The sequence below is a fragment of the Nuphar pumila genome, chromosome 16 (genome assembly GCF_984573655.1).
Source record: "Nuphar pumila chromosome 16, dmNupPumi1.hap1.1, whole genome shotgun sequence".
Taxonomy (NCBI): Eukaryota; Viridiplantae; Streptophyta; class Magnoliopsida; order Nymphaeales; family Nymphaeaceae; genus Nuphar; species Nuphar pumila.
The window spans coordinates 10,324,763-10,396,851 of NC_143264.1; the positions used below are offsets into that span (position 1 = coordinate 10,324,763).

General features: G+C 38.3%; 1 protein-coding gene across 2 annotated transcripts; it reads right to left on the minus strand.

Moving 5' to 3' along the window:
• Positions 1 to 1,131: 1,131 nt before the first annotated feature.
• Positions 1,132 to 33,444, minus strand: AAE17 (acyl-activating enzyme 17). Of its 2 annotated transcripts, XM_089990813.1 has the most exons (14): positions 33,154 to 33,444; positions 29,942 to 30,071; positions 29,579 to 29,847; positions 28,943 to 29,147; positions 28,059 to 28,099; positions 27,841 to 27,966; positions 26,926 to 26,999; positions 7,198 to 7,418; positions 3,021 to 3,115; positions 2,645 to 2,861; positions 2,224 to 2,349; positions 1,794 to 1,892; positions 1,510 to 1,725; positions 1,132 to 1,416 (listed from the first exon to the last, which is right to left on the minus strand). In XM_089990813.1, the coding sequence occupies exons 1-14, from the start codon at positions 33,417 to 33,419 to the stop codon at positions 1,306 to 1,308; spliced, it is 2,196 nt and encodes a 731-aa protein (XP_089846939.1). In that variant the 5' UTR covers positions 33,420 to 33,444; the 3' UTR covers positions 1,132 to 1,305. The 2 variants fall into 2 exon arrangements, with proteins under 2 accessions (XP_089846939.1, XP_089846940.1); XM_089990814.1 differs by lacking the exon at positions 1,132 to 1,416 and having other exon boundaries at positions 1,527 to 1,681.
• Between the last annotated feature and the right edge of the window lie 38,645 nt (positions 33,445 to 72,089).

Genomic DNA, 72,089 nt, shown 5'->3' on the forward strand with positions numbered 1-72,089 from the left:
GCACTTATATATTTTATATAAAATTTATATTCCACATATGACAAAAAAAACATAGTTTGCTCAACTTGGCAATGGGTACTTGGATTCTAACAGGTCAAGGGTTTCATCCTTGAAGTGAACCCTTTAATAAAAAGGTTTTTTAATTAGGTGAGTCAGCTCGAGATCGGCTCGTGCACATACAAGCTTAGCTCGGCTTGGCTCACATGAGCCAAGCCCAAACATGTAGTAGCTGTAAAGGAACCGAGCCTGAACAGCCCATGTTTGGTTTGTTCAGCTTGTTTACCAGCCCTAACTATGATAAAGAAGGCTTTAAAAGTCCGACCCTAACCCAAAAAAAAAATGGCAAAGAAAAGATGAAATAAAAACTGAAATAAAGAGGAACCTTGATAAAACCATTAGACAAATAGGAATAACAAAAGGGGAAAATGAAAATTGTAAGACTCAAGCATTGAAGGAATGAGGTAATACATATTGAATTGGGAACCTGTCATCCATACAAAAAAGGCAAGTTGCCTTTACCCCAATTATGGGGTTTACTTTCCCAACCATAACCAAGTTGAATGGGAAAATATTAGTGTATAAATGATACCTAGGAGGCCATTTTCACACTATTTTGCAAACGTGTAAAAATGACTTTTGTGGATAAATGAATAAAATTTGATTCATTTATAGGCATTTGGCGTGATTCCATTTCATGTGGCCAACAATGTAAAGTTGAATGACATTCTCATTTTTCAAACATGTATAGCGCTGCTCTCTTTCTCGGCAGCTATCCCTTCTTCAGCAACAAATGATCTCAGCCCATAATATACTCAGCTAGTGCAACGAAGAGATGGTAGGAAATAAAGCAGTAGAGAGAGAGAGAGAGAGAGAGAGAGAGAGAGAGAGAGAGAGAGAGAGAGAGAGAGACTCATTGGAGGATGGTACGGGGGACAGGGGTCATTCAAAAGGTGAGAACTTGACTTGATCGAATTTTATTCATCTTATGGTCCAATCAATCCATGTAAACAAATGTCTGATATATGTATAGGAAAAGTGGTAGCGGCCTGCCGCCAACCTACCTTGAGTGAACAGGTGTTTTCGGGTTGTTTTTTGCAAATCTGACCCTGCAGATGTGTTGGGCATGATCGATTTGCTATAAAACAACATTTGGATAATGCTTTTTTTATAAAAAATATGATTTTTTAAGCCTTAAATATTTATGAAAATCTTAGACCGCCCTAACACTGACACATAGACATACAATTCTGCAAGTCATGCTAAAAGATGTTGCATGAGGGAAAATGGAATTACAGAAGATTCGTATCACATTCTTGCAGGCTGGTTCAGTTGTGCAAATTGTTGACGCAGAACCCTCCTCATTATCTTGTTTGAAGCTGTTCGTGGAAGAGAAGGGATAACCACAATACGGGAAACCTGCATTGGTAAAAATTTTAAATGCAAATGCAAATGTTTTTCCTCGTCAACAAATCCAAATTATGTATTCTCCAACTAATTATGGTTACGTACCCTGAACAAGGGATTTAGTTTCTGCTGTAGAGATGAATTGAATGCCTTTTGCAGGGAAATTAGGTCTGCTTCTGCAGAATAATTAGCTTCTTTGAAGACCACCGCAATGACCAATTGCTCAGGACCTCCTCCTAAAGGTGGCACCCCAACTGCCGCAGTCTCAAGCACATTGCTGTCAACTCCATTGCAGATACGTTCAATTTCAACGGAACTTACCTATAAATGCAAAGTTGTGAAGGTGGGATTAAATAAGTTAGCTTCTGAGCATTATGTCAATGCAATACCTTGATCCCACCAAGATTCATAGAATCATCAGCTCGACCATGTGCACGATAATATCCCCCAATAGTGAGTTCAAACTCATCCCCATGTCTTCTCAAAGCCTGCAATGGAACAGTTCCAAAAGTTTATAGATAGACTATAAGCATTTGAGCGATCAAGCAAAAACTCGGGATCTGGCTGACTGTGAACTGAAACAAACTCAAGATGCAACTTAAGAGGCTAATCCCTCTTAGTCATGGACTTAGTGACTTGTCCAAGACATTCAAAGCCCATTAATTACTCTTGACAGAGTTGGTTAAGCAGGATAATTTGTGTCCCATTTGATCATTGTTGGCCAGCCTAAAAAATTGTTGTTCTGGAACAAGTTAATTTGACCATTCATGACTCGTGGATGTGGACCTTATTCTCCATCCACAAAATTCAATAGTTTACCTTTCCCTTATAAACAGGCATCTTTTTGAAATAGACTTTGTAATGATCTGCATTCAGCAATGTAGTTGAAGCTCCAAACATTGTTGGATCTAGTGCCAGTTCCCCAATAGCTGATGTAGATTGTGGCTGAGAATGAAACAATGTCAATGCTTAGATTATTCATTTGCTATTTAAACATGAAAAATGTATATCTATGCCCTTATAGATTGATGTTATCAGTGAAAGAAATCGCGGAAGTATTTGTTGCTGGCACAAGCAGCATGACCATATATGAATGCATACATTTTGGAACATGTAGACAAGCCCGTGTAACTGTATGCACTCCAGTTGCATATATGAGCAGGGTATGTATGTGTGCCTGCAGTTGGCAGCAGCTGAACATTTTAAGTACATGATAGTATGAAAGTTGGCTTATGCTTACGAGGGGATTTCCGTAATCTCCTAGGATGAACAACTTGCAGCCCATAGCTGGCGTACTAAATGCAGCCAATGATTGGTTTTGCACCAATGAACCTGAAACAAAACCACCACCAATCTCGGTGCCACCACAGTACTCTATAACTGGTTTGTAGAAAGCCCTCCCCATCAGCCAAAGGTACTCATCTACACTAGATGCCTCCCCGGTGGAGCTAAAGCACCTACCAAATTTTGCAAGACATTGAATATGAAATAACTGCAGCTTACATGAGGCTAGATAAAATTGGTTCTCATGAAGCAGAAATGATATGGTTGATGTGCAAGAATAAATTTTGTTGCAGTAATTAAAATTCATTGAAAAAAATTAAAGTTGATCTTACCGAATGCAAGACCAATCAAGGCCAGCTGTGCAATTTGAATTTCTCCAAGCTCGAACAATACTTGGAACCACACCAAGCATTGTAACCTTTGCGTCCTATACAAGTTGCCATTGGAATCAAAAGAAGATGTTCAGCTCATATATTTGTAAAATTAAGTCTATTCAGGGTGTAGAAATCACCAACTTGAAAATGCCAAGTCATACAAACAAGTTAAAGAAGCTAGTGCTGGCCAGAGAAAAAAAATGTGAAATTGGTCAATGCATGGTTGGCAAACTCATCCAAGTCAAACCGCTGACTCAGTGACTCAGTCCGAGCTGAGACCCTGGCGATTTCTGATATGTAATAAAACCAGAAATTACCAAAATCTGGCAGCGATGAACCAGTCAGACTTGGTTCGAGAGGTAAGTTTTCTGAAGAATCATCTGACTTGGCCATGTTTCCTTATTCTGTTTTCTAGTAAATGGACGAGAAGGTAAGTGCAGGCGTTGGTTGAGTGGTCTAATGTGTATCATATTCTCTGTTTTGTAATAGCTAATTAGTATGCCGTCCCACTATGCCATGCAATTTTTTAGGATGGGGCATTAGGGTAAGACCTGAAGCATGGCTCTATTCTCTTGAGAGCAAAGGTGAAAGCTGCTACGAAGTGAGCCATTGAGGGCAGGAATTTTTAGTAGGTATGCATTAATTTAGTCAAGGTTGTCTACATTGTACGATATGTACCGTTACTTTTGGGGTTTAAGATACAATACACACTTGTATCGTGATACGAGTATGTATCGTACAATACACCCCTATATCATGTTGTATTGCACAACACCTTCGACACATTTTAAAAAAGCCGAAAGTTATTTTTTTCATTTTGGGTTTTAATTCTATAACTCACACAATCTTTAACATGATTTGACACAAGTAGCTTAGATTTTCCAAAACTTCCGAGGGCACTAAACTTTGCAACCTAGAACTGAAAATGTGCCCTAGTCTCTAGTACCACAAAACATACTCATCTAAAACTAAAGCTCCATATCCAGTTCAAACTTCCTTCTGCTCCCTTATATCAATCCAATCCAGATAGTATAAATCTCTTTTTTTATGGTCAATCCTAACATTCTTCCTTGACAATTGATCCTACACAACACAACTAACAAAGGAGAAGATGACATTACAGTTAGGTTTGGTATTTTGACCCACAGAAATAAGATGCATGGCAAGAGATGAAACATGATACACTTGAGAAAGATAAAATTTACTACCAAGAAGTAATAAAACCTACTTTGGAGACCGACATAGAAGAACCATCCGCAGTGCAAAAAATGTCACTGCAGGGACGACAGTCACCTAAGACAGACTCATGAGGTGTTATATGGCATGAAGCCCTAGAGTCTATTAGTCAATCAGAGGAAGAACCTGAGATACCTAAGAAAGCAATACGAGGCAGGAGTGGCAGAGGAAGAAGGGTCAATGGCTGATTGAGCAAGAAGTTGTAACTGCTGAATTTGATGATGAATTTCTTGTTGAACCTGCTCTAATCTATGAAGTTGTCCACTACCCATCACTCCACTACCAACTGATGAAGAGCCACCTGACTGCTCCTTCTTAGGCATTACATCATCACTCTCAGTAAAAGCTGTATATGCACCACCATTCTTTTTCTTGAGAAATGGACAATAATACTTCATATTACCAAAACTCTTGCAGTAGTGACACTGAATAGAACTAATGTCACCTCTTTCACCAAATCTCATCTCTCCTCATCCTCTAGTCCTACCACCACCTCTTTCATCCATTTTCCTAGATACACCACAATATGATCATTTATAATTAAAATTTTCTGAATCCACACAAATGCAACATAACCTTACCAGCTAGATGCAGTCGACACCTTGAAAAAGCCCGAAAATAGCTTACCGCAAGCTAAAATGCCCTAAATATTGTTCAAATCCTCTCCAAAAACACAATAACAACAACAAATACCACCAAGACCCTTCACAAACCACTTCCACACCAGTTTTACACCCAATAGCTATGACCCAACCCTGTAACACAGTGAATCTGAACCAAAATTGCAAAAAAAATAGGTTACTGCCAGCTAGAGCAACCCAGAACTTTAATAGAACTTGCCCAAAACGAAAAACAAGAGTACCAAACCACAACAACAATGTTTCTAGATAAAAAACGAAAACTTGAATCTGGTTATTGTTGATGCCCTTTTTGAAAAATCAGAAAAAAATCCATATTAAATCAATTGTGCCTCCAATGAAGATGATTTTTACACACAAATCATCTAAAATCATGACCTACCTGATGCGGTCGTTAGATGTGACAAATCTCAAATGTCTGTACGACCTGACCCTTCAAAAATAACGTCAGCAAGCCTTCACACAGCTTCAAAGTGAAGCCCTCCTCTCACGACCTCAGATTGGCTCTCATACCATGTTGAATATACTAAGAAAGAAAAAAGATAGATGATGCAACACATCTGGGTGAGCTCGAGTCCGATCGCCTAAACTCAGCTCACGTCAAGCATGAGGAGTCCAAACTCTGATTTTGATTAATTAGGTTTATGTCCGATAGCCCGTTAGGATTTCTTTAGAACTATCGGAGGGTGTATTGGGTTTTCTGGGTAGATTTTTATTTTCATGTTAATTTTATGTTTTTTTTTTCTCTTTTTTTATTTTGGCACAAGAATCGGCCAAGTTGAATCCAACCCGGGGTGGGTCTGGACCCGGCTACCCAACTTGGATCCAGCTAGGCACTTAAGGTGTCCAGCCCATCTGTTGGATCCCCAAGGACTTGCTATTGGCCCTTGGGGCGGTGCCTCAAAAGAAACGAGGAAGAGAGAGAGACGTTGTAACGTCTCTCCCTCTCGTTTCTCTCCCTCTATTCTCTCGTCTCTCTCTCCCTTTTGTTTTAAAAAGAGACGTCCCTCCCCCTTTTGGTTTTGGTTTTTGGCTGAGTAAAAAGAAAGAAAAATGCTGGAAGAAGTGGTCGCCCTCTCTTCCCACTGATTTTGTACCAATTTGGAAGCTGCTATCATGGTGGAGCTGCCATTGGGAAGCGGCTGGAACGACTCAATCTGCTGGGTGTGTCAGAGAGCTGTGAATCGCGTGCTAAGGAGCATGGAGGAGGGCCTTCGCGTGGTGTCGCAGCTGAGCCAGCGTCACCCCCTTGGCCGATATAACCCCCCCCTCCCCCGTTACTCGGTTTTCCCTGTTTCTGAATTTTTTTGTTATGTTAGAATTTGGAAGCTTGAATGTGACAGATGTGTGAATGTATTTTCCATTGTTAGGGTGTCTGATATTTCTGTTTGCATATTTTTCTGAAATTTTGATTTATAAGGACTGATATTCCTGTGATTATTTATCTCTTGATGCAGGATTAAACCAGAAATGTTTGTTGGTTAACTGTGCAAGTCTTATTGATGATATATCGTCTTATTTTCAAGATTATTTGTGTCGAAATTATAAGAGAATTCCTGCCCAAATTTCTGTTTCAAAGCACACACCGCTTGTTTGATGAAATACCATAATGAACTGAATTAAGCCATGTTGATGTGAATTTTGTCGTGTGTTTGCAGATTCATCTCCTTATATGTTTACACGCATTTATGGATTAAAACTCACATTGATTATGTGCTTATTTAATCCATATCTATAGTTTCCGCATATAGTTAATTTGTGATTGATAGTGCGTCTTGTTGGGACGGTAGTTTGTTAAGTGTGCACTTGCACAAGACAAGTCCAACTAAGGGACAATACAAGAGCACAAAGGCACTACACAAGCACTAAGTGGATTCAAGACAATAAAGAAATTAAAAAAGGAACACAAGAACATAAAAAATATATATTTTATTGAGCATGAATGCTTAAGAGAAGCATTGGTTACAAGAGAGGGGTTCAACCCCTTATCTTCTTCTTCTTCTTCGGAAATTTACCTATTACATCATATATATATATATATATATATATATATATATAATATTAAACAAATATGTATGTATGACAATACATAATCATAAGTTTGCTCGATATAGTTATATTCTACATGTCATAATGTTAAGTCATATATTAATACCAACAACCATAAATCCATGATAGCAAGATAAGTTTGCAGCAACTGAGTAAAATAAATGTCTAAGATGAGGGCTGTCTTGAATTCCAGCAAGGAAACAGTTAAATACCTGCACAAACTTTGCAAATCCATAACCTAGAGGAGATCCATTGTATAGAGCCATCGCAGCCCCATTAATCAGAGATGCATAAACCAGCCATGGACCCATCATCCAGCCAAGATTGGTAGGCCAAGCAACAACACCACCTTTCTGGATATCCATGTGAGCCCAAGCATCTGCTGCTGCCTTGAGAGGAGTTGCATGTGTCCATGGTATTGCCTTTGGTTCACCTGTATCAAGGTATGTAAGTTATAAGTGGCTAACTTGAAGCCATGGTTAGCACCTAAACCAGGTGTACAAATCAATAAAACGCTTGCATAAATATTGGTCTGAATTTCTTAACACGTCATAGTGATGGAATTTATAGAACTAATGATTTACTAGATATTCAAAATTGACTGTCATATAAGAACATATCTATCAGTCAATGAAGTATGATACATGCATTAATACATCTACTATTTATCCAAACATGTGCATGCTGCAGCATGGCTCAGGAACGATTATGACAGGTATTTGATGATACAAAAAGAGAAAAGAAAATGGCATAAAATGCACAAAAAACACAAACATAATTGATATTGTTAACATGTACAACTTACAGAGAATAACAAGATCACCAATTTTTATTACTCCTAACATTAAAACCCTTAAATAACAAGAGAGCGCAAGGAAGGAGTTACACTTGCTAGGTGGTGTTACTCTTACCAATTTCAGATAGCACTGACATTGGAATAGCATCAGCTGCAGTGCACGTGTTCAATATGTTCTATCTCCATAAAAAGATTATATAAAATTCTTGGAATAGCATGAACTGTCACACGTGTGTATTATGTGCTATCTATATGAAAATATTATATAAAAGTCTTGTGTCAACCTATGTCACATGGATACTGCCACATATATAGGGATAAGGCTATTTTTATAAAATTTTCAGCATGACTATTATATAAAGGGACATGATACAGGGGCAAAATGGAGAATCCATGTGACATAGGTGTAATATCGCGTATTTTTACACTTAGTTAAATTTGAGATTTTCGAAAATTTGGCTAAGTATAGAAGAAAAATCAGTAGATTCTCGATTTTAGGCCAATACCTTGGAGTCTGGGCTTGGCCCAGGTCTCACTGACAAAGCCTAAACGAGCCACTCAAAATATGAGAAAAAGTTTTATTTTCGACATTTAAATTCAAGCAAAATTCGAGTGAAATTTGGGTTATTTTCGAACAAATTTCGGAAGCAAAATTTGGGTTATATATCGTTGGATACGTCTCAAAATTTTGAATGTAATGATATTTTATTTTCCTTGATTCAGGCTACGATTGGACCAAAAATCATATTTTTTCAAAAAATGAGCAGTTTGTCGGTTCGGATCCGGATTTGGATCGGACCGGATTTGATGGATTTGATCCAAATTAATATGGATCTGGACTCTATCCAAGACCCATATTAATTTGGATTTGATCCAGCCCAAGACCCATTTGGATTTTTGAGATGGATTTAGATCTTGGAACCGGATTTAGATCCAAATCCATGTCCATTGAAGTTCCAACTTTAAATTCATTAGATAACTTTAAATTGGACTTATTTAGTGTTAATAAGTCTTCTATGTTATTAAAATAACTTTTGGAAGCTTCTAAGTATTAATTAATTAATTTTATTTAGTTCTGAAATTTTAATTTGGCTTTGGTTTATGATTCTTAAAAGAGACCTTAAACATTGATGGAAGCCTCTAAGAAGGTTTTAGAAAGCCTATTAAAATAAAACTTTGAAAAGTCAACTTGAAGGATTTTAAAATTTTTGAAACTCTCAAGAGAGAAGAGAGTTCTAGGTGGGGCTGCAGTTTCTTCTATAGCCCATCTAGAAGGGGCTAGAGAAGGGGGGGGGGGGGGGGGGCATCCCCCCCTAGAGCTCTATATATAGATCAAAAAAAAAAGGAAAGAGAAAGAGAAAGAAAAAGGGAGAAAGAGAGAGAAAAAAAAAATAAGAGGAAAAGAGAGGAAGAGGAAGAAGGGAGCTTCTTATCCGATCATCCGTCGTTTCCAATCATCCATTATTTCTTTTCGATCTACGGTTAAGGTATGGGTTTCTCTCTTATTTCGAACGAGAAAAAAAGCGTGAATTTGGATTCCATGCAATATTTTGGTAAAAATATATGGAAAAAGAGTGGATCTAGATATTTACTCCAATTAGTGTTTGATATCTTTTTTTTGAGGTTTATTTTTGGGGAAAATTTATATTTTTATGCTTGACATTGTGGAACCCTAAATCGGGGCAGATTTGCCATGTTTGAAGTATGTACAAATCTGGCCCAGATTTAGGGCACGTGAAATCTGAAAATTTTAAGGCAAAATCGTGGAGTGCATGTATGTTTTTGTGGAAACAAAAGATAATTATTGTATTAGCATATGGTTTGCTTTATGAATCTGAATGTATGTGATTCCAAAGGTGAGTATATATGCATACATGTAAATAGCCTGCTTGTAAATATGCATACCTAATGATAAGGGTGCTTATGCATGATTATGTACATTTGAACCCATGTACAGCATATGCTGCCTAAACATCACTGCACTCATGTACATGTGTTTTGAAAATATATATATATATATATATATATATATATATATATATATATATTTCATGATATTTGTTTCTTTTGTGCTGGGCAGGCCAGTTGACCAGGCCTGATCAGATTTTGGCCTGGGCTGACAGGCTTGCCCTGTCAGTCCTACCGAGCCTTGGAACCCAACCGAGTGGGCTCGGCTGGGCAAAACCCCATTAAAAAAAAAGGATAAGATTATAAATAAATAAAAGTTTTAAAAGGTTTCTTTTGAAACTTGAACCATGGGCAGTCGACTCGGGAAGGCTTGACCGCATGCCAAACCCAGCCGAATGGGTTGGCTGGGCATGGATGTGTTGCTTCAAACGAAGAATTTTATGCAGATTTTCAGAATATGTTAAGTCGGATGTGTATAAGAAAATTATTACATAGTTGTATTTTCATGTCCATGTATATAATGAAATTGATATGCTCTTACGTGTTTATAATGGCATGAATGTTTGCATGTGTTAATTGGATTACACTTGGTTTTATGCATGCAAGAGAAAGAAATTGCACACATGTCTAGGTTGTTTATGACATGCATGTTCATGGTATTAATGCATAGTTGTTTCTTATGCATGTAAAGACCTGAAATTATCATGTCTTGCATGTAGTCAGTGGCATGAGTGTTCACGTGTTCAGTTGTATGATTCATGAATAAAAGCGTGTATTGGTTCACATGTTTAATTGAATTTGTTCATGAATGAAAGCGTGCATTTGGCATGATTATGTGAAAGCATGCATTAGAATAATGAATACATGTATATTGATATTGTTGTTTCATGCACATCTCTGAATTGTCATACATGATTGTGCATTGAAAAGCATGTGAAATGAACGCATGGGCATGCTCCTTAAGATTTTTGCATAAGAATGCATAGATGATCAAAATGGATCATCATATGTTGTGGAAGCCTTGAGCCGGTGTGCTCCTTAATTTACTTATGCATTACGAAAATCCCGTCTGATATTGCGATTCTAATTGCACTGTTCTAATTGATGTCACGGGTGGACCGTGAGGAGCTTCACATGTGGATATGTGAACTTATGTTATTAATTTCGCATGGTGAATTGCAAATGATGAAAATTGATATTAATAATAAGATAATAAAAAGAACAATACAATTTACGTTTCCTGGATGCCCCTTCTATAGTATGAAAATCTTGGACATTACGGTTTTGGAGAACCATGAAGATACTAAAACTCTGTGTGCGTTGTTGCCCCTGAACCAGATATTGAGTTTTTTCTCCTGACCACGGTTTTAGAGAGAATCTGCCACTTTGCCTGGGGCTGGTACGTAGACACAACTATTGTTTTGGTATATCGAGAAAGTAACACTTTTGGATCTGGATGTCCCTGGTATCCCGACAATAGATTTGGATGTCTAATGTTCTGAAGGCTGTTTCGGCCGAGGGCTAAGTTTGAAACTCAGTAATAAAATACAACTCGTCTGCTAAGTTACCCTAGAAACCCTACTTGACCTCGACAATTCTTACCCGTTTGAAGTATCCGCGGGCAACTATAATTGAAAAAAAGAACTTAAATTGTGTGCATCTAATAGGGACATGCATATGAAAAAAAAACTCTAATAAAAGATAATAATTTATTCATGCATTGCACTGAAATCTTGCATATTTCTGTTATACATTAGATCATGCATATTTACTTGTTCTCTTAATTGCGATATATTAGTGAATGCATAATGTTTGTTTAACATGCTAAATATCTTTATTGTTTAATTTGTGGTTCTTGTTCGTTAATTATTCCCTACTGCATGAATAATTAATTGAGATGTGAATTTGTCATAATTGCATCACTCTAAAATATTGCATGAATCTTATTTATGTTCTTTTTACTTATTTGTTTCATTAGAGAGATTCGTACACAGAATTCTCTAGATTCTGACACCCCTACTTTTGTGTTTTTCGCAGTCTCAGATAACCAATGAGGCGACCTGCTTTTGAGAGGAGCTACAAGGGGACTACACGATTGTCTGACAAATTCCTTTGGACAATGTCTCTTCTTTCTGTTTTATTTATATTTTATTTGCTTATGTCTCAGACTTTATGCATTTTAATGAATAAAGTTTGCGCTTGGTGTGAATGATGGGTATAAGATCCCTTGTGGTGGTGGTTGTTTTTAAACTGTAAAGGCCCCGGGTTTGTGGGAATGTTTTCGCATTTGTTTTAAAAAAAAATTTGGCCACTTTTTCATCTGTACGAGTTGGGGTCGTTACAATAGGTGTCAACACTAAATTTTCAATAGTTGTCATTTTAATGTTATTCTTTTTATATCATAGTGTTTATACACATTTGTTTATGCTCATATGATATTCTTATGCTATTTTGCAACAAAAATTATATCACAAGATGCAACTGAGTCAGTAGGTTGTACGCCTAAATTAGATGAGTCAAATCAGTCACAAGGTTTTTTAAACTATGACTTTACATATTTCTTCACTCCACCCTTCTTTCTTGATATTTGACTAGCATAAACATCTTAAACATCCAATAGTTTCATCATTCTTATTCCTTTTTTTTTTGGTTGTTGTGAATTAATACTCAGCAGCACAGTAATCAAAAGCACATGTCTTGTCGAAATCATTCCCCTCCCCTTAAACTAGATAGAAACCAACTTAACTGACAAAATAGCACTAGCTTGTTCTCCCTTTCATCCATCCAGAACTAAATCTAATGGTGATTTCTTCATAAAGCTTACAACAATTGTTGTACAAAAAGTCCAAGCAAGCATCAAAACTTGTTACATTAAATACACCACAAAATTCTGTTTTCAACTTGTTTATTCTCTTTGACATAAGTTTTTTCTCCGCACATTTTTGTTTGCAAATTTCCCAGTGTAACAAAATGGTATATGAGCTGCAAAATATACACTCTAGGACCTCTTTAGACCACATTACTTCATATATGTAGAGTAATGAGAATCTCCTAAACAGTTTATGACCTATATTCATATATATGATCTGCATAGATGTCTTTGGTGAAAGCCATCTTGAGCTACATGCTCTACAAACAGGTCTATCTTGTTAGAAAATGTTGTGGAAACCTTAAGGTACCTCTCTTAAAATGTAATCATTAATCTCGTTGTTTATACATATATATATATATATTTGTATATATATAGAGAGATACATATATACTATGTATATATGTATACACATCTCTCTCTCTCTATCTATCTATCTATTTATCTATCTATCTATCTATCTATCTATCTATCTATCTATCTATATATATATATATATATATATTGCTCATAATAACCCAAAAAGGGTATTTCTATAATTTCCTATTTTAAGCATATTTCATTTGAAATATGATTGTATTTCTCTTCTTTTATTTTTTCTTTTCTTTTCTTATTTTTTATTTTTATTTTTTGTGGTTTGTGCCACCTAGGGAAGGCTCCTCAAAAGAGTCGTTGGGGAGCCCCTAACGGTCACAAATGTGACCGTTGGGGGCTCCCAACGACTCCTTTGGGAGCCCCCTATGTGGCTCATCTTGTTGTGCATAAATAGGGGTGTCTCCCCTTGTAAATTCTCAAGCTTGTGAGCTCAAGCTCTTACATTTTCAATATATTTTCCTTTTCATGCCTTTGTGCATGATTGTATTTTCTTACGCCTTTGTCCATACTTGTTCAAGTGTTATTTGAGTGTCTTTGTGCACATATCTTGTGAGGTATTTGTGCTTGTATGCGTATTGTCTCCTCGTAGACATTTTTACATGGTATCAAAGCTTGGTTAAAGATTGAAGATCGTGTGATTCTTCGTTTTTCAGGTGCCTCAAAAAACGTGCCCTTGGCTTCTTGGAGATCGGAGTGGGGGCTTCTCTTCCTTCATTATTTTAGAAGAGCATTACGACAAGACTTAAAAATCTTATTGCGGTACGTATTTCTTCTCTCATCTTTCCTCTCTAATGAGTGAAAAAGAGTCTCATTTCTCTCTTAGTTTTAAACTCAATGGCTCCAACTATCACGTTTGGGCCGGAAACATGGAGGCTCACATAAAAGGGAAAGGTCTTTGGGGTTACGTGCAAGGCACAATCTCGAAACCGAAATAAAAAATCACCTTGATGGAGAAAGGTGAAATTAAGATCCTTAAAGGGGAGGAAAGAATCAAAGCCCTTGAGGAATATTCGAAAAAGCATGATGAATGGGAAATGAAGAACTTCAAAATGTTGTCTTGGATTTTTTCTTCCGTTGAGATCAAAATCAACGCGAATATTATCAAATTCAAAAAGGTTTCTCAAGCATGGGAGTATCTTGAGAAAATGTATACTTCTAGGGACTTGTCCCATAAATATTATCTTCAAAAGAAGGCTCTAACTCTTCTTCAAGGCGAAATGACCATTAAGGAATATTTCGCCGAACTTTCTTCCATTTGGGATAAGCTTGCTATGCTCGAACCAAAATGGAGTGGAGAGGCGATTGAACTTCGTCACAAACAATTAGAAGAAGATCGATTCTTCAATTTTTTGAATGGGCTAAGGCCTGAATTTGAGCAAATAAGATATTCTCTTTTGTCATCTTTTACTCCACCTTCTCTTCAGGATGTTCTCACCAAATTAAGTGGGGAAGAAACCCGTATGGGCATAAGTAAGCAAGGGTCTAATGTGCTTGTGGTTCCATCCAATTCCGAAGACAATGATTGGGTCAATGCGGTGTCTAGGCCCGAAAACAATTTAAGAGCCTATCATCCCCCTCATTTTAAAAATCAAAATCAAGGAGGAAATGGTGGACAAGGTGGAAAAAGGATTATAGCAAAATTATTTGCCATTTTTATAAAGATCCGGGGCATATCAAACTCGTTTGTCCCAAGTGGAAGAAGTTGTTAGTCATGGCCACCACTTCTCAGCCGCAAAAGGAGGAGACCTCTTTAAGTGGATCTCTTTCACTAAACCAAATTGTAGAGGCACTTCAACCTCTCCTCAAGGGAGCCATCTCGGGAGCCGCCGTGTCTTCTTTCTCTCCTCCAGGTAAAACTTCTTGGCTTTTGGATTCGGGTGCGTCTTTTCATATGTCCCTAAACATGTATTCTCTTTCCGAATATTCAAAAAATAGTTCTCCATCTTTTGTTTCTATTACGGATGAAACTTCTCTTGAAATTAAAGGTGTTGGGAATTTTGAAACTCAAAACTTTTTCATCCCCAAAATTAGATTTATGCCAAAATTAAACTTGAACCTTATCTCCGTTTCTCAACTGTCGGACCATGGATGTGATACTAAATTTTTCTTTGATAAATGTTTAATACAAGATCGCCGGTCCAGGAAATTGATTAGAGAAGGCTCTAGGAAGGGAGACTTATATTATATGGACTTTCTTCAAGTTCCTAATTTTTTTTTTAATGTTGCCCAACATAAAGATATAAATGTTTGGCACAAAAGACTTGGTCATCCCAATATCACCAAGTTATCTTATTTGCATTTTGCTAAAAATCTTTGTAAAGATACATTCTCTTGTAATGATTGTATTCTTAGAAAAATGAGAAGTATGTCTTTTGAACAAAGATCTATGTTTACTTCTAAACCATTCGAAATTGTTCATTCAGATGTTTGGGGACCGGCATCTGTTGTTTCACAATGAGGGTTTGCGTATTATGTGATTTTTGTGGGTGATTTTTCTAGGTACTCTTGGATATATTTTCTTAGACATAAGCATCAAGTTTTTTCATGCTTTAAATCATATCACGTGATGATTAAAAATCAGTTTAATAGCGACTTAAAGATATTTAGAACCGGTTCCGAATGAGAGTATCTCTCAAATGAATTCAAGAAGTATCTTGAAGATATTGGTATTGTTCATCAAAGGTCATATCATAAAACCCCTCAACAAAATGGGTTGGCCGAAAGAAAACATAGGCATATCATTGAAACCACTCAAACTCTTCTTATAGCTCAAAATATTCCAAAATTTTTTTAGGCCAAAGCGGATCTTGCATCTGTCTATCTTATCAATCGTTTACCATCTAGAAATTTAGGTAAAATCCAGAGTTACCAGAAGCGCCTATGTAGTACGAGAAGTGTGTTTCCCCGATACGCGTTTCGAAAGCGCAAAACATCGCGCTTCCAAAACGCGTGGGGAAGCGTCCTTTTTTTTGGGGAAGCGCGCTTCCCCCTCGCTTTCCTCTTTTTTTTTTCTTTTTTTTTTCATTTTTTTTCGCTTCCCCCTCGCTTCCTAGGTCGCTTCCGATTCGCTTCCTAGGTCGCTTCAGAGACGGTTCGTAATTAGCTTCTAAGTCGTCCCACGCTTCCTGCTTCCTAAAATTTTGAAAGTGCCTCGCTTCCCACTCCCGCTTCCCGTATCGCTTCCCACTCCCACTTCCTCGACTGACAACCCTGATAAAATCTCTCCTTTTGAAACACTATATAAAAGGGAACCTGATTATAATAGATTGCGAATTTTTGGTTGCAAATGCTTTGTTCTTATAGATAAGAACGACAAACTTTCACCTAAAGATATTCCCTGTGTTTTTCTTGAATATTCCGAGACTCAAAAAAGGCTTTTGCTGTTGATTTTAAAAATGATAAGTTATATGTTTCAAGAAATGTGACGTTTTTGGAAAAAGAGAGTGATTTTGGAAAAAATGACTCACCACGAAAATGTTGACTATTCTTTCTTATTTGACCTATTATCTATTAATGATGATATGTCTAGTGATGATGAAATATCATCAAACCATGATAATGATAATGAAGTAGACATTAACGATTTCAACTCACCCAATACTCAAGAAGACAAAACAACAAATGACCCAATAACCTATTCTCGTAGAGATAGAAATACTTTCAAAAGTGCAATTGAGCAATATAGTGATTCTATTCCCACACATGATCCCAAACGATCTGAAAGAAATAGGAAGCCTCCAACAAAATTTGTATCTTTTGACTCTTTTTCACCTAAGTATAGAGCTTGTTTTAGTGCCATTCATTCTTATTTTGAACCAAGAAATTTTGAGGAAGCCAAAAAATGTGTCGAATGGCAAGAAGCTATGAAAAATGAACTCAAAGCTCTTAGGAAAGCTAACACATGGGAATTTCAAACTCTACCTTTCAGAAAGAAAACTATAGGTTGTCGTTGGGTGTTTAAAGTTAAGACTAAAAGCGATGGATCTCTAGAGAGGTATAAAGCTCGCTTAGTCGCAAAAGAGTATGGTCAAGAATATGAAATTGACTACGAAGAAACATTTGCGCCCGTAGCCCGAATAGTTACAGTCAGATGTCTCATCACTATTGCGTCTATTAAAAAATAAAACATTTTTCAAATGAATGTTAAAAATGCATTTTTAAATGGTGATCTTAATGAAGAAGTTTATATGGATGCCCCACCAGGTATGAAAGCTCCTAAAGATAAAGTTCTTCATCTTCGAAAAGCTCTCTATGGCTTGAAACAGGCACCCAAAGCCTACTATGACAGATTTAACAATGTTACGTTAGAAAATGGATTTTCTTCCTGTTATACAGATACTGCATTATTTATCAGAAAATCCGATGCATGTATTGTGATATTATTATTATATGTTGATGATATATTAATAACAGGTGATGATGTCAAAGGAGTCAAGGATATCAAATCTGTCTTGACTTCGAAATTTAAAATGTCAGACTTAGGGTTTCTGACATATTTCTTGGGAATTGAGGTTGCTTACTCCTAGCATGGTTATTTTCTATCTCAAACTAAACTTGCTTGTGAGATTATTAACAGGTTAGGAATCTCAGATGACAAAATTTGCGAAACTCCTGAAATAGTGGGCTAAAAAATGAAGATCGATGTCGAGATTCCTCTGACTGATCATACTCCTTACAGACAACTGATAGGCTCGCTAATGTATCTTAGCATCACTCGGCCTGACTTGTCACATGCGATTCATATTGCTAGTTAGTTTCAACATGCTCCCACAACGGTTCACATGAGTGTTGTTCTTCGCATCATTAGATACTTAAAGGGAACTGCAAATAAGGGAGTATTTTTGTCTTCATCTTCTGAATTAAAGCTAATTGCCTATACTGATTCTGATTGGGGAGGTGACCCCAATAACCGTCACTCCACCACTGGTTTTTGTGTTTTCTAAGGTGAATCATTGGTCTCTTGGAGATGCAAGAAGCAACAAAAGGTCTCTTTGTCTTCCACCGAAGCCGAATATCGAGCCATGACATCCACAACCATGGAAATTGTATGAATTCGACATCCTCTAGAAGATATGGGAGTCTATATTAAAGAGCCAACAAAGTTATGCTGCGACAACAAAAGTGCAATTTATATTGTCATAAATCATACTTTCATGAACACACGAAGCATATAGAGATGGATTGTCACTATGTCAGGGAAGAATACTCGAAGAAGATCATTGATCTCCCGTATGTGATGCTTAAGTACCAACTAGCTGATTTCTTCACTAGGACTCTTTGTTCGCCTAGATTTAATTTTCTTAACAAACTTGTGGTTATCACACCATAAGTTTGAGGGGGGGTGTTAAAATGTAATCATTAACCTCGTTGTTTATACATATATATATATATATATATATATATATATATATATATATATATATATATATATATATATATATATTTGTATATATATAGAGAGATACATATACATATATACTATATATATATATGTATACATGTCTCTCTCTCTCTATATATATATATATATCTATTTTGCTCATAATAACCCAAAGGGTATTTTTGTAATTTCCTACTTTATACATATTCCATTTGGAATATGATTGGATTTCTCTTTTTTTATTTTTTATTTTCTTTTCTTTTTTTCTTTTTTTCTTTTTTTCTTTTTTTCTTTTTTTATTTTTTGTGGTTTGTGACACCTAGGGAAGACTCCCCAAAAGAGTCGTTGGGGGATCCCAACGACTCCTTTGGGAGCCCCCTATGTGGCTCCTCTTGTTGTGTATAAATAGGAGTGTCTCCCCTTGTAAATTCTCAAGCTTGTGAGCTCAAGCGCTTGTTACATTTTTGATGCAGGGCAGGACCCGATTGGATCCATCGGGCCACCCGATCCACCACAAAGGGCAGATGACCGGACCCACGTGTCCGACCCCAGTGCAGGTACGGAGCCGCGACGCAGGGAAGTACCCCTGCGCACCTACTCCAGGCGTGGAGCGGTTCAGACATCACAGAGCCAACAGCCAATGGGAGCTGACCCGGATCGCGATTCGGGTCCAGGACTGGACCCGCGACCCGGATCCAACAATCGTTTTTAAAAGGCCCTCTCCTAGGGTTTCGAGAGGCAGAGAAGATTCAGAAGACTGCAGGTTTATTCTTTGTTATTGCTTATTCCTTTCTTTTCCCCTTTTCAGTTATTGTCATTTCATTTCTTTACTGTTCGTTGTTCTCCCATTTGTTATTGAGCTACTATTGAAAATAAAAGGAACAAAAGCCACACCGATCTTCCGGTGGGCAACTATTCATTTCCCCTTCGAAGCCGCTGCATCAAAGTGGTATCAGAGCTCCGGCGTCCACCTTCATCAGCGAGATGACTCTTGAAGCGGGGACCGATCCGGCACGAGGCGAAGAGCGTGAAAAGGCTGGCAGCGAAGATCCCATGTTGCGCGTAATGGACGTGTTGACGAAAATCCAGGAGAATATGTTGCGAATGAGTAGAGATATTGTCGGCCTGTCGAAGAGGATGGATGGGTTTGATGACCGTTTGACAGCCCTTGAATCGCACAAAGAACCGTGCGCAATACCAGGCGCAGACCTCGTTGATGGCGCGTCCGAAAGTTTGAGCCCCAATGTGGCGGAACCCTATCAGCCGACGCAAATGCCGCAGGATCGTATCGCCACCTTCCCATCAGTTCCAGCACCCACCCCTGATCTGGGCATCTATCAACAACACCAGGGGATCCCGGCGAGCAACAACTCCCTGGTAATGGTACCTCACCCCAAGCAGTGTGCTCCTGTGTTGGGATCGCAGGTGGGGCCGATCCTGCAGGACCCCAGCAGTACGCTGGGTCCACCTGCAGGTTTGGGCTCGTGGCCACGTGTACCTGTGACTACGCCGCAGGTCGACCCGAGCCTGCAGGGCCCCAGCCTTGCACTGGGCCCACCTGCAGGCCCTGGCTCATGGCAGGGCGTCACGCAGGGTGCGCTGCAGATTGAGCTGGGTCGGCAGGGCCCCAGCGTCACGCTGGGCCCTGCCGCAGACCCGGGTTCGTCAGCCCGAATCAGGAGAGATTCATCTCTCCCTCTCGATCCCGCGCGGGGAGGCTCCGGGATCGCACCTCTACGAGCAGGAGTGGGCCAAACCCATTTGGTTGGACCAGACCCAAGCGGGTCCAACCCAGTTTTCGCTACGGCAGGGCACAAGCCTGTTTCGCTGGGACCAGCCGTTGGGTCTCAGGGAGCGGGTCTGGGTCTAGACCCCCCTTACCCAGCCTACCTAGTTGGTTCCGGTTCGCGGGCGGCCCCGAACCAGAACCAACCTATTAAATTTGACCCTCAAAATAGACCCCATGTCGACCCAAACCCTTATCGGACCCGGACGGAGCTCCAGTTCGGATTTGAGCCGGGTCAAAACCAGACCCATAATCTTATGGATCATGGATCGAGTTCAAACCAAGCCTCTTATCCCCACAACTCGAACTTCAATCCAACCCATCCATATCTGGGTCCGACGAGTAGTGTAGGAATGGGCCCGATCCATATCCCATCGGGCGAATCAACCCATCGATATACCCATCAGGCCCTGTACCCAAACCCAAACCAACCTGTCCACCCAACCCTGACCCAGAACCCAATACAGCATCCGGCCCAACACCAGACTCTCAACCCACACCCATATTATACCAACCCTACCCGCCAGGAACCTAAGCCCCACCCGAACCCTCCACCCTACCTTGGACTTCCCGTCATCCCGGTACCCCAATACCGGCAGCAGATGGTGCCCGCCCATGGGCAAGCCAGACCGAGGCAATGTCAGCAGGAACTGGCGCGCCCTGATCGCCGACCCTTCATCGGTAGAGTTCGACAGCACCAGTATCCCGGCGAGCAGTACCGCACTACGGATAATAAAGCAGTGTGGGACGACGACATTTTCTGGAACGAGCATCCTGCAGGAATGGTGAAACCGCGACAGCAGAGAGCACCAGAACACTCCTCCACTTATGGAGTGAAACTGGATCTTCCGGAGTTTGCGGGGCGATTCGACGCGGAGCAGTTCTTCGACTGGTCTTATGTCGTGCAGTTCTTCTTCGACTATCACACCGTCGCTGAACATCGTCGTGTCTCTCTAGCGTCTACTCGATTGAGAGGCCTAGCACAGACATGGTGGGTGGAGCTGCATCGATCGAGAGAGCGGCAGGGACTAGAGCGTGTACAGTCGTGGGAGGAGATACAAAGATTGATGCAGTCAAAATTCGTGCCTTCAGATCACGCCGAGCGAGCCTACAAGGAGTACCTGACCCTGCGTCAAGGCTCTCGAACTGTGGCGGAGTACACTACGGAGTTCCATCGTCTTTCCCTGCGTGTGCAGATTGAGGAAACAGCCCGCCAGCAGGTCACGAGGTACATTTCGGGTCTCCGCCCTGCTATTTCTGATGAATTTAGTTGTGTCACAGTTGAGACATTAGATCAGGCCAGCAGTTACACCATGAACGTCGAGGACAAGTTGAAGAGGAGGCAAGAATATAGGACTTCCCATAGTGAACCCACCAGTCGACCTAAGTCGAGTCTACCCAACCTTCCCGCATATCGTATGAACCCCTCCGAGCATACCGAATTATTGAGACAGGTTCAGGAATTATTGCAAAAAGGTTTCATTCGCGAGAGTGTTAGCCCTTGTGCAGTACCCGTCTTACTCACTCCTAAGAAAGATGGGTCCATGCGCATGTGTGTTGATAGTCGCGCGATCAATCGCATCACGGTCAAATACCGTTTTCTCATTCCCTGTTTAGACGATATGTTTGATATGTTATCTGGTGCCTCCATTTTCTCTAAAATAGATTTAAAAAACGGGTATCACCAGATTCGTATATGGGAGGGGGATGAGTGGAAAACGACATTCAAGACACGTGATGGGTTGTACGAGTGGTTAGTCATGCCGTTTGGGTTATCTAATGCCCCAAGTACCTTCATGAACATGATGACCCAAGTCTTGCGTCCGTGTATTGGGAAGTTTGTGGTTGTCTACTTTGATGATATTTTGATTTATAGTTCGTCGTTGTCCGATCATTTGAGTCATCTGCGTCAAGTCTTAGAAATTTTGAGGAAGGAAAAATTGTATGCCAATGCGAAAAAGTGTGAGTTTATGACGTCCAGTGTCGTGTTTTTAGGTTTTATTGTGTCATCCGATGGAGTCAAGGCCGACCCCGCAAAAGTCCGCGTGATTGTCGATTGGCCTACCCCAAAGACTATAGGAGATATCCGTAGTTTCCACGGGTTAGCCACTTTTTACCGACGTTTCGTGCGAAGTTTTGGCACCCTCATGGCCCCCATCACGGAGTGCCTAAAGGGTACTAGCTTTCATTGGATGCCCGCGGCGGGAAAAGCCTTTACGATCATCAAAGAGAAAATGACCAGTGCTCCTGTCTTAGCCCTCCCTGATTTTAGTGCAGTCTTTGAGGTTGAGTGCGATGCCTCCAAAGTGGGAATTGGCGCGGTCTTGAGTCAGAATCGTAGACCTGTGGCCTTCTTTAGTGAGAAGCTGACTCAGGCCAGGTGCCAGTACTCCACTTACGATGTTGAGTTTTATGCCGTTGTACAAGCCCTTCGTTATTGAAGACATTATCTCATTTATAAGGAATTTGTCTTGTACACGGACCATGAGGCATTGAAGTATCTGAATAGTCAGAAGAAGTTGAGTGCCCGTCATGCCAAGTGGGTCAGCTTCTTGCAAGAGTATACCTTTTCGCTTCGCCATCAATCTGGTACCCTGAACAAGGTGGCTGACGCTCTTAGTAGGAAGAACAACCTTCTGATGACTATGTCAGTGCAAGTCATTGGTTTCGAACAATGCAAGGAATTATACCCCACAGACCCTGATTTTCACCAAGTCTGGGAGGGGTGTATCTCTTCAGATCGCACCATCGACCCCCGTTTTAGTATTCATAATGGTTACCTCTTCCGTGGGAACAAACTATGTGTACCTGATTTCTCCCTTAGGCTTCAGTTGATTTCTGAGTTACATGAAAGAGGGTTAGCAGGGCATTTCGGGCATGATAAGACGTTCGCTCTGTTAGATGAATGATACTTTTGGCCCAAAATGCGCAAAGATGTTGTCAAGTTCATCCAAGGTTGTCAAGTGTCCAAGGGTCATCGCCAGAATAGTGGTCGGTATACCCCGTTACCCATTCCGGAACGGCCGTGGGAGCACGTATCCATGGACTTTATAGTAGGCCTTCCCAGAACTCCACGTCGTGTGGATTCAATTCTTGTTGTTGTTGACCGGTTTTCCAAAATGGCTATCTTCGTTCCATGTAAGCGAACCACTGACGCCTCATTAGTAGCTTCCTATTACTTCAAGGACGTCGCCCGTTTCCATGGCTTACCCCGCACCATCACCTCCGATCGTGACACGCGTTTTATGAGACATTTTTGGAAATCGTTGTGGGCTTTATTAAAGACCAAGCTTCAGTTCAGCAGTGCTTACCACCCGCAAACAGATGGCCAAACCGAAGTTGTCAATCGCACCTTAGGAAACCTGTTACGGAGTTTAGTGGGGGAGAATGTCAAAATGTGGGATCTCGTGTTGCCTCAAGCCGAGTTCGCCTATAACAATTCCATTAACCGTTCTACAGGTAAGTCCCCGTTCCAAGTGGTGTATGGTCGGTCACCCACCCATGTCGTTGACCTAGCCCCCATGTCCGATCTCCCAGCTCCAGCTCCAGACGCATTTGATGCCGTCGAGTATATGCGTGACATCCACAGACAGGTCCGCGCCAAACTTGTTGAAAGCTACGAGACCTACAAAGCTTTCGTAGATCAAAGTCGTTGTGATGTCCAGTTTCAAGTCGGTCAACTCGTCTGGGTCTACTTGCGTCCCGAGCGTTTTCCAATAGGCACCTATAGCAAATTGAGTCCTAAGAAGTATGGTCCTTTTAAGATCCTTCGGCGACTAGGTGTGAATGCCTACCTCCTTCAGCTGCCCGATGATTGGCATATTTCCCCTATTTTCAATGTGACTGATCTATATGCTTACTGTGGAGACAACAAGTCGTCAAAGCCGACTTTTTCCCAACCAGGGGAGAATGATGCAGGGCACGACCCGATTGGATCCATCGGGCCACCCGATCCACCACAAAGGGCAGATGACCGGACCCACGTGTCCGACCCCAGTGCAGGTACGGAGCCGCGATGCAGGGAAGTACCCCTGCGCACCTACTCCAGGCGTGGAGCGGTTCAGACATCATAGAGCCAACAGCCAATGGGAGCTAACCCGGATCGCGATTCGGGTCCAGGACTGGACCCGCGACCCGGATCCAACAATCGTTTTTAAAAGGCCCTCTCCTAGGGTTTCGAGAGGCAGAGAAGATTCAGAAGACTGCAGGTTTATTCTTTGTTATTGCTTATTCCTTTCTTTTCCCCTTTTCAGTTATTGTCATTTCATTTCTTTATTGTTCGTTGTTCTCCCATTTGTTATTGAGCTACTATTGAAAATAAAAGGAACAAAAGCCACACCGATCTTCCGGTGGGCAACTATTCATTTCCCCTTCGAAGCCGATGCATCAATTTTCAATATATTTTCCTTTTCATGCTTTTGTGCATGATTATATTTCCTTACGCCTTTGTACGTACTTGTTCAAGTGTTATTTGAGTGCCTTTGTGCACATCTCTTGTGAGGTATTTGTGCTTGTATGTGTATTGTCTCCTCGTAGACATTTTTACAACCTCTTATGTAACTTCCTATTAGTTAGTACAGTCTTTGAATGCACTAGGCCATGGAAATATAACTTATTTTGGTTAGTGAAACCTTCTCCTACCAAGACAAATTGATTCTAGGGAGTAGAAGAGAACTCTTGGCTTGGGTGGATCAAAGCAGCTTCACGTAGGGGTGCACATGAGCCGGGCTCGAGCCGAGCTCAGGCTCAAAAAGCTCGGCTCGACTCAAGCCAAGCTTGAAAATTTGTGTACGAACTCGGCCCGAGTTCAAGCTCGAGCCTGGCTCGACTTGAACTGTATTAAATTATATAAAAAAAAAGAATTCAGTTGCTTAGAGAAAGGGATTTGAACCCAAGACCACACACATACACGCAAAGACGTTAACCGCTTGGCTAAAGGAAAGTTATGTGTTTATTAACTAACAAAAATGATAAATATCCTAAATGTGGTCCCCATATGACACTATTAATCGAGCTTAATTAGGCTAATCGAGCTTAATCAAGATCAAATTCCTGATCAAGCTCGGTTAATTTATTTACTCGGACGAGTCCGAGCCGGGTTTAGACGAGTCGAGCCCGAGTTGAGCTCGAGCTAGCTTGGCTCGTTGTATAGCCCTAGCTTCATGTCAGTGTTAGATTGAGAACAACTTGTGTGCTTGGTAAAACCAGGGTTACCAAAAGCGCCATAGTACATAAGGAAGCATGCTTCCCCGAAGCATATTTCGGAAGTGCGAAACATGGCGCTTCTGAAATGTGTTGGGAAGTGCCAAAAAAATGTGGGAAGCACACTTCCCATTTAGAAGAAGCTCGCTTCCCTTTATTTTTTCTTTTTTTTGTGTTTTTATTTTCCTTTATTTTTTCTCTTTTTTCGCTTCCTCCTCACTTCTGGTTCGCTTCCAAGATGATTCCTGATTCGCTTCTAAGTCGTCCTGCGCTTTCCACTTCCTAAAATTTTGGAAATGCTTCGCTTCTCGCTTCTACTTCCCGAATCGCTTCTCACTCTCGCTTCCCCGACCGACAACTCTGGGTAAAACCATTGACCAGCCCCAATGGCAAGCAAAAGTAGTTCATTATCATACCCAGTGCGGTATACAGGTACTCTGATAGGGATGTACTATTGGAAAAATAATAGTTTTATAGGATGATTTGGTGCTAGCTGAAACAAGCTTCTCTATTTGGTGAATAATGTTGGGCATCAATAAACAAAAAATCATGAAGCAATTAGAACTACCTTTGAACAAGCACCTGCCTTCACAGATAGAAAGTGAACCACTAAAGACTAGTTGCCTCAATTGACACAACCCAACTTTGATATTCGTATGGTTCAGGGTTGTTGATTCATTCGAGTGAGGTCAGAATAGGCAGAAGGAAAGCATGATAGTGAAAGATGCCATTATTATGTGATGAGAAGATCACATGACTAGCATATATTATAGGTATCGTGATGATAGGGTTTTTTCTTGAATTTTGGGTGGCACCCCACTTCATTTTTTCCTTTCTTTGTGTGTGCATGCATGCATGAGTGTTGCCTCTTCTCAACCTTTCTCCTTTTCCCTGCCTTGTACTGATCCTTTGATCAATAGGAAGTTCCTTTTATAGTCTCCATAACATCAACAAGAATATAACAATGAAGATGGTGACAACTACAAGTTCATGTTAATTTATAAGATTAATAGTTGGGCATCATTTTTATATTCTTTTATCTTTAGTGAGCTACTCCAATTTCCTTATCTCTACTCTTATTATGTAACTTCTCATTTAGGCTATGTTTTGTACTTAAATCACCCATTTTTTCACATAAAAGGTTAGAATATTTCTGCCAATGATCACTAGTCTCATTATTTTCACCAAGACCCTTTTTTATTCTTATCCTCGATACAATTTACATTTACAAAGCCTCAGGACACTTTTCTTTGTAACATTTTAGATATTTTTATACCTATGCATCTCATATAGTGACTGCATATCATACATTTCAGAAAATCTCGTGACTTTAATTTTAACATTATATCTCTCAAATGTACCCTATTTACTATAATTTCCTATTCCTTGAATTATAAGCATTTAGAACTCTCTCTCATCACATATTTTCCTATTCATTGAACTTTCCAAATGCCTCATATGGTCTCTGTTTTTCATCCATCTCAGGACCACAATAAACAAGTTCTCTTCTATCTGAACTCAAATTTGAGAATGACCTGAACTGAAGAAACATAAACAATGCAAATTGTTACCCAAAAATGGAAAACCGAATTCATTTCAATGCACAGCCAGCTGCAAGAGTTACCTGTTGTTCCAGATGAGAACAGGATATTTGTGAAAGCTTCTACAGGTTGTCCTATTCCAATGTACTCAATAGCTCTGTGAAACCAATTATACAATATGTTGTTAGAAAGAGTTGCACATCTCGTCAAATATCACAAATTTCCAACTTAATACACTACTACAGGGGAAATAGAGTCACATAATCCTCATAATAAGATAAACCATGTCTTAAAGGAACTAAGAATCCTTGAAATATAGTCTATATCCTAGAAAATATTTCTTAACTTGCAGTTGTCTCACTCTAATAGCAATAATCAGTTAATCAAAGTTGTGCCTATCTTTGGTACCTTGGAGGGCACCATATTCGCTAGTAGCCCGATTGATTTTGTACAGTTTGGATTTAATGTTTGGGAATCTGACTGCATATATGTGATCTCCACAGTCTTTTTACTGGAGAACATGCATTAAGTTAAGAGATTTTGATGTGTAGATGGGTCTTAAAATTTAAACACAACCACAACAGAACTTCAACAGAAAAATAAAAATAAAAACAATTAATTCTAAACATGTTGCTCTCTAAACCAACCATCGCAACCACATTGATCTGGCTAACTAAATAATACCTGAAACTATTACTTTTTACTAGAGAGTATGCACCCTTGAGCCTACCAAAGATAAGCCCATCAAAGTTGGTCAACATATTTAAACAGTAATATGGAAATTTGGCCACCAATATCATTTCAAAGTATACTAACTTGTGGCACCAAAAATGTTTATATCAATTGGTGCATACAAAAAGATTTTCTGACAACATTGTTTATCTGTTGTGATTTATGGCACTACATGCAACTATACATGGGTTTCTAAAGAAAATATTTCTTTACTTATTTTTGAAGAACCTTTAAAAAATCAAAACAGGACTCAATAGATTACATACTTTTGTTTTTCAACTCTTCCAATAAATGTATGCCAAGACATGTCACAATTCCGTAAATCTATTCCAACAGTTGACCCTCTGGCAAAGACAACTATTGTTGAGGGTGCATTAGCTTCAACAACCTTACTGCAATAACCAACTACTGTGTTTTAGTAACATTAAGTGCAATCCCACATAAAATAGAAAAAAAATCCACATAAAGTTTCAAAAAATATCACCTATATAATGGAAGAGTCTTTTCACCCCGAACAATAACATCCTACCAGGTGAGGTACAAGAAGCCAAAGATAAATGATATAAGAATAAGAAATTTATTAATAACAAGCTAAATGAAGCACTGAACTGAACATTGGCAAATGTTCACTACTAAGTTTCTACAAAATGACAGATTATAAAATATAAAGCAGCAAATTTATGCCACAAGAAAAAGATGCGCCAGAACATATAATTCTAAGACAACATTCATTCAACATATAAAACCCTTTTATTGATACTTTGTCATCACAAACCTTTTAGACTTTCTCATGACCTAATTTACTAAAGAATGATATTTTGCCCAACCTTAAGATTCTGGTTTATAGATCTCACTCTTTTTTATGGAGTATAAGCATCAAAGATATTAAGCATGACAGTTTCAGGCATTACAAGCAATGATGAAGCTAAGAAATTGTCTATCTTGAAAGAAATCGTTGCCAAATTTTCTTCATCTAATTTGGGAAATTCATCAATGTAGGTGTGTGCGGATGATCAGACTTGAATCATAAGAGTGAAGAGAAATTGTATTCAGTTGCTGACTTGTGTGTTCTACAAGAAGAAAAGCAATAAAAGCATATTATGCTTTATACAATTCCTCAACAGTATGATCTCAAAACAGGTTGAACATATAATGATCACTATCAATTAAGAAACAGATTGAAAGCCTTGATGCATTAAACCACCAAACCATACAATGATTGCAGACAGCGATAGAAAAAAAAGCATTAATATATAAAATATAAAAGAACAAAATTCCAATTATATTATGAAAGTAAAATTTTCCAATTACAAAATTAAACATTGAAATCACATTGATGCCCAATGGCAAGAGGCTTGAAATGCAAACCTGAGTGAACACGATTCTTGCATTTGATATTTTCAGTCTAGTTGATATTTCAGGAGGAGCAAAACTGTCAGCAATGGATACAACAACATAGCCTGCCAGGACAATGGCCAGATAGATAGTCACAGCTGTAACATTCATTGGCATATCAATAGCAATAGCGCATCCTTTCTCCAAGCACAATGATTCAAGTACATTTGCAACCAAACTGCAGAAGATATTGCCATTTAACATAAAAACAGTGATTCAATCACAATATCTAATAGAAAGGGAGAAGAACACTTCTTTAAGCATACAAACAAATTTCCATTTATAGCTCATATACAAAGAAAATAGCATTTGGAAATTTGTCATGTTATTGCAATACACATTGCATCAAATTGTTAAACAGGAAAGAGGTTTATAAACTAGCTACAAATTTGCAGCAAAAACTATTTCAAGGCAAACTTGCCATTGGCTAAACTGCTAATGATGTTGACAATGTTAAATAATGTGGTGTTCAAAGAACAAAACCCAAAAAAAAAATCAATTTTGTGACACAAATAAGGCAGAAATATTCACAAATCAAACTAACAAAAGGGGTCAAAGAAACAAAATACATCCATATGAACTCAAAAAACATGGTAATCAATGCCATACCAGACTTCTGCATGCAGCTCTTTCAGTGTCATACGGTTCAAAGGTAAGTTATCAAAGCCTTCATCACGCCAAACAATTGCTACATCATGCCAATCCCTTTTGCTGTTTGGAGTCAAACAATTTCTAGCAGCATTTAGCATGGCGCCTGGAAGCCATTGACCACCAGGGAAAGACATTCTGTCTTCATCAAATTCACAGTTTCGCAATATGCATGAAGGCGGAACAGAAAATGAAATATTTAGTTCATCGAACACCATCTTCCAATAAACCTACAAAAGAAATCACCAGTTCTTCAACCACGAAAAAGGCTAAATCGGATGAAAATTCCTGAAAATCAGTTTCTGATAACCATCTGACACATGCCTCAGGGTTCACAACTGAAAACTCCTGAAAATCAGTGAAGTTTGAGATGGGATCTTTGTACTTCGATCCAAGAAACTCTTCTCCACGCCTCTCCAGTAAGCACCCAATGTTTGTCAAAATTGCATCATCTCTTAGCCAAACACATCAATCATCAAAAGTCAAGTGATGATGACTCCAAAAGAATTAAACACAATATCACACAAAAAAAACTGCATCAAGCAAACCATTAAATGGCCTCATATTTGAGTCTGTCACAAGATAAGCCTTTGTACTAGCAAATGGACCTATAGTTTGTGAAAGCATAGGGATGGAGAACAACTGGAACATCTAAATTGACAACTTGAAATACTGAGCTCCTGAAGAGTACGTAACGAACGGAAGCTAAGTTGGCAAACGTAGTTGGATCCAGTTACCGTAAGACTGTGTAGACCAGTAAGTTGTAGATTGATTTATAATCAGCTTCTGCTTTGACTATGATATATATCGAGTACATTGCATTAAAACTACAAAGCAGAGGAAGCGGGAGCGGGAAGCACGGCACTTTCAAAATTTTAGGAAGCAGGAAGCGTGGGACGACTTAAAAGTGAATCAGGAATCGTCTCGGAAGCGAACCGAAAGCGACCTAAGAAGCGAGGGGCAAGCGAAAAAAGAGAAAAATAAAAGTAAAAATACAAAAAAATGGAAAAAAGGGGGAAACGAGGGGGAAGCGTGTTTCCCATAAATGGGAAGTGAGGGGGAAGCATGTTTCCCATAAATGGAAAATGCGCTTCCCAAAAAAAATTGCACTTTCCAATGCATTTCGGAAGCACGATGTTTCGCGCTTAGGGAAAGTGTGCTTCCTTAGTGTCTTTGGCGTTTCCGGTAACTCTGCTACAAAGTAGGGTATATGCTAATATGACTGGTTAGAAACTCAGGAAATAGGACATTTAGAACATCCATGCATAAGCATAATTATATTCAGTCTGTAATTCTTTCAAGATCTTATTATAGCACTGAGAAAGAAACATGTCAACACTGCATTAGTAAAGTTGTATCCCTTGATACAGAAGCACTTTGATGAATATGTGCAAAAGAGAAAATGCAATGGATACATTTTAGAGATAAGGTGGTTAGTGGCTTCTAGAGACCAAAGTTCAACACATAGCACACATTGAAGAGAAAGAAGCAAGGACAAGGCAGTCGTGAACCTTAAGTTTCATTATAGTGGAGATGGAGTATTTAATGTTAGTAAACAACACAATCCACATTAGGCACCTCTATGAACAGCATGCGTAATATGCAGAAATTACAATCACACCATTGAAGAAACACAACACAAAAAGACTAAAAGTAACACAATACCAAAAGTATGCCCTAGCCTGTATTTATGAGAAATCCAATATGAAATTATGGAAGTATCCTTTGTAGCACACGTCAATACCCCCAACAAGTTGTGTGTCATGTTTAAACACCTATGGCTTGTCTTTATGATATAAACACGTAGCCTTTGACAATCCCTTTGTGAATGCTTCAGAAATCACGGTTCCACTTTCAATAGATAGTGATAGTCTATCCAATTGTTTGGCATCTGTGTCTTAACTTCTTTCCTTAACTAGTAACAACACGTGCATAATACCAACAATGAGAGCTTCTAAGACTTGAACAATCTATAGATCTTCCTTAATTCATATGGCGCTTTCCAATTTAAAGCATCATTTGAAAGATGATTAAGAAGAATAGACATTGATTGAAATTTTTTTCCCATGGAAGTTTTTCAAACTTCAATTCTGCTATCATAAAGGACAAACTTGGTAACATATCTAGGTTTCCTTTATGCACTCTATTTTGTTGTAGACCATAATGACAGTAAATTTGCTACTCTCATCCATTGTCCTTTAGAAAAGGTAATTCTAAAGGCATGATATGGATAATCTCTCCCTTTGTTACATAGAAAATAATATTTATTTACCATACAACTATGATTCTTAAAATTTTAAAGGTTTTAGATACATCTAATTTATCCTTGAAAAGAATATACATGCAAAACTTGAATAATCATTAACAGACATCAAGTATTATCAAAACAAGAAAGAGAAACACATGGTGCAAGAGCTTGGACATTGAGAAGCACTCACTTTGAATTAAAGGTAAATAAGCATGTCTAAAGAGTTGACAACCATGTCAAAGGATTTGACACTAGCAGAAGAAATGTATCTTATGTCACATAAAGAAATCAAGCACTCATCTCTGCAACATCCTACAATGTGGTGCCAAATTTTTGCATCATTATTAACACTGGATGCAACAGGAGCATATATTTTCTTTAAAGCACCATCTATCCTATATAACTTCTCCATGTCGTCAACCCTTAGTGCATTCCTTGAGTAAATCTTTCAAGAAAACATGATTCGGATTAAGTATGAATTGCATATGATTCCCTTTAGCCATATAAAAGACCAGGAGCAGATATTTGGTGCCAAAAGACTCGATGTGGACTATATAATAGGACAAAAAAATCACTTTTCAATAGTGATTATACCACTAGCATCGTAAGGGAAACAAAGTAGAGAACATACCCAAACTTCATGTCACATGATGTATAGAACCATTGTCAACAACCATTCTAATAAAAATAGTTTTGCAATTGCAAAATTCACTTAAAAATACCCAAGACATAAACTTCATCATGACTGTTATTTCTAATAGAACTCTTCCATGATGTTGGATTTGGAGTTTGATTCACTATTTTCCCATTTTCAAATCAAATTTGGAAAAATAAATAAATCAACAAATAATACCAACATGAAAATGGGCGTTCTCTCATTTTACGAGACTATAATCAATTATTACACACCAAGTAGTACGGCTTAAAACAATATATCCAGTGGAAGATACAGAATTTCATCTAATTAAAGAAAAAAAACTAACAAACAGTCAAAATAGAAAATAGACAACTGATATTTCTATCAATCATTATACAAATAAATTACCAATAACATTTAAAACAAACAAACAAACATATAATCAGGAAATCAACTACCAACGACAAAAAAAATGAAATGGATGCCTCTGTTTCACGTTTATTAGCACGAAACTAACGCAAAAGAGCATTTTTTCAAGCGGAACTAAACCACAGGGGATAGAGAATTATGCAAACACAAATCAAGAAATACAAAAAAATAAAAAATACAAGAAAAACGAAACCCCAAAAAAATTGGTTTCAAAGGGTCTACTTGTTGGGAATCCAAGCAGGAGGAGGTCCCTTCTTAGAAGAGTCCCAATCCTTGTAACACCTATAATACATCATCTGATGGAACGAGAAGGGAAGGCTCGGATTGAGGAGGGTCCTGGAGATCTCGCACCACGCGACCACACTGGAATTCCCGCACTCTTGGAGGATCCTGCCGAGCTTCTCGTGGAGAGCTCTGGCATCTGACGGTGGTATCCCCAGCTCTTCGATTGATGAGATGGTGATTTCTTGCAGATATTGGACACCCATCTTTATCTCTCTCTCTCTCTCTCTCTCTCTCTCTGAGTTCACGTATAACGTTATGGCTGTGACAAGACGACAAGCCTTTATTCTTTTTCAATTACCCGACAAAGTACTAAGCTAATGACCCGCCACCGTTTGCCTAAGCTTGGGTTCAGCGTTGTAACTCATGGGATTCGAACTTGCAACGTCTCAACACAAGGTGCCCCGTTGGTCTTGTAGTGTCCATCTTCATAAAACCTCAAGTCTCTTTAGCCCATCAAGAAGTACACAAAGTTTGGACCATAAAGAAGGGGCAGACACCATGGATTCGAATTTATCATGGGTTTAAGAAGGTCCAGACTGGAATCCAACTTTGAAATGCTGGTACCGGATCTGATCATACCTAGCATATGCAAAAACGTATTTGGATTCTGATGTACACATCAACTAGACCCGAAGTGATTAGTTTTTTTTTTCTTTTTGATGATGAAGGAAAACCCTTACCGAGAACTGGGTCACTTAATTTTCTCTCGCTTCCCAATGCAAAAGTTCAGGCTGAAGATACAATCACCCAGCCTTGCATGCCCCAATCATGAACAACAGCTCCCATGCGTTAGCAGGATTTGATCCTTGGCCTTCAGCTTGATACAGAACCCTGCTGACAACGTGGCTAACCACCACAGTAGTAAAATGATATTAATTCTTTATACTTTTCTAAGTTAAAAAAAAGTTCTTGGACGCAAAGTTGAAGCTGGGTATGCAAATCAATAGACGGTGGCATGTCAAAGTTTTTACCAACCAAAGGTGGGGATGGCAGTGGACAACGGGGCTCCGCCCCACCTTGCCCCGTTTGGACAGGGGATGAAGAGCAGGAAACAGAGATGGAGGCAGGGACGAAGGTTAAAATCTATCCCCGTGTGGAGATGAAGGCGGGAATGAACTTAAGCTTTTCCCCAACCCGACCCGTCCCCGTCTAGCCCCATCCCCAATCCTTTAAGGGATGACTATAGGCTAAGGGGAAACGGGGGCCCACCCTGCCTCGCCCCCATTTGGACCGGGGATGGAGGACATGAAACGGGGATGGAGGCTGGGGTGGAGGTTGAAATCCATTCCCGTGCGGGGAGGGAGGTGGGAATGAAGGTTCGGATTTTGAAAAGGGGCGGGGTGGAGACCTTGGCTCCTGCCCCCGCCCCGATCCACTGCCATCCCGGCGATCAGGTGGGTAAGGCACAAAAATTTGTGGCATCATATGGCACCTGATCCACAATCGGTTAGTGTTGGGTTTTTTCCTTGGCTTAGCAAAAAAAAAAATGGATATTCTCAATCATTCTAGCACCAAATGGACTCATGTCATAACCGAATCCTAAACTATAATGTTTTGGATAGAGAAAATACATTTTAGTTTCCACACTCCAGAAATTGGATCCAGTACTGCCCATCAAGCTTGACCTCATTCATGCTTGATCCATCTTCACATCTATGAGTGTGATCAATGTTTATATCAATGTTGTCAGTATCGGTATCTGCCCGGTTTCGTTTCACCAACCATTTAGGTGAATGGGCCGATACCGATACTAAGTGAATCATTCTGAATCGGTCAAAATATAATTAAAAAATATTATGTGTCAATCAAAACCTGATGGTGTTAAAGCCATTAAACTAATATTAAAATTAATGTTAAGTATTTTTTATATTTATTAAAAATAATTGATTTAGAGGTGAAGTGTGTCGATTTTCTGCTGATACCATATGTATCAGCCGATACGCACCTGATGACTTTGGTTTATATGATTCTGTTGGCAATTTATATAAGGCCTGTTTGGAAACTAGTAGCTGGATGGGAAGTGGCAGCTGTCAACTTAATGCTTCAGTGTAAATACAATGCCACTTCCCATCTCAAATGCATTAACTCCCATCCCATCTACCAGTTTCCAAACAGCCACCAGGTGTTAGTTTGACTAGCTTTTTGCCAAATGCATTAACTCCTATCCCAATTCCTAGATTCCAAACAAGGCCTAAATAAGATCCAAACTTCTTTGGAAAAAGGGTATTTGACTTAGCCATAAAAATTATTTGAGATTTTAAAAGATTAGGTAAAGATGTGTTGGTTACTTGCAGCATTAAATCAGTTTTTTTATATTAAAGCAAGTTTGACAGTAGCCTTTTTTTAGGGTATTTGACTGACTTAACAAAATGTTTGGCAGAAAATTGGAAACTATAGAATGTATGGGGTTTAGATTAATTAGAGGGAAAGTTTTGGTGGACACCTGAAAATTAATTGGAAAAGAAAAGAAATTGAATCAAATGTTGTCAGCATGCCCACCAACCAAGCATGCACCTACCCAACAAAACCAGTGTTTCAGGCTAGGGATGGGTAAAACCCCAGATCCCATACCTCTGTTGGGTTAGAGAGGGTTTGGATTAGGGGTTCCAATGGTTAGGGTTTTACCTGGATCTGACCCGTACTATACCCTATAGGGTTCAGGGTTTGGTGAAAAGAAGAAAGTCTGATTCAAAACTGGGTCAGACCCAAAGGGTCCAATTAGTATAATTAGTATATGAAACCGAGTATGTTTTTGTAAAATTTCATACCAGACCCAGGTCTAACCGAGAACTGATTAAGATGCGTGAAATTTTAACATAAAAAAGATAAAAAAATTTATTATTTTATTGGGTATTTAAGGCTGTCAACGAATCCGGTTTGTATCAAGTACCTGACCCAAACCCGAATTCCCGAGTATGTGCATGGAAAGTGCCAACCCGAGCATTATGTGAGCCGAGTCTGGGTTAAGATTTTTGCTGGGTACCTTACCCAACCCGACTTTTTTGCCGGGTATCCGACTTGAATATTTTATATGTATTTTTAGTAAAATAAATTTCTAAAATTATGCGGGTATGGGTTAGGGATTCTATTTCTGTGACCCAACAAAACCTGAACCTGGTTATTAGTTATATGGGTGGGTCCAGATCTACCCTGACCGGAAGGTCCAGACCCACTGACAGCCCTACAGGCATAGACCAGGTTTGGTTTATGTAATCCTTATAGGATCCGGGTATGGTTTTTCTATAGCAGACTCGATATGACCCGAGTCTTGACCTAGTACCAGAACCTTAAAAATAGATTTGGGTTCAGACCCACCTGAGTCAGAACTAGATACGACCTATTGACACCTAGTTTGGATATATGGGCCAGATAATAACTTACCCCATTTGAGTCTTAATTGTAAGCAACATTTCTGAATTTGAACTTACATTCAAAATTGATTCACTGAAGTATGATCCAAATTTTATGTGGTGCTATTTGCACTAGTAAAAGTAGGTTAAAAGCATGTACTCTACATGTAAATGCAAACCAGACAAAACGTAGATCTGAATTCCAAGCTTTAATATCCAAAAAGAATCTGACCATATAGGCTCGACTCCTGTCTGAACATATGGAGAGGTTTTGATTACAAGGACCATGCATGTATTAAGACGATGTATCGGTTTCATATCGGAGGTCCAACTGAAACTGATCCATTCTCCCCCTTACTGCCAAAAGATGTTTCAGTGACCACCATCTGATCAGTGGTTAGCATGAGTTTTCCTATTTAACGTGTTGAACTTAAACTTTATTTGAGGGTTAGGCAAAACTCAAGGTTCATTCACAATTTCATTGAAAAAAATAATGGTACGTACAAGATTGGTTACAAAAGGATGGTTATTCTCAATGTAAAAGAATAGATTATGAAGAAACATTCTCTTGTAGTGAAATTAAATTTAATTCATATAATTTTGGCATCGATGGCTTCTTTTAATCTTGATTGCCAATGTTCTTCCCGCGGCACACCATAACCTTTTGCAGGTAACAATCTTGAAATGTTTTCAGCACCATACTAAGATTAAAAAAACCCATCCTTGAGGGTGGACAGGGAGAGATGAGGCATTTGGGGTCATTGCTTCGCCAAGGCTTTAAACATGTATTTGTATGGAAGTGGTCTATCTCCCAAGCTCCCAGGAAACCAGCGATGGCGGTCCATCGAAGCGGTTCCAAAAGTTCCACAAAGCGATCCTCAAAAAATTCTATATAAAACGTCTATAGTATCCTGTCAATCCCAAGAAGCTCTTGATATCTCTTACTGTCTTTGGCTGCTCTCATCTTAATAGAGCATCAACCTATCAAAGTATCCAATTATTAGAATCAAAATAAGGATTTCATCTCAAATTCACAAAAAGTTGCGTCAAAAATCATTCACCTTCACGGAGTCCACCAAAACTTCTTCTTTTGAGATCACATGGCCTAAGAACATAATTTTTTCAAACTAGAACTCGCACTTTCAGAACTTTGCGAACAACTGGTGTTCTCTCAAAGTCCTCAAAACTATCTGTAAGTGGTTTTTGTATCTAATGTGAATGTTACAATGACAAATAAATCTAGGTATGGCTCAGTTCATGCGGTCCATAAACACTACTAGTGCATTAGTGAGTCTGAATGATATAACTACGAACTTATAATGCTCGTACCTCATCCTGAACATCGACATCGGGATGTTGTTATCCTTAATCTTGAGTTGGTGATACCCAGATCTAAGGTCGATCTTGGAAAACACCTTCACTCTTTACAACTAATCAAACAGGTCCTCTATACAGAACAAAGGATATATGTTCATTATTGTCGCATTGTTGAGCATCCTATAATAGATGCATAACCTCATGGATCCATCATTCTTCTCTATGAATAGGACTAGTGATCCCCACGATAATACACTAGGTCTTATGAATCTCCGTTCTATAAGCTCCTATAGTTACTTCTTTAGCTCCTCCAATTTTGTTGGTGCCTTAGAAATCAATATAGTTTCAGGCATCAACTTTATACCAAAATCTACATCATGGTGTGAAGGAAGTCCCAATAACTCCTCTGAAAACACGTATAGGAACTCATAGACAATCTCGAGCTTGTCTATCAATACCGTCTCATTTTCCACTAGCTGACCAAGAAAGCAATGCATCCTTTTTGCATATATTGTTGTGCCTTTATTGCAAAAATTCCTTCAGAGCGGGTCAGATAAGTTTAAATTTCACCTCATGAACACCAGGTTGTAAAAGTACTACATTTTTTTGTTGACACAGTACACTAATAGATTAATTATACAACCAATTCATACTCAATATGACATTAAACTCAGTCATATCAAGTAAGATTATATCTGCATGTAAACTTTATTTGCCCAATACAATGTTCACATCAAATATATAGCTTACACATACTCAATTATTACCGACAAGGTTATATATATCTAGAATATATTTAAGAGATTCTACATTTATATTCAATCGTTTAGTAAAATTAACGAATATAAAAAGATGTGTAGCACCACAATCAAATAATACGAGAGTTGCTTGACTAACGATTAGAATTGTACCTTACACCAGCTCACCCTTCTTGAGCTACTTGGCTGTGACAACGTAGACACATCCTGCCACCTTATTTTGTTGTTGTTGTTGTTGTTGTTGTTGTGACTGACCTCCTCTTGTTGTTTGCTTCTGCATGTCCACCCCTTTCTTGCGATATTGGCGGATAAAATGTCACATCTTACTGTAATATAGACAAGCACCTGTATCATGAGGGTACAATTGTCCATTATGTGGTTGATTGCACTTATGGCATAAATGACTCTATTATGGTCATGTTCGGTCTCTCTCATTCTGCCTCTACCTCTTGGCTTGAGGAGTGAACTTTTTTCCTCCGAACTTCTTCTTGTCATTGCCTCCCTGACCTTCGAACTATTGTCCAAGCTTATTCAGTTGGGACTTTCTAGAAGAATCTCAATCCTCTTGTAGCATTGTGGTCATCTCAATAGCCTGATTCAAGTTCTGAGGTCTACTATCAGAAACTCGAGACCTCAACTCGTCACGTAGTTCATGCACATACTTTCAAATGTGTGCCTCATATGTGGTATATGCTTACAGGCAATACTTTTCTAAATGTCTTAATCGCGTTTTTTACACTATCATGCTCGAACTATCTTGCTTGAGTTTCAAGAACTCTTGATTCTTATGATCTCATTCATGCTATGGGAAGTAAATCTTGAGGAACACCTCTGAAAACTAGGCCCACCTTAGGGCCTATAACTATAATACCCATGATATTTCTGAGATAATTTTACATGTGATGTGTTTAAGTGTTGGTCATTTCTTGTATTATTGATAGAATTTTTCGTAATTATGCCTATATAATTATACAATGTCCTAAATCATGAAATTTTTGAGGTACGAAGTGATTAAGGGCAAACCGTGATGAATTAAATTTTGATATTCCTAAATTAAGTTTATTATACATCTAATTAGACACACCCCGAATTCGAAACCTAAACGAGGAAAATACCTCATTATTGTATGTAATTTGGCAAAAAAGGGTATATCGACAAAATATAAGTCGTAACGAGAACAAATTTCATCGAATTTGAAAATCTAAATAAATGATTTTAAAACTTAGGTCTTAATTCATGAAATGAAAGTTTGAAATAAAACATTTGAATTATTTTAAAACCTAGTTTTTTAAATAAAAAAGAAAGAAAAGCAATTAGGATTTTTAAATAAGTGAATTGCAATTTCTACAAAACCTAAGTGAGGTTTTTCAAAAAAGTTTTGAAAAAGAAGCTTGTTTTGGGCATAATTAGAAAGTGATTAGCATGGGACCCACCTCAGCCCATGCTACCTTGATTCAAATTAAAAAGAAATTTCAAAAAAATGCATCTTATAAAGTGTTTTTGAAAAGTTAGAAAAAAAAAACTAACTTGAGGTTGGTTTTTAGAAAAAAAAGAAAGTAGTTGGCATAAGCCAATGGATTTCAAGGTGGCTTGGGCGCCCTTTAAGGGGTATCCTATGCTGCCATTAATGCAATTCAAAAATAATAATAATAATAAGTTCAAAAAAAAAATGAATTTTTGAAAGAAGCTTGTTCTTTTGAAAAGTCAAAAGACAGCCCCCCCTAAATGAGTGAGTGATTTAGGAGAGGGTTGGTGGGGGTGGTTGGGGCCAGCCCTTGACCTAGATTTGAGAGGGGGGGCGGGGAGGGGAGGGGAGGGGAGGGGAGGGGAGGGGAAGGGGGGAGTGTGGAGATGGAGGACCATTCATCTCTCCCTCCATTTCTCCCAGCCCTCCATCCTCTCCTCCCTCTACTCTCTTTATAAAAATAGAAGAAGGAGAGGAGAGAGAAAGAAAAATCGATTTTCTTTCTTCTTCTTCTCTCTTTCCCCCATCTTCTTTTCTTCACTTGTGATGTGTGTGTGAGTGAGGTGCAGACCCCTCTTCCAGCTGAACAAAATCCATCCTCCATTCCCCTACACAAAGTGAGTTACCTCCCCCATGTTTTATTTTATTTTTATAAAGCATAGGTTGCAAGCATTGAGGCTCAAGATCGATTTTCACTTGTAAGGTGCAAATCGATTCGTAATGGCTTCAAGCCATGAGCATGCAGAGTGAAAACTCTATGTTTCCTTTCATTTCTTTTGTTTTTGTTCCATGAATATAATAGCATGATTTTCTTTATGCTCTCTTTGCAATGCCTCTTCATTTTCTTCATCTTTGGTGGAAACGCCGTTAGTCGGGCTGGTCTTGTTGGCAGTCGAGCTGAGCTCCTTTGCAACTAGCTCAGGCCTGCATTTTGCTTCGTTTTGGGCCCCATGGCCCAATTGGAGGTTGTTGCAATCTCTACAGCAAGCCCTCAGACTGACCAAGGGTCGGTCAGTTTAGGCCCTCCATTCGCCTCATCTTGTGCATTTGAGCATGTGACTGCAGTAGCCCCAGCTGAGCTGCTGCGTCCTCCTCACGATAGCACGGAGGTCTGGGCCATCACGGGACCCAGACCTACTTGGGTGACCCACTCACTGAGTGAGATCACCATGGGGACTGTCCCCCTTTGGTTGCCTAGTAGCAACTAGGAATCGGGTGCATCTAGCACCTGGATTTCCACCCTTGGCGCACCCACCCTTGGGGTGCTAGCCACCGGATGGGGTCCCGGTCTGGACCCTTTCTCGAGTCAGGCCAGGGGTACAGACAGGGGAGTCTGACCCTTCTGCTTTAAATGTTTTTCAGGTAGTAATTAGATTGGAGCATCGTTGGCGTCGCGTATGGAAGTAGTCAAGAGATCTCAGTTTTTCAGTGTTTACTGTTCGAACTCTGATTAGTAGATTTACATTTCTGTTATGGGATGTAATTAATGACATTAATGTTTCAATTAATGAATGATATGTTTAGTACTTCTCTGTTTTACCCTGTAATGCACCCGACTTGTGTTCTTCGCACTTCCGCTATTTCAAAAAAAAAAAAATTTACTCCAAAATTTTTACTATAAAAAGTCGGGGCGTTACAGCTATGGTATTAGAGCAGGACAAGAATATATGGTTCATGGCCTTCCAGCGACTCTGCAAGAGCTCTGTAAGTATATAGTATTTGAATTATGTTTTTAATTCCTGAAGAAATTGATTTATTGTATGAAAATCGAGAACCTAGATATATTGCTAGGAACATCATTCAATATGCGTTGTGATCAAGATGATCGGAAGACGTATGTTATGTTGTTGTTCGAGTAGACGGATTCAGAAATGAATTTATATATATATATACCCTAAATATGACTCTACATACTCTAAGTAAGACACAAGGTTCAAATTTCAACTTATTTTGAAGTTTTCATTTGGAATAACACACATGCAACGGTCCCTTGTATAATGAAAAGAATATCACAGGGATGAGCATTATAAGATTCTGCATAAGGCATAAATGAGAACATTAATTATTAAAAAGAGACAGACTTCTCTTCTCATAGTGTTACAATTAACGAGGAAAATAATAATAATATAGATTAAAGCACATAGATTGGATCTTTGAAATTACCTGAGAGATTTTCATTTGATAACATACGGAAAAAAAAATTAATACAAGAAAGATACTTTAGTCTAGTTGCTTAGTTCTTGTAACGATATTTGCGGATGAAATTCTTTCTAGGGGGAAAGGATGTAAAACTCGCAAAATTTCGACAATTATCAAAGTAAATAAAGGATAAAATCCTTTAAAATAAATACGATAAAATGATGTTAAGTTGATCCAAATGGATCTTAAAATCCAAACTGGATCAACTGGATCCAGTATCTGGATTCAGATACGATGAATGAATTTGGATCCTAGATGGATTCAAAACCCAATTAGAATCCAATTGGATCTAAAGGGATCCAAATAGGGTCGAACCATAATTAAGATCCAGAAATGTAGTTAGAAAGTTCATAAGATTTAAAATATAATTATTATCCAACTCATATTTGAGATTCATCGAGAATCAATACGTATATAAGAGAATTTTAGTTGCAAGAATGAGCAACTAAAGAGGAGTTAGTGTAGTGGTCAAGATGATGTACTCACAAGGAAGAGATCCCCAGTTTAAATCCCTCCGTGCGTCAGGGACACTTTTTGCGAAAATATTTTATAACCAACATTTTTTTTTAGTAGTAACTCCTCATTAAAGTGACTTTAATAGGAAAACGTGTTTTCACGAGGTAAGAGGGGCTGGACGAATTCCAAAATGGGAAACTCAAAATGGCTATAATGAGAACTTAAATGTGGAGGGCAGTTTTCAAGAACGACTAAAATCCCTACATTTTTGCTAAACTAAAAAGTAGGTGGTAACGTGAGGAGTTACCACTTACCTAAAAAAATAATAAATATCAAAGAAACAAAGACCTCTCCCCTTTTTCCCACGATTTTTCCTTTTTGAAAGTCTTGCAACACAAGTATAGGAAGGGCACCACTAAAAAAAAAAAAAAATGGTTGACAAACCATATGCACATGAAGAAAAAAGGGCAGTATGGTACATTTGATTTAGAATGTAGAAAAAGAGGAGAAAACGTGAATGGTGGATAGTTTCTAAAATTTTAGAATTTTAAAATTCATGCTTAAATGAAGGAGATTAATTAGGGAAAAGTGGGCCTTGAGAAAAGAAAAAAAAACGTGAACTCATTTTGGGCTCCATCGTTTTCATCTCTCTCTCTCTCTCAGCCCAACCGTGTGAGTTAACTTTGTGGCGCCTTCCACCATTGATTCAAGCGGAGGAAGGTTTGATAGTACTGAAAACCACCAACCGATGTTGAAGGGAAGCACCAAGAAGGACGATACTTCAAAACCAGCCTATCGGTTTTGTTCAGATTTTTTTTATTTATCGAGAGGTAAGGGTATTATTTCCTGTGTATGTGCGTAGTGCCATGGGGAACATATATGGGTATGGCTATTCAAGTATATGTATTTCAATGCATATACTTAATCCATGCAGCCATGAAAATAAAATGTAAATCTATATACGTACATGATAGAGGAAACAACAAATTTACACATATGGTTAAATCTGTGTAATAGCATGAATCTTGACATATTTCGTTTTTGTCATTCTAGCAATCTAGATAATGTCTCTGTGCAGTTTGGTTGTTTAGACTGTACACATGAACACCCTAAAGATTTTTTCCAGGGTAGAATATATATACTAGAGTGAAGGCACCATGAATCGGGTCATACCTATATGAAGGAGGGAAAAAAATGGTTAGATCTGTCCATTGGTGCTATATTCTAAGATCTGGGGTACTAATGAGTGGTTGATCTCAATAGTTATGGATAAAGGTTGAGGCAGTCATGTTACTCATTATTTTTGGATTTGTTAATATAGTAATTAATTTCTGAATTAGTTGGATTAGAAGTATAATCAGTCAGTTTACTTATGGTTTTGGTTTTTAATTTGCTCATGGTATGATTTCTGAATCAGTTGGGTTGGAATTATAATCCATTGAGTAAACATCACAGTTTTGTTATCTAAAGTAGTTTTGAAATAATTTTTTTAAGAGAGCTATGCTCGTTTCTATAGGTTTGCTTTGTGTAAGAACGTACATGACAAATTAGTTTAGACGATATGTCATAAGCACTGATTTTAATTTGGAACACCTTAATGTTTGGGTAATTTGGCAATATATATTTTATTCCATGCATCAAAAATTTTAGTTACGGCAAACCGAGTCTAATTCCCTGTATTATTCATGATTATATGCATCTGAAAAAAACAATAATAATAAAATAAATAATGAATTCTTGAAATAGTGTTTTGTGATTTCTATTTATGGAATTGAGTTAACTTGTGTGAATTATTTCACTGTCATCAATTATTTGAGTTTCCCATGTATAGTAACCTAATTTAACTAGAGACGATAGTGAGTTGAGACCACATCCATACGCAGATCGGATTTCAGGTGAAAGACTTGGATCAGGTCATGAACCAGAGGGTTAGATGAATCCAGGTCTGGGAATTTATTGGTATGAGTGTTACATAGCAGACCCATGAATATTTTTATAATAGGCACATATCTATATTGTGGAGCAATGCTATTGATCGAATCTATTCACTTCTGAATTGATAAGTGTTTTTGACAGCCTTGATGTGGGATGGAGACATATAGAAGGTTGGTGTGGATCATATACCTCACTGCCAGATCGTAGTGTTGTAAAATAAAAATAAAAACCATACAGGTATTCAGCTGGGCATGGGCATTTATGCTCATGAGTTTACTGAATAAAAACTGTTATATGAATCTGATTTATAAACATATAATCAGATACGTAAGGACATGAGGTTTTAATTGGGGTCTTATTGTTCAAAAAAAAAATAGCATGTTGTATAACAGGCTGGAGTTATTTTATTTCCCCCACCCTATCAACTAGTGCACAACCACAGGTGCTGGCACGATGCAGTAACAAATGACCAGATTTCGGTTGGCCACACTCCAACTATTCTAGTGTGGTTGGGAGGGACGTTGTTGGTGCGGTCAGCACCACTCGTGCCATTGGCACCGCTGGAAAGCCACGATCTGCCCACACATCATCAAACAAGATAAAAAAAAAGAAAAACAAAAACAAATTTCCACATGTGAATAACCTACTTACATAATGTGTTAGTTGGTGGAATTTTGCAATTTTGCTAATCAGCTCGACCAGCATGCCCTGGGACTCTATCGACCCTAGTCAGTTGATGTGCTGCCATGTTTTTTGGTTCACAGCCAGTGTAAGTGTTTGGTTGGCTTAAGAGCAGCAAACCGTTGCAACACTATGCGTTATCCCTATAGGGTTCGTTGTGGTACTAGCTTGACTTACAAAAGGTATATATGTATTTCCTCGGTTTGGTAGGAATTTTTATATCCGATTGATAATTGAATTCGTGTTGTTCACTTAGTTTTGCATTAAGTTGGAGTTGGTAATGCCTAAACCTGACCCAAGTTAGGTATATATATATATAGGTATTCATACGGGGTTTTTCTTTAGAGACCTTCCAATATCTAATATTAGATGTAACATGGCTACTACATGTTGATGGATAGTCACATACCGACGATGGTTTCAAGAGTATAAAAACACATATAATAACTCCCTTTGAGCAACAAGGGTTTTTGTGCAATCTCTAGAGCATAAATGCTTGAATTTGAAAGACCTCAATTTTATACAGATCCTCATTTTATTCGACTACCTAAATTAATATGGAAATTCAAATGGTTGTTGCTATCACCGTGGACACATACACTGGGACATGGTTGTACGGATTGAGAATGTACGTATTGAGGATTGAACGAGATAATAATGATGTAGTCATATTGCCTATGGTTTTGTATGTGGCTTGTTGGTAAACACATATGTTGTTATAATTGCAACATTGAGAAATACTATGAAGGCACGATAAAACAAATTGAAACTGAGCAGGACAAACCTTTGTGGTGCCAAATGGGCACATATGATGCTAAGTGAATTGCATATAATTGAATCATGATTTCATGTAAATGTTATGACATGTCCTGTATTGATTCACATATGAATGTTCTCAAATATTTGCCTAATAAAGAGCATTTGTCATGTCTTGATCATGTGAAAGCTCAAAATAGAGCTTGCGGTCTTGATCATGTGAAAGCTCAAAATAGAGCTTGCGGTCTTGCGGGACCATCATAGTGCCATACAAGCACCTATGAAAAATTGTACTTGTGACATGCCTTATGAGTGCATGGTCAGTGGGGTATGAAACATACACCCGAGCTCAGAAATAAAACTTTAAAATGCTTAAGCATAAGTACTCGGCTCATAGTTGAGCCAAAATTCTGGGAAAAACATGGTTGGTGCCTATGGGGCATTCGATGGGTAATGTGCATACACGGATATCACCTCGAGTGTGGGTTAGGATTTTGGAAATCCTTTGTGGTGCAATGACTTGCACATAAAAAAATAAATAAAATGGAAAATTTGCACACATCAAATAAGTGTGGGATTCTAGGTATACCTGAAAGACGGTATATGTTACTGGCTTCCCGGGATACTGGGTATACCTGAAAATGGTATATGTTACTGGTTTCCCAGGGCTCTGGGTACACCTGAAAGACGGTGTATGTTACTGGACCCATAGTCTACCTTGGAGAGGGTAGATGGTACAAGCTCCGTGGGACAATTTTTGTTTTGGTGAGAGCGAGGCGTCTCACCCGGTCCCCAGTCCTCGAAGTTAGGGGGGCAAGACTACCAATTCGTCCTAGGTGGTAGATCCAAGTCTTCTGCAGAAGTACAGGGTGCATCCTAATTCTAGTTCTAGCCATTGGGGAGTACTCTCTCGGTTGTGAACCGTCCCCTTTGGATATCCGTACGGCTAGTCATACGGGTTATAAAATAATAAACCCCCGTGTGGTCTCGGTCCGCTACGATGTTGAATGCCTGTGCGTACCCACAGGGTAATAAACAAGATGAAACATAAAGTTAGTGCATTAAGAAAAATCTTCAAGTAGTTGCATACTGCTTGATGTTGAAATTGTTGGAGTAAGTTGTGACTCCTGTAGAGCATGATTCAAATTGGTTTTTCTTTACATGGAAATTGTGATAACTTATGAATGATGTGTTGAACATTGATGTTTGTGCTTTATGCACACTTTACATAAAATGCTTTAGTTAAGTTAGGTGTACATCCACATGAGTTTCAAAGTTGTTGTTACTTATATGAATATGGTTTATGCATATGATGGATCGTGCTTTGATGTTGATGGAATATATCATGAAATGCTTGACTTTACTGACCTGTACATTTATCAATTGTTAAATGGTTATTAGTTCTATCTAAACTTGTTACACATATACTTGTACACATGACACTGTGCACACTTATATGGATATTATGCTTCTTACTCAGACGTGGTAGTCTGACCCTTTCTGAATTAATGTTTTTCAGAAAATGATATAGCGAGCAATTGCGGACATCGCTGCGGACAGTGCCATGTGACCATATCTTCTTCGGATGTCCTGAGGATTTCTGACTTGTAATAAATCTTCAAGTTGTAAATGATAACTTGTAGTATTTAAATGCAAGAATTTATTTTACTTAAATGCTTTGAGTCTGTGCTATTACTTGTAACCCACCCACATAATTTGACTAAGGATTTAATAAAGTTTCCATTGTTGTTTAGAAAAAAAATTTATTCCAAAATTTTCAAGTTAAATATTTGGGGCGTTACACACTGAGTGAGATCACCATGGGGACTGTCCCCCTTTGGTTGCCTAGTAGCAACTAGGAACCGGGTGCATCTAGCACCTGGATTTCCACCCTTGGCGCACCCACCCTTGGGGTGCTAGCCACCGGATGGGGTCCCGGTCTGGACCCTTTCTCGAGTCAGGCCAGGGGTACAGACCCCCCCCCCTGCATCACTCCCTATCTCCTTTGACCCAACAGGGTCTGGACCCACAGGGTTCAGACCATGCTGCCTAGACTGCACCACCCTAGCCGGGTGTTGGGTCGCCCCTTGGGCGCACCTGCTAGTGGGTGCAGGCTGTGGCGTGTAGCCCTGGTCTGGGCCTTCCCTGGGTCCGACCAGGGGTACAGACATAGCACACACTCATGTGTGCTACCCTGCCCCTTTTGATCCAACAGAGTCTAGACCCACACGGGACCAGACCATGCTGTTAGCCTTGACCCGCCATAGTGGGGGTCTTTGGGCTAGTCGCACACCATTTTGGTGTAGGCTAGGCCTGCTACCTTGGTCTGAACGCCCTAGGTTCAGACCAGGGTCACCTCCATGACCCAGATGGGTCTGGTCAACCCTCGACCAGACTCTGCTAGGTGGTTTGGCCTTGCCCAACTTGAGCATTTGCCCCAGTCGAGCCTACTTGGGAGCTCGCCTAGGCTTAGTCGGGTGCTAGTGCACCCGGTTGAGTTGGGTTTTGGCCCATGGCCAGTGTTGCAGTGCAGCAACACTTGGTCTGCACGAAGGGTGCAAACCAAGATAGACTTGGGCCGTGTGGCCCAGTCATGCAACAGGCCCCGCTTGGGCCTTGATCTTTGCCTTGGTGCCACATTGGCATCGGGTGCTAAGGCACCTGGCAACCTTGCTGCACCTTTTAAAAACCTTGGGCTGGACTACGCTCAGTCTGCAGCCCATGGTCTGAGCCATATGCGAGCTCAGACCTGATTGTCCTTGGCCTCGCTGAGTATCCCCTGAGAGCTCGATAGGTGGCTACAACTTCCCCCTTGTTGCTGCCAACCTACAAGGCAAAGAAATTAGCTATAAAGCAAAAAATTAGCTAGTGAGCAACGAGATTGTTGCGATCTTGGACATCGGATGCCCATGCCTCGTTGTCCCATCGTAGCCGCAATATGTTGAGCTTATGACATGTGTTATACTATACACTTACACATACTTTTCACTTTCGTCGAACACTCCGACAGATGGCTTCGTTCGTGCCCCGTTTGTACGGGCAGAGTGCGGCCACGCATTTGGAAATGCTAACGTAATTCTCATTCGAATAGGATTAAGTCAAGACTCATTCTCAACACTCGTGAGTGTTGATTTCGTGAAGATCCTTCGCAGAAGGCTTCGCTATGTGAAATTTGCCGCGGTACGACATTTAGAATACGCGTATTTGGGAAATACATATTTCAAGCTCGAAACACTCTTTGCACGAACGATAGTGATTGTATATGCATTTTGAGCCTCGTATCGCTCAAAAATAGTGAATTGTGTCATGTTGATCTAATCACTAACACATCTATACGTAGTTATAATCACATGATTAGACAATATATAATTTCTCTCAGGGCGTAGAATCGAAAGCTCACTACATTCACAATCATCTTCCACTTTCCCTAAGATGATTATATTCATTTAAACTGTATTATAACTGTAGAAGTAAAAAATTATCTCATGAAGTAAGTACTTCCAAAATACTTCAAACTCCTCAAATAATCAACATGATTACATCACATTCATTCACATATTATGTTCATATCTATATATATTGAAACAAAAAAATTTTAAATAAAAATTAATAATAATTATAATAATTACCCCAGACCGGGTATCCCCGGCCCAGCCGGGGCTCAACAAAAAAAAATGGCCTGCGGCACCAGCCGCAGGCCATGGGCCTCGACCCATATGGACCCTCGCTGAATGCCAAGATCCGACCCCAAATAAAAAACAGGGCCTGCGGCCCTGCCGCAGTGGGCCTGGCCAAAGGCCGGGCCTAGCTCGTGCTCTACAGTCGGTCGATTCCTCGCCTTGGTCGTGTGGCCACTGTCGCATGGTCAAAAGATTTTTGAAATATTTTTTTTATTATTATTGTTGTTTGGCGGGCCCGCCGCATGCGTTCACCATGAACGCATATGTGTATGGTCCCAACCACGTGCACACGAGGGATACACCCGCAAACAAAATGACATAAAAAAAACTTGGCTCTGATACCAATAAAGAAAAAAAAGCCTTCGTATACATGCATCAATACGTATAAATCTAAGAAGAGGGTTTGTATTTCATACCTCTTTGAAGCGGAAGCTTAGAAGCGATCGTTGATGCTCGCAGTGCTCAATGGGTGCATGCCCTCACTTGGAGAGAACGGTGAATCCATGAATCCAAGTACCCCACGATGCACTATCACCACGAAGATGGCCCCACCCTCTGCTTCTTCTTCTTCTTCTTTTATAGAAATGTACCCACACTCTGCATAAGCCCTCACCCTTTCTCTCTTTTCACTCAAATGAGGTAACGGGAGAAGATGGGGAGGTGGGTGGTTTCCAAACCGCTCCCTCTTCAAATGTGGGTCGGGTCTGGATCTCGCCCATCATGGGCGGACCCGGTACCCAACCCAACACAGTAGATAAAGGCTGTTGCATGTAAAAACTGCAAATCTGAGTCATCCAAAGATGTTCCAATGATGTAGAATTGGATCTGAATCCAGATCCAAAATACGAATGCAAATGCTGGATCCAGTACATCAAAGTTTTTACCCGTAAAAACTGCAAATAAATCAGATTAGACTTAAATCTAGAGGATAGATCCAATTCAAAACACTGATCCTAGTCCAACCAAAATATATTTAATTTCCTATCTTATTTCAAGAATCTGTGTCCACAATAAATGTTGGATCGGATTGGGCGTCTGACCAAAACAGTTTCATTTGCATCCCTACATCTCATTGACTAGACTAAGCTACTTAAGTGAGCTAGACTCTCTTGATTGAATCTAAAGGCTTAGCCATGATCTGTCCCCATCTGTTTGGCTCATCAAGTAGAAATTATGTGAGCATGGTGATGAAGGTTACAGTAGCATCTTATCAGGCCATTCTTTTCACAGGAGATACTGAAAAAAAATCTCAGATTTTTATCAGGAAAAGTTCAATAAAAGTAAATAAACTAGAGAACACTAAAGGAGAGAGAGAGAGAGAGAGAGAGTTTGGAATTCCGATCCATTTAATTCGCCACATCTGATAGAATTTGGATTAAAGAATTCACGGCAGGTTTGGAAAAACTTTAAAGATAATGGAAAAAATATTGGCTTTCCTCGAGTGTATCATACCCTCTAATAGAAGCCACCTTCACATATTCTTGATTTTTTTGTAAATCAAACCCTACATGTATGATCTATATGGTTTGCTTAGTCAAAAACATCTTTTTAGATAATATGGTCCTGTTCTATGAGCAGATTTTCTAAGGGTCTATAAAATTCAACAGTTTGCAATGCGTCAAAATTTCAACATTAAGAAAAAGCATAGTCAAATTTATTAAATAAAGCTCACACCTATGAGATTCAGCTAGAGAGTTTTATACTCTAGACTGTAACCAATATTTTCTCAAAGATAACAATGTTCTATGCTTAATTAATTATCCAAACTTCATTTAACGTGTGTCACTCATCGTTTGGGAATGGAAAAAAGTTAAAACAAATAAAACTGAACCAAAACCTCCCATGAGGAAATCAAGCAAACAAATCAATATATATCTCAGTGGCCCAACACATGATGGGTCTCTTTTCTATCCCTGCCTCTTTGTGAAAAAAAGGTAAATCGGATTCTTGAAAACTTTCTCTGAGGCGCTGCTCTCAAGGAGAGGCCTGCGGATTCAAGACCTAAGGCACTCCAATGATGCTTTGCTTATCAAATGGTTGTGGTTGATTGCTGCAGATGAAAGTCAGATTGCCAAGGTGCTACGAAGCAAGTATGATCTCCCCGGGTGGCCCTGACAATGAGTTGAGAGCTCTAAGTGAAAATTGGGATCGGGGTTTTGGAAGGGTTTGGTCAAGCTCTTGAAGAAATTTATGCAAAGTGTTAAAGTAGTGGTTGGAAGGGGAGACAATACACGATTTTCAAGAGACGTCTGGATCTTAGAGACCCTGCTTTCAGATAAATTTTTGGATTTATTCCACGTTTGTAGAGGTATGGGTCTCTCTCTCTCTCTCTCTCTCTCTCTCTCTCTCTCTCTCTCTCTCTCTCTCTCTCTCTCTCTCTCTCAGATCATAAAAATTCAAAGCTGTGAGAGATTCCCTCCAATCAGCAATTGACAAAACCACTATGAGATCTTTGTCGTTCTTCCAATAAGTCGTTTCCATTTGTACTTGGTCACTCGTTTGGCGTTAGCAATTTTTCCAGTGCAAAGTAAGAGTATCGTGAAAGGATAATGGAGGTCACGACTCACGAGAGTGTGGTGGCTGTACGTAATAGTAGTATAGCGACATATCATATGGTTGCTTTGCATCTTCGAAGAAAGGTAGCATCTAAGTTGGTCTGATGATGACAATGAGGTGAAACAATCCCAAAAGAATATAAATGGCCAAAAAGGTGCATCAACGTCCACAAAAGAGTAGAAAATTAAGAGAGAGAGAGAGAGAGAGAGAGAGAGAGAGAGAGTCTTAGGCCTGTCAATAGTGGGATAGCTGACCCGGCTCCATATGCATTTTTCACAATAATGTTTCTTAATTATGGTCAGCATCTATTGACCAATGAATGACTAAGTTGAAATGGCGTTTAGTGTGGACCTTATGTATATATATATATAGGGGGGGAGGGGGGTAGCTGTCTGATGGCTTTTTGTGCTTACCGCGTGCCTACCACCCGTAGATATCAAATATATGACCTTGCAGATGTGTTTTGTATGGTCGATTTGCTAGAAAATCACACTTGGATCATGTTTTTTAGAGAAAAATATGATTTTTAAGCATTGATTTTTTTAACCTAACTTGGTGTTGGAATCAGATGATCCAAAAGTGGAATTCCATAAAATCAAGCACGAAAAAAGAAATAATCTTTCCAAAGCACGATAGGCACAAAAAAACATCAAGCACCTACTCATTATATATATATATATATATATATATATATATATATATATATATATATGAGTAGGTCTCAAATTGATACATGCTAAATGGGTTTTTCTGTCCTGGTGTTTTTTTCACAGTTCTGACCTGATAAATGTGTTTGGGCATGGTCCATTTACAAGGAATCCACACCCAAATCCTGTGTTTTCGATAAAAAACGATATTTGGAGTCTCAAAATTTTACAAAGATTTTGGTCCATTATTTTTTTCCACTATAAGAACGGCAGAAATTTACGACAGAAATAATCTGTCGCAAATTTGTGACGGATTAGCTAAAGAAAACTAGCCGTCCCTAAAATTAGAATTAGTTGCAGAATTAGCGACGAAAAAATTCTATCTTCACATCCGTCGCTAATTAGCGATAGAAAAATTTTGTCTCAAACTCCATCGCAACTTAAATACGGATGAGCGACAGAATATTTTTGTCGCTACTCTATCGCTAATTGGCGAAGGATTAGGAGACAAAATTTTTTTGTCGTTAATTTCTCCATAAATCCCTAATATGAGCCCCTTTCTTTCCCTTTCTTTTCATTCCTCGCACGCAGTCGCCTCCCGCCAGCAGTTCGCCCGAGTAACTTCTTCCCTCACTCTATCTCTCTCGCCGTCATGTGCAGCTGCCGATCATCGACCCCAAACCCTCACTCACCTTCCCATAAACCTCTCTCCTTTTGTCGATCGTCGTGTGCCACCACCGACTGCCATGTGCCGTCGTCGACCATCGTGTTACTTCTTCCCTCACCCCATCTTTGTTGCTTCCATGTGTCACCGCCGACCACCAACCCCGAACCCTCACTCACCTTCCTCGAACCCCCTCTCCTTTTGCCGATCGTCGTGTGCCACCGCCGACCACCGACGGTCGTGTGCCACCGCCGACCACCGACGGTCGTGTGCCACCACCGACCACCGTGTTGCTTCTTTCCTCACTTACATTGTCGAACCCTCTCCCTCGCTCGACTTTCGCCTCCCTAGGTAACCTCTCACCCCCTCTCTCTTTCTCATGTGTCTTCTTCTTCTTCTACTTCTTCTCCTTCTGTTTCTTTTCTGTCTACCGGCAGGGGCCTGTCGTTCTTCCCTGCCGGCAAACCATGGCCGGCCCGCAGGGGCTTAAGGCCCTGTCAGTTTTTTCGACAGGTCGGCAGAGTAGACACCCCCTGCTGCCTGTGAAAAAAAATTCAACAAGGGCTTTGAGCCCCTGCCTCATTTTTCTTGGTTTTGAGGGAGGGGCTTAGCCACTTCCCCTTTCTCCTTCTTGGTAAGGGAGGGGACGAGACCCCCTCCCTGTTGCTTGAGTTACGAGGGAGGGGTTTGGCCCCTCCCCCATACCTTCTTTGTTTTCATTCGGTCGACAAGGAGTAGAGCCTCTTATCCTTAGTTCATTCAGTCGGTAGGGTGTGGAGCCCCTCTACCCCACTGTCCACTTTGTTTCTCCGGTCGACTGTTGTTTTTTCTCGTCAGGCAGGGAGGGCGAAGCCCCTTCCTGAGTGGTTCTTATGTCAATAGAGGGAGGGTTCTCTACCCCCTGTCGTGTTCCCCTTTTGTCAGGCAGGGTGTGGCGAAGCTCACTACTTGTGTCTTTGGCTGACAGTCTTTGTCATTGTAGGTGCATAGTAGAGCAAAATGTGTGATGATTAATTAATGCTAAGCATCGCATGCGGCTTAAAATGTCATACGAAAAGAAAGAAGAAAAATGCAAATGCAAAAGCATGCAAATCGAGTAAATACTCGTGCTGAGTAAGTGATGCAAGCACATCACAAGTTATTTACTTTCTTGGATGCAACACTTTTCTGCACACACACTCACTTAGTTGTTGATATCTAGGACTGTTTTGCTGGAGTTCGGATTCTATGCTAGGCATAATAGTAGTTAGCGGGATATTGGAGTGTATTTTCTGCAGGTACATGTTTGACATTATTGTGATATGAATGGTTGAATATATTGCAATATTTAATGTGACTGTATGTATGCTTGCATGAAGTTATTTTAGATTTGATTATGCATTCCATGTGAAATTGTATCATGAAAACATGCTTAAATTGAATGTATCGCATTTGTGAATGTGATTTCATCTTTCTAAATATCCTTGTGATTTGTATAAATATGATATGATGATGTTATACACGAAAATATTGGATTATCAATGCATGCATAATAGTTCATGCAATTGCATTTCATGTTAAACATGTTCGTGGTAGAGAGGGAAAGAAAATTTGTGCATTAACTGAAACAAAAAAAGTGCTCACCAACAATCACCAAATAAGAATTTCCAAAAGATTTGTAAACCACATAGTATTCTTATGATTCTCTTTTAACTAGTTGGGATAATATCTGTAACATCATAGGACAAAATGACTGCAAACCGTGAATGAATGTATTGTAGGATAGTTGACAATGAGGTATCGCTTGAATATATGGATAATGTTGACAGTTTTATTAAATTTGCAACGGCAAGTGTCAGTATAGTGGATCCTATAGGTCAGATCAGGTGCCCTTGCACGATGTGTAAGAACAATCGATTTGTAGAACCTCATGGTGTTAGACATCACCTATACAAGAAGGGTTTTGTGAGTGATTATCAGAATTGGAGGCTTTACGGTGAAGAATTTTGAAATAATTTTGGCGCACGGGTAGATGTGGTGCACGATAATCCATATGTGGATTTGATATTTGATGTCGCAGGACCAGAACTGGGTTTTGGGATAGAGGAAGAAGCAGCAAACGATGCAGCTAGTAGATTTTATGACTTAGAGATGTTGATGAGCCACTTTGGAATAGTTGCGAGAGTCACACTATCTTGTCTGCAGTTCTTCAACTACTAATTTGAAGTTCGAGTATAATATGAGGCAATCATGTTTTGACTGTCTATACTCTATTGTGAAGAGTATGTTACCCAAAGATGAGAAATTATCACAAAATTTTTATCGTGTGAAGGTTATGGTTAACACTCTAGGTATGGGGTATCAAAAGATAGATGCTTGTCCAAATCACTGCATGTTGTATTTCAAAAATCAAGAAAATAGCAGATCATGTTTGTTTTGTGGGCATCCTCGGTTTAAGCCAAAGACAAAAGACAATGGTAGCACAAGGTCAAAAGAAGTGGCATACAAGTCGCTCTGCTACTTTCTTCTCACCCCTAGATTTCAACGATTGTATATGTCTTTGAGGACAACTAAACACATGAGATGACATGCAAATAAAGTTTGACACGATAAAGACAAGATCACGCATCATGTTGATGCGGAAGCTTGAAAGTACTTTAATCATACTCATCATACCTTCGTAATGGAATTGAGAAATGTTAGGCCCGGTTTATGTACAGATGAATTTAATCTATTTGAGGGTAGATCAAGTCCATACTCATGTTGGTCAGTATTTGTCACCCCATACAACCTTCCTCCAAGCTTGTGTATGAAGCATTAAATTTTTTTTATCTCTATTGATCCCTGGTTCGACGTCTCCGGGCTAAAATCTTGATGTATATTTAAGGTCATTAATTGATGAACTGAAAATATTGTGAGATAATAGTGTTCTCACATATGATGCCCATAAAAAACAAAACTTCAATATAAAGGTTGTTGTTCTATGGACAATCAGTGACTTCCTTGCATATGGTATGTTATCTGGTTGGAGCACATATGAGAGGTTAGCATGTTCGTACTACATGGAGGATACAAAATCTTTTAGATTGACGTATGAAAGGAAGTCATGTTGGTTTGATTATTATTGTTGATTTCTACCCAGTGACCATTTGTTCCGATGACAAATGAATGTGTTCCGAGCAGGCACAACTGAAATAGAAGGTTCATCTACATGATTGTCTGGCATAGAGATTTTAAGACGATTGCGATACTTTTCATATGGACTGACAGAAGCCTGTAGTCCAACGCCCTTCCTTCAATTTATGAAGGATTACAATTGGACAAAGAAATATATATTTTGAGAACTACCATATTGGTTGGTCTTATTGATACGACATAATTTGGATGTGATGCATGTGGAGAAAAATGTGTTTGATAATATGTTCAATACGATAATGAATGTCAAAAGAAAAATGAAGGATAATCTGAATGCTCGTATGGATTTAAAAGTAATATGTAAAACACTAGAATTGGAACTCAAAGAGTACAATGGCAAATTACTAAAACCAAAGGCAAGGTACGTGCTTAGACCAGATCAAGTAAAGCAAGTATGTTAATGGTTGAGATAATTGAGATTTCCAGATGGATACGTCTCTAACATTGCTCAGGCTGTGAAGATAGACGGGGACAATTATATGGGTTGAAGAGCCATGATTGTCATGTCATTATGTAATGATTGATTCTCCTAGCATTCCATGATATGTTAAACAAACCTATATGAGGGGTATTATCCGAGTTGAGTAGATTTTTTAGAAGATTGTGTGCATCGAGAGTTGAGTAGATTTCTTGAGGATTTTATCATCACTACTATTTGTCAACTAGAAAAGATATTTTCGCTAACATTTTTCGATGTTATGGAACATGCGATCATACATTTGCCATATGAACTTAAGGTTGGTGGTCCTGTACAATATCGATGGATGTACCCATTTGAAAGGTATATATTTTTTTTTCTCCTTAATGCTATTGAGAATTTATTGTATTACGAGATGTATATTATTGACAGATGCAAGTTTAACCTCAAAAAAAAGGTTCAGAATAAATTAAGAGTGGAGGGTTCAATTTTTGAGGCGTATACTTTAGAAGAGATTTCAAATTTCTCCTCTATGTACTTTGAACCTCACATTCCAACATGTTACACTTGTGCACCTCATAATGATGATAGAGAACAAGTTATTGTGGCTAACGAACTATCGATATTTAAACCACTTGGGCATGCCTTTGACAGTTTTCGGTCAAGACTCTTGAAAGATCGAGAGCAAGACTCATCACAAATCTATAGCTTTTTTAATTGCTCAGCAATCGACCCCTACATCGAGTAAGTATACTTAATATGTTACACTAAGTTCTCTACGTACGTACATGGTTCAGTAATATAATTATTTGTTAAGTGCAGACGATTTGATCTGGAGTTGCAAAGAGAACTTCCACATCTCACTGATTCAGAAGTATAGAAATAACGTGAAAATAAGTTTATGGCATGGTTGAAAGAGTTGGTAAGGACTATGACATGCATTCTTTCCATGTAAACAACAATATGTTACTTAATTGGCTGTGATCACAGTCATTGTTTGTGTCTGTAGGTCCACCATGGTGATGTTAATGACCAAGGAATATGTGATTTACAAAATAATCTGACCAAAGTTATGTAATGTTACAACGGCTATACATCATAAATGGTTATTGATTCTATACAAAAGACTACGGTGTAAACAAGTCAATGATAAATAGTGACATGTGTGCCATGGGTAGCAGCTATGGTGAAAATGAACATGACTATTACGGTGTTATAGAAAAAATAATGAAGTTGACTTACTTAGGCATAAATAACAGGATAACTTTATTCAAGTGTCATTGGTTTGATCCCACAGCAACAAGAGTCGAGAAAGCTTCCAACATTGTGGAGGTGAATCATAAATCAAGGTTTGGAACATATGAATCATTCATATTAGTCTCGCAAGCTCAACAGGTTTACTATACTTCATATCCGAATATAAGGAAGTCAGATAGAAATGAATGGTGGGCAGTTTGCAAGGTGAAGTCGAAATTATACCTCGAGTATGATCAGTTACAGGAAGACAAGATTGCTGAAGAAGGTGATTACTATTAATCAAATGATACATATGACTTCTCTTATGATCATGATATCACAGATGGTCTGCATGTCACATCTCCATTATCTGATGACACACGTATGGAAGAATGTGATCCAAATGATATACCAAGTGGATGAGCGTCCAATGAAGAAGAAGACGAAGAGGAGGAGGAGGAAAAAGAAGAATATAAAAGTCAAACAAGTGATGAGGAAGCATACTCGAGCTAGTAAAATACATCTTATAATGCACACCACATCACTTTCTCATATGCTCTTATGTTTATATTTCAGAGACCATGCTAGTCATGGTTGTAGTTAGCGGGATATTGGAGTATGTTTGTTGCAGGTACATATTTGACATTGTTGTGATATGAATGATTTGAATGTATTGCAATGTTTGATGTGACTGTATGTATGCTTGCATGAAGTTATTTTCAATTTGATTATGTATCCATGTTCATGGAATTGCATATCATGTTACATTCCATGCATACTTATCATGTACATGCACAGTTCATACATAGTTATAAAATTGATTCATGTAGGACCTTTAAATCTTTATATTTCATGCATGTGTCATGTCCATGATAAGATCAAGAGTTATATCACTGATCCAAATAACATTTTTATTTGTTAGAATATGGTTCATGGAGGTCACAGTGGTCGAGCACCCAGTGGTCGAGGATCAAGTGAAGGCCGTGATAGTCAGTCTCAACCTTCATCTTCATGTAATGCTTTGATAGGTGTATCATTTAAATAATTGTATACTTGATTAGTTTAAATGTGCATTATGTGAATTTCTAACTCATTTTTCTATAGATGATGTTTCGCCTGCACATGATCCACCTACACCAGCTATTCATACACATCATGAGACAACGCTGGATGTAAGGTCTTCACAAACTATCATACGATGACTCATTCAAATAGTATATATCGATAGTCGATTGTTAATGTGTACCAATTTATGTGCAGTATGAGGTTCAAGCCATAAAAAGTAATACGAGAAATTGGGCAGTCACTAGTTCAGCATCTCCAGGACTGGTCACTCAATGGAAAAAGTACCCAATGGAGGTGTTGGACAGATTATGGTTAGCATTCATGGTATGCAATCGTTTATCATAGCTAATGTGTTTCATATTTAATTTTTTTGTTATAGTCATGTGTACTAACTTTTTGAAATTATTTATAGGCTTTAAATTGCTTCGTGACTGCGAAGGAGGAGCAAGACGCAAAACGGATGTGGCAGAAGGTGGTTGTCAGTCGATTTGCCGACATGCTGCACAATATGAAGACTGCAACAATAAAAATATCTGGTGGGATAGATGATTCACTGCAGTAGAAGAGCCATGGCCCTCCTACAATTAGGTCAGATTATTGGAATACAATGTGCAACAAGTGGGCGGGCCATGAGTTTCGAAACTGCTCAGTAAAGGCTGCACAAAACCGAGTGAAGATGCCTAATGTCCATCTACACACAGGTGGATCTAGGACTTTTGGGAGCCACCAGAAAAAAATGGTAACTCATCAATATATATTGTCAAATTTATAAGTATTGTTGCATACTTTTTAATTAATTTTTTTATCATTTAACCTCGCAAAAAATAGAAAAATGAGGCATTGTGCCTTACAAGGATGTGTTTGTTGAAACACATAAACATAAGAGCATGAGAGAGTTCATATCAGAGAAGACGAGAGTGATAATAGTATGTATTTATTGTATTAATAAATATTGTAATAGACAAGTTACCATGATGATTTTAATTCTTAATTATTAATGTATACTATAATCATTACTTTGTAGAAGTCATATGAGTAGCAGATGGTAGAGCGATATGGCGATGACTCCACTCAGCATCCGCCTTTTGATCCTACAGCATGGGTGACTGCAACCGGTGAACCAAAAAAGGGTCGTGTGTTCGAGTTTGTGAGTAATATGAACACCATACCAGTCGTTGCCTTCTCCAGCTAGGGCTCTCAGAGTTCGCCCGCCAGCATCAACTCTCAATGTCTGATTGACCCTGCTAATTCTTGGGATGGTGTCCACCAGCTTGTTAAGGACACAGTGCATGACTTTCTACATGAAACCATTTCTGACATTGTCTGTAATGAGTTGTGCAGTTTTTTCCGGGACAGGGGAACTTCGTCTGCAGGTGTCTATCAGGTATGAATGTTTTATATCATTTGTTTTATGTCATTAGATTTGAAGCTAGTATATGCAAGATTTCATCACTATGAAAGTTTTTTTACTGCCTTATAACACATATATGCATGATTGAATCACTATAAAAGTTTTTTGACAACCTTAGAACACATATATAAGCATAATTTCATCACTATGAAATTGTTTGACTGCCTTATAACACATATATGTATGATTGAATCACTATGAAAGTTTTTTGACAACCTTAGAACACATATAAGCATGATTTTATCACTATGAAATCTTTTGACTGCCTTATAACACATATATACATTATTGAATCACAATAAAAGTTTTTTGACAACCTTAGAACACATATATAAGCATGATTGAATCATTATAAAAGTTTTTTTATAACCTTAGAACACATATATAAGCATGATTTCATCACTATGAAATTGTTTGACTGCCTTATAACACATATATGCTTGATTGAATCACTATGAAAGTTTTTTGACAACCTTAGAACACATATAATCATGATTTCATCACTATGAAAGTTTTTTGACTACCTTATAACACATATATGCATGATTATGATACATAACACATTTATTTGACAGCCTTATATACCATATATGCATGCTTGAATCACTATGACATTTTTTTGACAACCTTAGAACACATATCTGCATGATTGAATCACTATGAATTTTTTTTGTCAGCCTTAGAACACATATCTGCATGATTGAATCACTATGAATTTTTTTTGTCAGCCTTAGAACACATATCTGAATTATGTTAATGTCTTTCACTTTATTGCTAGTCTATGTGGCATTCATCCAAGTTACTTTGATTGCCTTAGATTAGGTTCTTTGCATATAATTTATTTAATTATATTTTATTTATCAATACTAACATTTCGGTTCTCTTGTAGGATGCTGAAGATAATTAGTGTAGAGGAGCTGATGGAGGCATGGATGAAGGGGCAGATCGAGACAATGAAGAAGATGATGCTTCGAATCTTGGCGATGATTTGATTCATGTATTGATTTTTTTGCACCTTCTTGTTGTTTCAAACAAAATTCTTTGTATATGTTTACTTGTAAATAATTAGAACTTGGCGAAGATTATAGTGGATCGATAATTTTTTTCCCTTGTAACTTGTGTTAAATTTGTTTCACCTGCTTTGTATATGTATTTTTTACGTGTACTTTGTTTTTTATACACAGGTTATATAAATTGTATAACAAGAAATTTTTTCTTGATATTTATATTTCAAATAATTTTTTTTTAATTTACGACAGATTAGAGATGGATATTTCATCTCTAATATCTGTCGCAAATTTAGCGACAAATTGGGGATGGATATTTATCTATCTCAAAAACTGAATCAGCCAATATTTTGCGGCAGAATGTAATCAGTCGCGAATCCATCAATAAATTGATGATAGAATTTAGCGACGGATTACCGACAGATATATATCTGTCGCAAAACCAAATCAATCCTTATTTTGCGGCAAATTAACGACGGATCATGATATTCGCTAATTCGTTGTGAATTAGCGACGAAAGTAGTGACAGATCAGTTCTATAGCTAATTAGCAACCAAAAAATTACGACGGACTCTATCCATCGTTAAATAGTTCAGCGACGGATTAGAGTCGGATAGTGTCTGTCGCTAATCTGCAGAATTTTTTTAGTGTTCGAACCTTATAAAAACCCATATATATGTCAGAATCAAACACTTTAAGAATTGATTCCTATTATAAAATCAAGTATGTAGATCATCATAATTTAAAAATAAAACAAAAAGACTCTGAAAAACTCATTTAACACGTATCATTTATCATTTTGCACCTATCCATTACTCTATATATATGATTCTCACACTAGCTTTAATAAGCCCTAAGGGCTTGGCGTAGTGGAGGGGGGCCGGCGCTGCTAGGTGAGAGTTTAGGGTTTCATTCTCACATATATTAGCCCTTTGCATATAAGAATGGACAAGGAAATTATATCTCTTGCTCACGTCAAAGCATGAGACTCCCCGGAGTGGAAGGGGTGCACCACCGGTTTATATTGTTGAGAAAAAACAAAGTACAGACGGCTTTGCTAGCGCGAGTAGGTCTCTGATCCTGAGGGTGGTTTTTCCGTTCTTTATGAAAAAAGAAACTAGCTTTAATAATGATCAAAAACTTTTACATGGGTTTGAAATTTATCAAGACACACTAATTTAGTAGGATCAAATCTCAGATCCAGAACATATTTGCCATGGATTGATCCATATTAAACCAACTCCAAGGACATAAGGACCCTTTAATAAAAGACCAAGTTCATTCCATTCCAAATAGAAAGTCCAAAGACTGGTGGTTCATGTGACTCAGAAAAGCAATAGAAACTGTTGGTGTGTGGTAATCCCAATTATATTTTTTTCACAATCCTTATCTCTTCCACCCAAATCATTCACCGACCCCATCTTGTCATGAGTGCACCATTAAGCCCCTCATCTATAAAAAGGACATATAAAATGATTCCTGGTATGATCCATTTTGGTTACGTACGGTCCAGGTCTTTTTTTATTTCATTAAAATTTGATTTTAAGAGATAGACACTTATGACCACCACCACCCTCTTATGTCTTGTAGTAATGATTTATTTGGCATTACCACTTTTACAAAAGGGATATCATTTGCAGCCCTCGTGGCTAAGGAACCCCGGGTATCGACCCTTGATCATAGTTTGTCAAGCTAAAAATATGTTTTTTATGTTTGATTTTTTTTTTCTGAAGGCAAGCTGGGGTTAGGCAGACCCTTATCAGTTATTATACAACTATACCATTGGGTTTTGAACATGCAACGTCCCACCACAAGGTGACGTGCACGAGCTGCTCCTACCAGACAAGTATAGCTGATTGAAATTTTAGTATGTTGTAAGTCAGGAAAATATGAACCAAATGTCATTTTCTACTAAACTTAGTATGTAGATCACATCTCTAGGGTCAGATATGTAAATAAACTGAGAAAAATAAAAAATATTGGATTTTTTCACTAAAGGGATCCTTATTCACGAGGTAAACAAACATTACCCCTTTACAAAATACGCTACTTCTTGGTAACCTCAAATATAAAAACTTTGGTGTAACTTGAACATTTCTAGAAATAATGGAATTCACTTAAGCAAGTTTAGGAACTTCAATGTTTTTGTTAGTAGCAAAGTTGCAGTAGTTCATGAACTTAGTCAGTGAACTCCTATGCTTCTCTTAGCAGCTAATGTGGGTGATCACGAAAGTGGTTAGAGTAAGCCTGAGTTCCTTGTGAACAGTGAGCAAGTTCATTAACTTAAAGTATTTAATTGGAGTTTGTGATCTTGGCCATTTGAATTCCTATGTTTCTGTCAATTGAAACAGTGGAATTCATCAATGTCACATTCTCTGTTATCCTAAACTTTGCTCAATTTAATGAAAGAGTGAAAGAAAGCTGAAGATTTGTGTATAGATTAAGAACTAATTATCTTACTACAATGGTCGAGGATTACACTGCGGATTCAATTACTGCAATTCTGTGATATGTAGAGGTTGTGAAATAATTCAAGCCGCTTGTAACTTGGCTTGTGTTTGGCTAGTAAAGTGTTTTTTTGAACTCATGAGTAGGCTGGACAAGGTAAACACAAACAATGGGTGTTTGGTCAGCTCTGCTTGTATAGGCTCTTTAACTAGTAATAAACACAATTTTACATATATTATATTATAAAACATAGATGGTTGAAGTGTTTGATTTACTAGCAGTAAGAGTTCAAATCCTATTACTTACAGCTTTCAAACAATGCATGTATTTTGAAAATAAGTGAGTTTGGCTCAGTACTTATAGATTCTGAATTCTTTCATTTCGAATTTTGAAAAGTGTTTGTTTCTTAAACGGGTCAGTTCGATCTTGACTCGTTTAACTCGGGCTTGCCATGAGTTTGAGCTTGGCTCAGCTTGCCACAAGAATGAATCAAGCTCGAATACCCTCTGTTCTGTTCGTTTGACTCATTTGTCAGTTGCTATTATCTTGACTATCATGGCAATTCCCCTGCTAAAACAGATACTGAATCTTTTTCACTACTACAAAAGAATGGAATCTGTCTTGAACATGCCAGAAGGTTGTCCCATTAGTTTGATTTTGGGGGCTTGCTAGCAATTATACAGAAGGCATAGGAGCATTTGAGGAATTGAACTGAAAAATGCTGATCTCACCAAAACAAATGATACCCTGCCCTACTAGAAAACAGCATCACCTTGCATTGCCCTCCTTGGTATTTAATGTGTGGCAGCCAAGAAAATGGCACACAGTCTCCCCCATCTCTGCTTGACCAAAGATTCCATATTTCATCTCCTCCCATTGCATTTCTTCCTTTGCAGCAAAGTGCATACCATACCTAGTAAATAGAGGGCACTTGGGGTTAGCCACCTTGTTCATTTTTTTGCTTTATATTTTGGCAAAGTTTTTCTGCTTAATTTTGCTTCTTCGTTTGGTTTTTAATGGTTATATGGTGATTGTAGATGGTGCTTTTTGTTTTTGTTTTTTTGGTAGTTTCTAACGGTGAAGTAATGATAATTGTAGGTATCAATAGCACAAGGTGAATGGCCAATCATCTTGAGAGGTTGGTGTGTCATTTGAAGTCCAAATTGAAGGCTTTCAAGATGAAGAAGCCCTACAACAAAATTGACAAGAGTGAGAGCATGAGAATGGAGATAAGAAGCAGAAGAGCTCGGAAGCTGGTAGCAGAGACCCTAGAGAAGGCTGATTCATTAGGAAGCAAGGGTTTCATCATATGACACCTTACGGAGTAACTCAATCAACTTTACTTGCTTGCATGTAAGCACTTGCATCTTTCTAATTAACCTAGTGATAAAGAAAATCTCTCTCTCTCTCTCTCTCTCTCTCTCTCTCTCTATATATATATATATATATATATATATATAAGCCCAGAAGAAAAGGAAACAGGATTTAACCCATCACTACTCAACACATGTATTAGATTAGGTATTTTTCATGTTCAAATGTGTTTTCTAGATCTCTGTAACAAATATCGTGAGATTTATGAAAATCTCGAGATAATATCGCGAGAAATTGCCCGAAAGTTTAAATGACAACTTCTCACGATTTTTTCAAAATATCACAAGATTTATGAAAAAAACATAAATACCACGATTTAAACGCGATATTTACGTTTCAAACAGCTATTTATCATGAAAAACTGTGTATTTTTTTATATTTTTTATTAATATCTTCTTATAAAAATTAATTTATTTTCTATATTTTTAAATTTTTTTATTGTCAAGATTTTGCCAAAAAATATGAGATTTATAAAAAAAAAAATTTATTTCTTGCGAGTTTTTGACAAACGAGATTTTGCCAAAAAACTTTTGTCACTATGTAACGGCTATTGCACTAAAGCTTGATGATAAAAAAAAAAATCCAGTACTGTGTCAATATGATTCATATACATACGTATTTATTTATTTACATGAGTAAATGAAAATTTCCATTTTCCTCGCAACTGTCAGTAAAATGTCGGCTAATAAATAGATTAAAAATAGAAAATATGTTTGTAAGAAGAAATTAAATAATAATAAAAATATGAAAATAGAAAATTTTGTTTTGGGGCGGTTTGGCAACTGTCAGTAAAATATCGCTGATATTTTCAGCATGCAACAACAAAGGAGGTTCCGATTCAATGGTACACACCCATGCATGGATGAAAGAATTCACCTGAATCACATGTAATCTCTTGCCCCTGCATGTTGAGCCTTTTGGTTAGGCAGTAGGGGTTATCAGTGTGCATGGGCTTCATCTGGATGTCTGCCCAATTTGATCATGCTTTCCCTTAACATTTGGTCAGTCCCAGCCGAACTTCATTGCATAAATTATGTGACTGGATACTGGTTTGAATCCAAATACAATAGACCCTGAAAATATCCAAATGAAATAAAAAAAAATCTTTTCATTCACTGATAGCTTCTCTTGCTAGAAGTCACAATCAGTGAGTACCTTTCCCCAAATGCACAGTTTTATAGTCATGTGCTCGTGTGCGATGCACGAAAAAAAAAAGAAAAAGATTCAGCTAAACTAATATATATATATATATATATATATATATATATATATAGAGAGAGAGAGAGAGAGAGAGTATCATCAAACACTAAGTGTTGGATGATAATCACACTTTTCCGTGCTGATCGCACAAGATCAGCAGAGGAAACATTAATTTGAAAAAAAGAGCTTTTAGCAGTCTCTAGACAGCCACTAAAGGAGGTTTTTTTGCCCAACGCTGACCGCTTCTAAAAGCTTAAAACAAGCAAAAAAATAAATCATATGCACTAAGAGCACCCAACTGATATCGGACAAGATGGGTGTCCGATGTTACGCCCTTCTGTCTCTCTCTCTTTATATATACAGGGTAACTGAAATATGTTTACCAACCAAACATGTTTACTGGTGTGAACCAAGATTTTCATAGCTTTTTTACTTTTTTCAAAATTTTTATCTTACGGGTGTGATTTAGACGCTTGGTTTTATAGAAACAAACTCTTGCATCATCCAATTATGATGTACAAGAAGAATCTTTTAAGGGTTGAAAATCAATGGCTTAGAATTTTTATAAATATTCAAGCATAAAATTTGCATTTCTTGATCCGATTACGATGATCCAACAATCGATTCCATGCATCTACAATGTTAGATTTGAAAACAAAAACTATGAAAATCTCGATTCATGCTAGCTAACATATTTGATTGGTAAACATATTTCAGTTTATATGCGTATGTGAGTAACTGAAATATGTTTACTAGTGTAAACCAAGGTTTCATAGGGTTTTTTACTTTTTCAAAAATTTCACCGTGATCTAGATGCTTGATTTTATAGAAACAAACTCTTGGATCATCAAATTAAGATACATAAAGAAGGATCTTTTAAGGATTGAAAATCAATGGCTTAGAATTTTTATAAATATTCAAGTATAAAAATCATATTTCTTGATCATGATGATCTAAGATTCTTAGCAAATGGACCATGCCAAATGCATCTGCAGGTTAGATTTGCTAAAAACCCTATGAAAATCTCAATTCATACCAGCAAACATATTTGGTTGGTAAACATATTCCAGTTGTGTGTATGAGTAATTCCAGGTTTCAGACCATTTCAGATCCAGATATAATAGAACAATCAATGTAATCGTCTGATCTGCTTTGAACGGATGGTTATCATCAAACAAGAAAAAAGTACCCTCTCGGGAACTTAAATGGTCTGCAACCTAAGAATTATATAGTTTTAAAATTTCTGGGCCCTCGTATCTCATTTTTGGAAAAATTTTGAGCTTTCGAGTAATGGAAATAGTAAGCCAAGGTGATCTCTCCTTAGTTATCCAACACAAAAGGAAAAAAAAAAAGGTCATGGTTCTAATCTGATCCCTGGTGCTGTTGGTTGTGGTGGTTGCACAGAGAAGCAGCAGCGGTGTAGAGGCTGGGCCAACAGCAACGTAGAGGCTGATGGTGGTAGTGGTAGTATAAAGCCAACAAGAAACGATGGTGATTGAAGACCATGGCAGCAAGAAGAAAAAGAGGGAAGAGAGAGAGAGAGGAAGGCACTCGTGCGAGGGAGGGCGCGGGACATTTGAAAATTTAAGACGTCAAAATAAAATTCAATGGGACCCTCCCATCAGTGAGATCTGGTTGGAACACTCCAAAAAGGGGACTGGCCCAATGCATCTCATATATATATATATATATATATATATATATATATATATATATATATATATATATATATAGAGAGAGAGAGAGAGAGAGAGAGAGAGAGAGAGGAAAAGTGGTATCTGCCTGACCACTTTTGAGCCGACTGGTTTTCTCTGTGTTCGGCATGATTGATTTGCTAAGAAAAGACACTTGATCACGTTTTGTTGATAAAAAAGATGAATTTTAATGATTGAATATTTTTGAAAATTGTAGACTATTGATTTTTAAATCTTATAAAAACCTAACTAGTAATTGGGCGATCCCATGAGTAGATTCTTATAAAATCAAGCATGTAGATCACATTTGTATGGTCGGATTTTAGAAAAAATAAGAAAAAACCTTCCAAAACCTGATAGGCTCAAAAAATGGTCAGGCAGCTACCATTATATATATATATATATATATATATATATATATATATATATATATATATATATATGTGTGTGTGTGTGTGTGTGTTTCAAACAAAGGATTCAAGATTTCCATTGAATGCCACTCGTTAGGGGTAAATATGGGCATACATGAAGAGGCAAACATTTACGGAACTGACAAAGCCATTAGCATGGGGCGTATTGGACTTCTAGAAATTCATCAAAAAAATTAATAACATATCAGGGATTTTTGCAATCTAAATTTTGGCAATCAAAGCACAAAATTTAAACTTGAATAGTTTATATATATATATATATTTGTGTGTGTGTGGAGTCACTGGAATATGAGAACTATAAATATGAGCAATTCCAACACTTTTTTTTGCAAATCCAACCATGTGGATGTGCTTGGCATGGTGAATTTGCTAGGAAACAACCATTGGATCACGTATTTTTGATGAAAAATGTATTTTTTGAATGCTTGAATATTTATGAAGATTACGAGCCATTGATTATAAAGTCTTAAAAAAAATCATGTATGCATCGTAATAGGATGATTCAAGAGCAGGTTCTTATAATAAAACCAAGCATGTAGATCACATCTGCATGGTTAGATTAAAGAGAAAAGAACAAAAAAATCATAAAAATGTGGTTCACATATTAATTCTCATAATTTAGTGATTATATATATATAGAGAGAGAGAGAGAGAAAATGGGTAGTTACTTGATCCATAGCAGCCTAAACAAAACGCACACGCGCTAAAGGTTCTATTTTCTTTGAGACCTTTAGCATCACTAATACATCAAGCGGGATGCACCTGGTATTAACTAAAACCTTTTTAGTCGTGTTTTGAATCGCCGCTAAAGGTTTTAATTCTGTTGGGACTTTTAGTTGCACTTCAAAAAGTTTTTTTATGTCTTTTGCAATTTTGACGTGTTTTTGCATGTTGAATGCCCATTATGCATGCGATGGACGGTCAGCACTCGTGCATTTTTGTTTATGCGGCTATGGATCAAACAACTACCAATTACTCATATATATATCACTACAAGGATGAGGGTCAATAGTGGTGACTCTTTAGCGACTATAAAAAAAAATCTAGTTGCTATTGATCAAACAATAACAACAAGATTTTATTCTTGCTAATTGATAGGTAATAGCAGGGACATAAATATATCATTGTTATTACTCTACTACAACTATGAATGTCACCGCTATAAATTCATCAATAACGGTAATATTTATGTCTTCATGAATGCCTTGTCCCTACACACATCTCACAGTTAAAGATCTATGTATAATGGTGACATTTTTTAACCGTTAGATATTGCCTTAAAACACATTAACAGATATATTTAATGGCTAAAAGATCTCATCGTTATTAATCAATAAAAGTGAGATCTAGATTTCGCCATTATAGATTCATCATATAATGACGAAAGTGGTGTCAACATTATAGAGTGAGGTCAAGGCCCCGATTTGATCAACATTTAGGAATTTTTTTTAAGAGGGGGGCCCTGGCAAGGGCCTTCCTCTCTTTCTCTTTCTCTTTCTCTTTCTCTTTCTCTTTCTCTTTCTCTTTCTTTGTTCTTTTGTCCTTGCTCTCTCGTCTCTTCCCTACTCTTCTCTCCTTACTCTCTTGTCTCTTCTCTCCCTGCTCTTTTGTCTCTCTCATTGTTAGCGCACATGGGAAGCACTCTACAGTCTTGCCCATTGTTGCAAGGTACACCCTCTCTATGAATCATGTGGGTCTTGCCCATTGTTGCAAGGTACACCCTCTCTATGAATCATGTGGGTCTTGCCCATTGTTGCAAGGTACACCCTCTCTATGAATCATGTGGTGCATGCATCTCTGATTGAATATGGGTTTTATTTTTAGGGTTTTTTTTATTTTTAGGATATTGTTTTGCTTTCTATCAAATGAAGTATGTGATCAAGGTGTTGCTTTGTTAGTAGGTTTCACCATGCATCCAGTGGAAATTTTGTTCTTTTCTTGGTGATTACTTGCAATATAGGAAGATGAGGATACCAAAAGGACAATTTTTATATATTGTGTATGTGTTCAGTTGAAAGTCCTAGCCAAGGTTCCCAAAAGGCTAAAACTTCTCTTTTTATTAAGACAAGTTAACCTAGACAATTGAAAACAATAGCCTGGTTATGATGGTTTAAGTCTTGATGATCATCTACTAGCAAAGACTTGGATGACAGAAAAATGATAGGTTGTTAACCAATCCCACAAATTTGTTGAGCTTATCCTAACCAATAATGTTATACTATGCCATGAGGAATATTGTTCAACTTAGGGTTTTGGTTGATATCCATATGTTTAAAACTAATCAGATACTCAGATTCTCGTTTATCATATATTTCTTTAGTAGATTTTTGTCTACCTGATAATTAGGGTTGGTAAGCAAGTTGAGTTGTTCATGGCTTGGTTCATGTTTGGTTTATAAAGTGCTCTGTCAGGCTCGTAAAATAGACTTGGCAAGTTGAACATCAACAATAGGTACTTGGCTCAGCTTGACTTGTATAAACTCATTAAGCAATAAGAAATATATTTTATATATACTTTCGTTATATAATATAATGTAGAACATATAATTGAACTAAATAGGTTTAGTGGTAAATTTTATTGGTCCTAGTTATGAAATACAACATATATTTTATAATCCTATTTTTTCAACTCTAAAACTATATTTTTTTCTGTAAACAAGCCAGACCAAGCTCAACTTGTTTAACTCGGGTTCATTATGAGCTAGAACTCAGCATGGCTCGCCACAAGAATGAGCAAACTTGAACTACTTTAAGCTCAACTCATTCAGCTCGTTTACCAGTAACCATATGCTTAAAATATATGTTTCATGGTTGTCTCTGTTTTTTCTTCTCTTTCTTTCTTTTGGTATGAGTAAATACTAAGAGAATTTCTTATGTGATCAATAAATTTTCTCTTGCCATGGGTGTGGCTTGATTATACATCATAAAAAAAAAGTATGAGACAAAAAGTTA

Bases quoted from the DNA above. Each gene is read 5' to 3' on its own strand.
- AAE17 (XM_089990813.1), bottom strand. From the start codon at position 33,419: ATGGGTGTCCAATATCTGCAAGAAATCACCATCTCATCAATCGAAGAG. The intron at 28,100-28,942 runs GTTTGCATTTCA...CTCACCTGGTAG, and splicing joins CAAGAATCGTGTTCACTCAG to GATGTTATTGTTCGGGGTGA. The intron at 1,726-1,793 runs GTATTGCATTGA...TTGCATTTATAG, and splicing joins TGAATCTTGGTGGGATCAAG to GTAAGTTCCGTTGAAATTGA.